Source organism: Ailuropoda melanoleuca, chromosome 4 (genome assembly GCF_002007445.2).
Source record: "Ailuropoda melanoleuca isolate Jingjing chromosome 4, ASM200744v2, whole genome shotgun sequence".
Taxonomy (NCBI): Eukaryota; Metazoa; Chordata; class Mammalia; order Carnivora; family Ursidae; genus Ailuropoda; species Ailuropoda melanoleuca.
In genome coordinates, this window is record NC_048221.1 from 135,653,484 (window position 1) to 135,725,572 (window position 72,089).

General features: G+C 44.7%; 1 long non-coding RNA gene across 1 annotated transcript; it reads right to left on the reverse strand.

The window, feature by feature from the left end:
* Positions 1–22,431: 22,431 nt before the first annotated feature.
* LOC117801806 lies at positions 22,432–32,864 on the reverse strand. Its single transcript, XR_004624520.1, has 3 exons — positions 32,536–32,864; positions 29,487–29,588; positions 22,432–23,118 (listed from the first exon to the last, which is right to left on the reverse strand). It is a non-coding gene; the product is annotated as an uncharacterized LOC117801806 (long non-coding RNA).
* Positions 32,865–72,089: the final 39,225 nt, after the last annotated feature.

Below are 72,089 nucleotides of genomic sequence, written 5' to 3' on the forward strand. Positions count from 1 at the left end.
GTGCGTTCCAGCTCCAATTTGTCTAATTCTCGTGTGTTACATTCACAAAGGATGCCCGGCCAGAACATGTCAGTCATCCCCGCAGAGAGTTATTTCCGTCTCCTCTCTTCTTCCAGAACTGCAAAGATCGATCGGAGACAGAGTCTTTTTTGTGTATTCCTGCAGGCTGGCAGCGGCTCTTCTCACATGCAACATCGGTACGTGTTTTAGGAGTCCTTTCTTTTTGTAACGTTTGAAGCCAATCATCTTGATTAGGACACAAAAAGCATTTGCCTTGAAAGCTCGAGCGCGGTGTTTACCACTCCATCCTGCTGGGAGTGTGGCGTTCCTTGAAATGTCCATCGTGATAAATCTCAATTTTGTAATTCAGCTCCACAATCCAGCAGGGTATGAGCGTGAGTACCTCTCACGTTGGGTTTGTGTCTCAGCCTGAGTCATCTAGAGAACAAAAACCTCAGGCTTTATTTGGGAGATGCAAACCCAGGGTAGAGAATGAAGGGAGGCGAGCGCAAAGAAACCTGTGAAGCCAGGTGACGTCATCATGCTTCCCGCTTCACCACAAACCTTGAAGATACAGTAGGCAGAGCCATGCTTGTGTTCACCAGGCACACGGGACTTTTCCAGGAAGCCCGCAATAAAAAAATTGTGCTTTGGAGTAGAATAGGGAGGAAAAGAAGGAAGGGGATTTATCAACCTACCTCCTGCCCATCCTCATTTCCATTGACCTGTTCACCCCATGGACAGTGAATACGTCCAGAATTCAGCAGCAGTGTGGGATACCAGATCTCAATTCCACACAAGGTGCTTCATCAATGACTGGAAGTAGACGGGCATCTCACTGCAGATGGGCTAGGTGTGCAAGGGAGGAGGGCCAGGCAGGCTCGGGGCTTCCGCCATGTCAGGCACATCTTCAAATCTGTGTCCATGAGTCAAATCTGGAAGGCAGGTGATGCTTTAGATAGAAGGAGACAACGAGTTGCGGGAACCCAAAAAGGCATCTAATTTCTTGGTCCAGTACAGCTTCTCTCCTTACGTGCCCACAGGATTCAACTACAAGACAGTGGATGATTCTCTAAACCAACCATCACCTGACTTTTGTCACCCAAAAAAGTCAGAAACGTCTCCCCATTCCAAGTCAAAGCATTGCCATGTGATTTGAGAGAATATGGTCATCACAGGGATTTCCTTTAAGCTGAATTCTAAATATTGGTTTCTGTGAGAGTTGGAAAGAACAATCCTCACTGGGGGTGTCCTGGTCCTCTAGGCCAGTGAGCCTAAAGTAGCTCCAGTGAAAGATGACAGTGATGGCTCTGTGGAAGAAGAGGTGTCACTGAACTATCAGAGACAGAGGCTAAGGTAATTTCAGCTGCCCACGCCTGCCCCATTTTTGGAGATTATCGTCTGGCCCTCCCAACAAAGAAGGGTAGTTTGGAAGAAAAACACCTGCTTTGATCTATATTTGAATTCCAGATGCATTTCTACTAGTTTGTGACCTTTGGGCAATTACCTGTGGGAGACGCATTTTTCTTCCATAAAGTAATACTAATATTCATCTCATAGCAAAGCTAAAAAGATTAGCATTCAATGTCTTTAAGGTTCCTGACACATAGTTGTTTGGTGGACAGACTCTAAGTTGACCGGGATCATCTACTTCTCCTGGTTTTCACGCTCTGGCATAACTCATTCCTTATGACTTTGGGTGAGACCCATGACTTGCTTCTAACCAATAGGATGCAATGAAGTTGACAGGATTTCTCTTCCTTGATAAATTACATAAAATTATTAGGATTGTCATGTTGAGAGACTCTTTTTCCTGTTGGCTCTGAAGCGACAGGCTGCCATGTTGTAAGCTGCGCTAAGGAGAGAGTCATATGGTGAGGAATGGAGGGAAAACTCTGGCAGACAGCCAATAAAAAACTGAGGCCCTCATCCGGCCTCCTGCAAGGACTTAAAATCTGCCAACAACCAAGTGAGCTTGGAAGTGGATCCTTCCTCAGTCGAGCCCCAGATGAGAACTCAGCTCTGTCTGACCCCTAGTTTGAAGCTTTATAGAGGACCCAGCTAACCTATACCCAGACTCCTGGTCCACAGAAACTGAGATAATAAATGCATGTGGTTTTATCTTTCTAAGTTTGTTTCACTATTGTTATGTAGTGGTAGATACACAGGGTCTGTCCACAGACCCTAGCTCCTTCACCTTGGACTATCCCGTCACGGTACTGGGATGGTGAAAGTGAACCATGCCATTGAGACCATTTGTTTAGTATTCCTCTCTTTAAACATGGCAATGAAAGAACTTTGAGTTTTAGGAGACCCCAAAAAGTGTACATATGTGTGTACGTTTGTGTGTGTGCCTTTGGGGAGGAATGCAAAAACACTCAGTGTTATTTATACAATGCACTGTGCAGAGGAGCCACTGGTCTTATACTGAGTTATCACTAGTGACAAGGGCCAGTATCTCATCTCTAGGCTACAAATAAAGCCATTAAGGTGTGCTTGCTCTCTGTGCCTGTGCTCTGCCTGCCTCCACTGCCTTGTCATTAGAATTTTCACTTTGACAGGTCCTCAGTCTCACTCACTGCCCAGTTGCCTTCTCAGGGCAATGCACAGACGGCTTCTGTCTCTATAGGTTCTCTACTCCTTCTGCTGTTCTGCAAGCCTACAATGTGCAAGGGATGTGGACTTCTTGCGCATTCTCCTCCAAATGCCCTCTGCTTGACACCATGGCAGGGGTCATTCTCATCCTCCTCATACCCTGGGCGGGAAGAAGGTCAGAATTCTGTCTGAATGCCTCCCCCTCCTTCTCACATGCCCTTCTTCCCATGGTAGTTCACAGTGCCCCTGTCCCCTTGTATCTCACTTTCAAGTATCTCTTGAGCTACAAGAATTGAAGAGAAATGTTCTCTTTTTCCGTCAATATCTACTCCCTGGTGTAAGGAATCATGGCATCCTCACTAGACAGAGTTTATGCCTATGCTTCATGTATTCAAGACGGGATGGTGTTTTCCAGGTTGTTGATTATTTTTATTAGAACATAACAATTTCATTGGCTTTAATTTACTATGTCTACCTAAAACCAGAGTGAGAATCAAAGTTTAGGGTAAAGACTCTGTTTCCCAGCCCAGGAATGATAAAGTTCATCATAGTTACCATTCATTAAGGGTCTCCCATGTGCCGTGAATGCGCTGGGTGTTCAGCGTGCCATACTGCTTTGGGTTCTTCTTGAACCCTACGAGGCATGTTCTGTAGAACCCCATTTTACAGATAAGGAGGGTATTTGGATTTTTATGAGCCTCAGCTGGTAAATAGTAGAGCTGCTTCAAGTTGGCTTCGAACCTTAAGTTCTTGCTTGGGAGAAAAGGAGAGTGGACCCCAAAAAAAGACACTGAAACTATTACAACCTGCATCCTCAATAAATCCCAGAATTGTTTATGTTACTCTTTCTTGCAGTACAGATATACCATTTTTTCATCATGTACAAAAACAGTCTCAAAATTGAAACCTATGTTTTTACGTCAAGAGATTTCAAAATATTTACTGAATATTTACTGATATTTACTGATTTTTCAGAATTTATTGATATTTCAAGATATTTGTTGAAAATTGGTTTTGGTCGATCTTCTAGATTTATATGCAGTCTACACAAATGAAGATGATAACCACCCCCAAAATTATTATGATCCACTCGTCTTATAATCCACAAAGTGCCTAAGGTTCTAACTTGACAATACTATCATGCCTGCACCTCTTTTTCTTTTCTTCATTCGTAGCCATTCTAAGAAATTTAGATCAGTTTGGACCTTTAAAAGATAAGAATCAATAATAAAAATGTTTAATATCCATAAACATCTATATTATGTAGTTCACTAGATTTTACTCAAGCTGGACATCTGGTTTCGGAGAAAATTTCAAAATTTCCATCAAGCTGTGGTATTACAAGACCCCTCTTGCCACTTGCAATTTGCATTATAAGAACCAAAAGCACATACATCCCCAGTCCACTGACTCATTGGATGAAAGCAACAAGGTGCAATTTGCAAGCAGAAGGCGCCCTAGCTGAATGGACAGACCGATGTCATGAAATCTCATGCCCCCTCTGATCTCTGTCTTGTGGCTTCTGAGAGTCACACCCAGCGCAGAGAGTAGGTTGACTGATGTCACCAGGATGGACAAGAATGCTGATTATCAGTGCTTTTGAGGGCAAAAGAACAAAGATGCTTTCTTATTTTGCTGTGAAAGAGGTCGCAAAAGTCCACCAAATGATTTGGCCCCACTCAGTACAGGAATGGCCCTTTATGAAAGCCAACAGAATCAAGTATTGTTCTGAGTGAGAGGTGCTCTGACCCCGCAAGGGGACACCGTCAGGGAGTGAGTAGCAGTGGTACCAGCTCTCCTGCTGTGGAAGAGAAGGGTGCGCAGCTCTGCCAAAGCCACAACACAGCCGTCAGGTGCCTGTGAGGGCTCCCGCCCGAGTGTGCATTCCGTGAGCTAAAACGAGGGGCAGGAGGACACTTGTATGCGAAGGGACAGTAGTGACATCTAGCCACAAACCACGCTCCATTTTTCTCTCCGTGAAGAACGGGCAGCACCGAGAGGACAATTTCCAAGGTCACACGTGCAGCTAAAGGCACAGTCAGATATAGAAAAGTAGGTCCCTGCCCTCGAGATTAGAATTGTGCTGCCCCAGATCTGGAAGCGGATAGAAGCCAGAGTTTACCGCTGATGAAACGACTGTGGCCATCACAATAGCGATCAGTGTGTTCTAAGACCTTGCGATCCCTCTACTGGTTGAAAAAGAAAAAAAATTGAGGTGGATTACTGATTTATGAGAGAGGAGGGCGGGTGTGAGTTAGAGAAGCATAAAGGTGATTACTCTCCCACCAGCAGTGTCAGAAACCCTGCGTGGCCCGGAGGCCTGGCCGGCAGCACGCTGCTCCCTGCGTTCTTGCTGACAGAGCAGTAAGTGAGCTCTGAGGGCCCGGGGGTGCCCCAGAGGTGACTCGTAAAGGCACAAACCTGCTCTAAGGAAACGCAGCGACTTTGCCCATCACATCTGCAGCTTCCAGGATAATAAGCCCGAACTTCAGGGTAGGTTCTCTTTACGGGGGGCTCATGAGTCCTTGCAGGGCCTCCGAGCAACTATTCCTGCACACCGAGCAGAGCTAAGCAAGGAAGGAGAGGAAATGGAACTTTCCTGAGGTTTTCCAGTCACCCGGTTATATATATGCCTTTATGGGAAATGCTTGTCCATGTGGAAAGGATGCCAAGGTTTCATGTCTGACATTGTTTCCTGTTTTCTATTAGTTTTTATTTTGCGTTTGTTTGGATTTTGTTTTCCAGTGTGCTTTGTCTTTCTGCGGCTGAAAGCAGGCAGGCTTGGTAATGACAAGGCAGGAAGGCTTACAGATTTTAAGGCACCGTCACGGGCACTATTTTGTATGGTCTTTATGACAACGGTGTGACGTATGTATTTTCCCCATTTTTAGCTGAGGAAACTGTCATTCAGGAAGTTTCCTCGAGGGGTTCAAGGTCACTCGTCCACCTGGCAACATGCTGTGCTGAAGGGTAGGCCACTGACTCCAAATCCCTTGGCCCTCGGCTCTGTATGGAAATGCTGTTCATTGGAAGGAGAGCTGAGGCTCCCACCGCCAGTGGACCCATCGCTTCTTTAAAGATGTGAGTTCGCCTGTTTCCATGCCCTGTCCTTCCTTGCAAATTCTTCCAGCATTTCACATTCCATCTGTTTCTGGTTTTCTCCCTGTGACAGTCGAGCCATGTGTCCAACTTCTTTAACTGGCCGTGGTCTTGGCCAGCATGCCACCCATCGGTCGGTGAAGAGGTGTTGAGGGCCCACCACAGACAAGGCCCAGAGCAGGCAAAGGGAAGGCAAAAGTAAAAACGATTGTCCTGGATTCATGGGGAAGCACTCCTTACTCACAGACACAATAAACAGCATTGCCTCTGGCCCGGTGAAGGGGATCCCGAGAGCTAGTGGAGGTCAAGAAACATGGGAGCCAAAGCAGCATTCATGGTGATGTCAGTTCAGAACACTGGGTGTGAACTGGCCCGGGACGGGAGACCTTCCGTGGAGCAGGTCCAACTGCCAAGCTCATTTCATGCCCGACTCTTGTCACAGGCCAGCCACTCGCAGTGACTCAGAGTTGCCGTGGGCTCTCAATGCAGCGTTTCTCTGCCCCCTTGGCCTCGGATGTCCATAGAGTTTATCTTCCTGAATAACCCTTTCATTCTTAACAACGAGCCTGTCATTCCCTCTTGAACACCAAGGACTAGGTTAGACGCTATTCCTTCACGTCTCGACACCTTCCTGTGCCCTCTTTCCCTCGAACGTGGGCTCATTATGCAACGTCTGTCTTTCCCACCATGGAAATAATCCCGGTTCACAGACATATGAATATGGTAACAACAGCGCAAGTAAAATAAGACCAACGCTCTTGTGTGTGCAAGCGGATCCGATTTGTTAATAGATGATGAGGATTTTTAATCTATGTTCATAAGTGATCAAAACTCTCTTATTTTGGCACTAAAATTATATTGGCTGATAAAATAAGTTAGGAATCTCTTCCTCTTTTGATAGTTTCTGCATCGTCTGGTTTAGCATGTGGATTACGTCTTCTCTGAAAGGTGAGTGAAACCTACGTGGAAACCCTGTGAGCCTGGAATCTCTTGGTAAGAAAAACTTTGATTACCTATGTAATTTAGAAAAGGTTATGGGCGGGGCGCCTGGGTGGCACAGCGGTTAAGCGTCTGCCTTCGGCTCAGGGCGTGATCCCGGCGTTATGGGATCGAGCCCCACATCAGGCTCCTCTGCTATGAGCCTGCTTCTTCCTCTCCCACTTCCCCTGCTTGTGTTCCCTCTCTCGCTGGCTGTCTCTGTCAAATAAATAAATTAAAATCTTAAANCGTGTGAGCCTGGAATCTCTTGGTAAGAAAAACTTTGATTACCTATGTAATTTAGAAAAGGTTATGGGCTTACTCAGATGTCTTCTCTTTTTAAAAATAGATGTATTATATGCAACTAATGAATCATTGAACATGACATCAAAAACTAATGATGTCACATGTTGGCGAATTGAATTTAAATAAAATAAAAAGAAAAAAGGAAGAAAAGAAAAATGGGTGTATGGTTTATTTCTAGAAGAATACCAGCTTTATCTAAATTTTGAAAATTTTCAGAATATCTTCTTATGAATTTTAAATCGTTGTTCCTATTTTTCTCCCCTTTGTTTTGTTTTTAATATTGTCTACCAATGACGTTTCTCATCGTTTTCTTAATGTTGCTAAAGGGTTGCATATTTTGTGTGTTTATACTCTAGTTGTGTTGATAAACTGTATTTCCTTTATTTTTGAACACAGAAAAGCAAATATGCCATAATTTATGGAAAGTATTTACCAGGGGAAACTCATGGGAACAGGAACAGAGACAGTTTGGGTGCAGTACTAATCAGGGGTCAGGGTTCTCCAAAGGGTCAAATCCAATTGTGTGTGTGTGTGTGTGTGTGTGTGTGTGTAGAGATAGAGAGAGGTTTATTTTTAGGAAATGGCTCACATGACTACTGAGGCTGCCAAGTCCAAAATGTGTAGGGTGCGCTGGCAGGTTGGAGACTCAGGGAAGAGTCAGTGTTGCAGCACAGGCCAAATTCCTTCTTGCTCAGCGAAAGTCAGTCTGTATTCTATTCAGGTTTTCTACTGATTAGACGAGGCCCATCCACATAACGGAGAGCCGTCAGCTTTGCTCGAAGTCCACTGATTCCAATGTTAATCTCATCCACAACACTTTCACAGAAATGGCCCTAATGGTGTTTGACCAAATATCCAGGCACCCAGGTCCAGCCAAGTTGAGACATAAACTTCACCTTCCCAGGTACCCATTCCCAGTTGCACTCTGGACAGCGCACAGGCATCTGTTACGACTGGTGTCAGTCGGCAGGAGGGGCCCTCCACTTCTTGAGCTCTAAGGCGTTTAGACTGCTCGACTGGGGAAGCACAGCCCTTTCGCCAGCATGGCAGAACTTTGGCCCCTACTGCTATTTTGCCATCTTGAGTATTCATCAGTTAGAAAAGCCTTAGCCTTGGGGCCTCTGGGTGGCTCAGTCAGTTAAACAGCTAACTCTTGATTTCAGCTCAGGTCATGATCTCATGGTCCTGGGATCAAGCCCCATATCTGGCTCCAGACTCAGCAGGGGTCTGCTTGAGGATTCTCTCTCTCCCCCTCCCTCTGCCCCTCCCCTCTCAAATAAATAAATAAATAAATAAATCTTTTTTAAAAAATGAAAGAAAAAGAAAAGCCCTAGACTTCCCCTGATATCAACAGAGACCTGGGATCCAAGCTGTTCACTGTCTTCTACCATATTGTTTCCTGTGAATCAACATTATTTTTTTCTCCTTTCTGGACTTATTTTGTATTGACGGTAATTTTCATATTCTGTTGTTTATTTTGATTTTAAAATTTTTCCTTCTCTAGTGTTTGGGAAACTATAATCATAATTCTAGTTCCACACTCATTATTCTTAATTTTTAAATGCACTCCTTTATTTATACTTTTAAAAAATGTCTAAAGTACGTGACGTTTTTGTCTTTTTCTAGAACTCAGATACTTTCTTATGTTGTAATGCTCACTGAGCATCTCAAATTTATCACTGCTGCCTAGAATTTTAATTTTACATTTTTGATATGAAATAGCTTTTTTTTTTTTATAACCTATAGCTTCTGACCGGATTTACTGAGTTCAATACCACTTACTCTTGTTACTTCTACCCTAATTCACTTGTCATTCTCCTAAAGTATATCTCTTAGAAATATTTTTAATGAGGACTGTGCTTAGTAAAATCTTGAAGCCCTCTTATGTACTAATTATAATTATTTTATTCTCAATATTGAGCAATACTTTTGCAGGGAATAAAATTCTGGGTTGATGGTATTTTTTCCTTCACATTTTTGAAGATAATATTTATTTCTCTTCTGGGTTTTTTTTTTTTTTGTGGCTGATAAGATTACCAAAGTGAGCCAGGGTCCAAGAAAGAGCCTTCAGTATGTTCCCAACTTGAATTTCTAAACTGATATTGGGAGCTCTTGGTGAAGGGAAACTGCAATGAGGTCCCCAGACTCCATAGTCACCTCCCAGGGGTCACTGTCCTTCCATTCTTACTGATCTTCATTCCTTCCATCTTTTAAGAGCCAGATCTGAGGACTAACCACATCCCTTGGGAGAGTCCTCCTTTTATGTGAACAGAGGAAGAGGTGATGATCAGAGAAGGGCATAGGAGAGGGGCTGTGGACACACTGAAGAAATGGTGTGTGAGTATTAGAGGAATAACTTTCTATTTTTATTCCTACTTCTTTTATTAATGGTGTTTGTTGTTTTGTTTTTAAACTCATTTGATCCCGGTAATTATTTTGCCATGTACATATGTGATTATATTAATCCCACACTTGATCCCTATCTTAGGAGAAGGTTCTCTTTTGCTCCATGGAAGCAGGGATCACGTGTACTTTGTTTTACATGATATCCTCAGTGCCAGCAAAATGCCTGGCAACTGGTGGGTATACACTGAATCAATTCATTAAATAAAATTGAACTGAATTACCTCAGGGAGTGAGTTTTGACACAGACAATAAAAGAATTGCTTTGAAATAGGACCTTGAAGGATATTTAAGGGAATGGGGTAATAATTTTAGAAACAAGTAAAAGGCAAAAGGAGCACAAGTAATGTGGGTATTAGGGAAACCACCTGATTGAACCCAAGTAAGATTCTAGGCCTGGATATTATTAAAAATGATGAGATAATTTCAGTGTGTGAGCATGGGAAACAATAAGATGTTAACACCACGGTGCATAGTGAAAGATCATGACAATATTTGGGGAACTTTTTCAACCAAAGTACTCTTATTAACACATTGCGATCATAAAAGAATAGTTATATCTACTTCCACTTAATGAGATTTTTATTTTTATTTTTATTTTTTTTTAAAGATTTTATTTATTTATTCGACAGAGAGAGACAGCCAGCGAGAGAGAGAACACAAGCAGGGGGAGTGGGAGAGGAAGAAGCAGGCTCATAGCGGAGGAGCCTGATGTGGGGCTCGATCCCATAACGCTGGGATCACACCCTGAGCTGAAGGCAGACGCTTAACCGCTGTGCCACCCAGGCGCCCCTTAATGAGATTTTTAAAAGGGAACAAATCTTGTCTTTTCCTTTTTTTAAAGCAATTTAGAAAAGCTATCAAAGTTCTATGTCCCATTACTTCAGTCTCCAAACTAGTAAAATATTTTCCTTTAAGATTTACTTATCTGTTTGAGGGGGGAGGGGGAAATAGAGGAGAGAGAGAGGACCTCAAGCAGACTCCCCACTGAGCATGGAGCCCACCATGGGGCTCAATCTCATGACCCTGAGATCACGACTTGAGCTGAAATCAGGAGTCAGACACTTAGCTAAGCCATCCAGGTACCCCACCAAACTAGTAAGATATGATTCCAGTTGTCTTCCTTATTCAGCCATTATTGTTTTGCTCTGTTTCTCTCAAGTTGGCAGTGACTGGATGGATGTGGTTCTAGCCGCTTTTTTAGTGTGTTATCAGTGGTTCCATAGGAATATTGTTTTACAGTTAAGGATAAATGCTTCCACTTGGACAAATTCAAGTATAATGTAAATAACTATACTTATTTATAAATAAATAACTATGCAAATTTCTATTTTAAAATATTAATTGATATGGGGCGCCTGGGTGGCTCAGTCAGTTAAGCGCCTGCCTTCAGCTCAGGTCATGATCTCGGGGTCCTGAGATCGAGCCCCGCATGAGGCCCCCTGCTCAGCAGAGATTCGCTTCATCCTCTTCCTCTGCTTGCATCTCCCCTGCTTGTATTCTCTCTCTATCCCTCCTTCCCTCTCTGTCAAATAAATAAATAAAATCTTAAAAAATAAATAAATAAAAATAAATATTAACTGATCTATAGAGACAATATAGAAATGAGCAAGGTTGAGTTGGAAGAAAGGCCCTCGTAAACCCAAAAGTTGTAGGAAATAACTCTGGATAAATCATGCCACATAATTTTCTGTGAACAAGGGGACCTATAGTAAAAGAAGACAAATAGAATTCCTCCCTCCAAGGAACTAACATTCTATTGAAATAGGCTAATTAGGAAATAGTAGAAGAGAGGTGCCTGGGTGGCTCAGTTGGTTAAGCATCTGCCTTGGGCTCAGGTCATAATCTCGGGGTCCTGGAATCAAGCCCTGCATTGGGGTTCCTGCTCAGCAGGGAGTCTTCTTCTCCCTCTGCCCCTCCCACCGCTTGGACTCTCTGTCTCACCCTGCTCTCTCTCTCTCTCAAATAAATAAATAAAATCTTTAAAAAAAATAAATTTAAAAAAGAAAATATTAGAAGACAGTCAATATGGCTGCCACCTATGAAAAAGTCTGGTTTCCCTTCTTTATGGGAATAACGGAGGAAGGATTTTTTGGCCCAGGTGTGGATGAGATCATGCAGCCCATAGCTGCTGCATGGCCTGTGGTTCATGAGAAGGCAGGAAGTGCAAAAATTCTACCTAAATAAATAGGAGGGGAGCTAGTATCCAAGATAGCATGACTGTTCAACTGAACAGAGGCAATCCCTGAATCCATTTAAGTCTTGGCACTTGCTCTGAAATTAGGAAACCGGCACCCAAAGCTCCCACATAACATTTTGTCATCAATCTTTGGTTACAGAATGTTGCCTACCCACTTGATATGACTGATAGTATACCTTCTGTTATTTAAAAATCTTCATATCACTCTAAAATAACAGAGTTTGAATTTTATGTATGGTATTTGCAAAACTAAAATAAAAGGGAATTGGTACCCTAGCATAGACCTACAGCATGAAATACGTATTTGGGTAATTCATGGAATGTCAATTGAATTGAGATGCTTGTCGTATATAACATCAGGACTTTATTCTACAATTAAACCAGATAAAAATAAAAAAATATCAGCAACTGGACACACACATGAATAAAAGCTATTCTCTCCATGGTAATGACCATTTGATAGCATTTATTTTAATAATCTAGAAATGTATGGTTCTTTACAGTGATTTTAACCTCTTTTTCATTCATATTCTTAATTGGTACAGAAAAACTGCTCTGGGGAAAATCATGAAATTATTCATACATTTTTTATTTCATTAATTCTAATATAAGTGATGATTGAACTTTCTGTAGATTAAATGAAAATATGAGATAAAATGAATATGAAAAAATGGATTCTGAGACTATTTTTCATTAATATTTAATTGGTTGCAAATTTTGCTATCTCAAAAAGTTTCTGCTCTCTGCTTCATTAAACAAGTCCTGTCGTTATTCAGTGTAATTATAGCTTTGGGGAAAATTTCCCAATAAAAGCTTAGAAGGGAAAAAAGGAAGCATAACAATTAATGATAAAAAGCTTAGTTAATAGTTCTCAGTTTCCAGACTTTCTCAGAGTTCTGATCAGTGTGAGTTTCTGTGACCTATATGGGTGGGTTAGATGAATGTTCATAATTGATTTAGACAAGAGGGAGGGTGTCAGGAAAGCAAACGGATTTTTCTCCACTTAATAATTTCCCTGTATGTCTGAGCATTTCCTGAATTCTAGAGTTCACTCAGCTATTTAATATATACTGCGTGTATGGAAAACATCTGCAGATTCTCTGTTCTTGCCAATTCCCCAAATGTTTGCTCAAAGTCCCAGTATGAAGCATTCTAGACCCATTTGAGAAGCACTCACTTTTGGTCCATTTAGATCCAATTTTGTTTAAGCATTTGAATTCCTGACATTATTGCTTCCTGTCTGTATGGCTCCCAACTGTGGATCAATGATTTGAATTCTATTATGCATAAGGCCTAATGTGTTTTCAAAGGCCAATTTGTCCTCTACGCCTTTTAGAATGTATCTTTCTTCTGTGTTTCCTTATATATTGAGTGCAGGGATATGACCTAAAGATGTACCAGCTCACGCAAACATCTTCCTACAGCTCCTGCGTTCTGCCCCATGAGATGCCACCACCAATATTCGATTTCCCACTTTAGGAATTGATTCAAACCTGTATTATATTATCTGGCATATGGGAAGAATTTAATACCATTTTGTTAAACAAATGCTTCTCACTAGTTTGGGCAAAGTAGACAGGTCAAATTGTTGACCACTTCTGATTTTGCTTTTGAAGAATAAATCCACATGATTTCTTTGCAATCCCCATGGGACCACAAAGCACAAGGCACTTTGCGTTCTTGATAAAAATTATTTCAATGCTCACAGCAAAGTTCTGAAGTAGATAGCACTGGGATCATTTTAAAGATGAAGAAGTTAAGACTTCAAAGATTCGTTGGTTTTCCACACTTTGTCCCAGCAAAGTAAAACACTAAATGAAGGGGCGCCTGGGTGGCACAGTGGTTAAGCGCCTGCCTTTGGCTCAGGGTGTGATCCCTGCGTTATGGGATCGAGCCCCACATCAGGCTCCTCCGCTATGAGCCTGCTTCTTCTTCTCCCACTCCCCCTGCTTGTGTTCCCTCTCTCGCTGGCTGTCTCTATCTCTGTCAAATAAATAAATAAAATCTTAAAAAAAAAAAACCACTAAAAGAAGTCCTCTGTCCCATACTTCAGAGTACTTTCCATCGTGAACTGATATCCTCCAAATGCTGTAACAATCTCTTGCTTGACATGAGTGTAGTAATGCTCTATTAGAGAAGGAGACCTCTCTCAAATCAGTCTCAGACTGAATGCCACCAAATAATTAAAACTTCCATTTTTGTCAGCTACCAAGCTTCTAGGAATATCCCACCACCATCTCTTCTTTCACTTAAGACCCTGAAAACTCCTAGTAGAGGTGAAAAATGGGGATTTCTGGGAAGGAGTGAATTAGGTGATTACCCCCTACTCAGAGTAGATCTAAATAAGTACAGTTAGAGGACTGACTTAGCCCACTTACCTGCTCACTGCACTAATGTCAACTGAACCTACTCTCCATTTCCACCATCATATGCTGTGTCCCTGAACATATAGCCGGGAAAAAATGAGGGGCTCATTTATAAATTACCAATGCAATACAGCGTGATTATCCTCTAAGGAGGTCAAATGTGGCTCACCACAACTTTATTTTTAGAAATAAAGTTTTATTAAAACATAGCTATTGACATTCCTNGGGTGCCTGGGTGGCTCAGCGGTTGGGCGTCTGCCTTCGGCTCAGGGCGTGATCCTGGCATTATGGGATCGAGCCCCACATCAGGCTCCTCCGCTATGAGCCTGCTTCTTCCTCTCCCACTCCCCCTGCTTGTGTTCCCTCTCTCGCTGGCNAACAGAAATCATGTGGCCTACAAAGCCTAAAATATTTACTATCTGGACCTTTATGGAAAACACTTGCCTATCCCTGTCTTAGGCTAAGAGCCTTACATTACAGCAATATCAAGTTCTCAGCTCTTTTCAGAATCCCCATGTAATTCCAAGTCTTTTACAAGTGTTTCCCTCTGCTTACAGATCACCCAAGATTAGGATCGATTGTAATTAACAAATCCCACGGAATATAAGCAGTGAAAAGATTGGAGTTTATTTCTTTTTCACATAAAATCTGAGGTAGGTCCACGTCATTCACTCTGTTCCAAAAAGTCTTGCAGGGCCTTAGGCATTTTTGAACTTCCCACTCTACTGTCCATGGATTTGATCCCAACCACAGGGTCTAAGATGGCGGCCGGGACTCCAGGTGTCACTTCTGACAGAATAGAAGAATAAATAAATAAAAGGGGGGAAAAATGCACACAACAGATCTGAAGGAGTTTTTTTGAATGTTTCTTGAAATTTTGGACTTTTGTGTGGCAGAAATGAACTTCTACTATGTTGAGCCGTGTAGATTTTAGGGTTTATTACATTTCCCACCAGCATTACAATATTACATATTGAGATACTGTGTTCAATACTAATGAGAAGACTATGTCAATTTCTTATTCAATCTCTATACCCTCAACATCCGCCAGTTTACCTGGCGCCATGGTACGTGCCGGATACACGCGAGGTGAATTGTTACTGAGCCATAGAGCCGTGCACGAGTACTCTGCCAACACAGAGAAAATAGTGTTTAATTCAAACTGGGAACATCATATTTATTTCTCAATCCAGGGCCATATGTGTTATAATACTATGTGAAGCACGAATATTCCTTTGGATAAATTTTCTAGTTAATCTCACACGAAACATTTTGTTCTGTCCCACGATGTACCTTCAAATAAAGCTGTCTGTGCTGCTTTGATAAGACACCTCGTATATTTAAGAGGAGGCCCTGGACTCTGGGAGAATTTATGAAGAGTGATCTCAAGGAGCGAGATCAACTTACAAGCAATATCGGGCTTTCTTTCAGACCCCAAAATGGTGATCGCATCGAGAACAGAAAGGCTTTCTTCAAGCTGTCATTTTAAAATAGCCACACTCTATTCCTGTGACAGCCAGAGCCTTGCCCACCAACATGGAAACTCAGGGTGTTGATAATTCTTAATGACAAGGCGAGTTTCCAAACAGAAGTTTTTCTTCGTAAGTGGAAAAAAGTTAGATGAAAACTTGACGCGACCCACTACCCGCCTCACTTTTCTCTATCCCTTCTCTTCTAGCAAAACTTGCTGGTCCTTGCACTTAACTTGAACAGGTACCAGCATTCTTCTTAGTACACGGTACTATGTTTATGTGCATTTTTAAATGATTGTCTCTCCTCCTAGAACTTATGCGTCTTGAAGATTGACTCTTCTTTCTTATTTGCTCTTAATTTTCCCCAAGCTCTTGCACAGTGCCTCATATATAGTGGCAAATATGAGACTTGGTTTGAAGACAGAATGAACTAGTTGGCCTTATGTTAACAGGTAAACAGGAGGAGAAAACTACATCTAGTAATGGGCTTGGGGGAAAAACAAATTAAAAACAAAAAACTTTTAGAAAAAAGTCAGTCTTGGAGTTGCAATATTGTGAAAATTTTCTGGGCTGGAGGCTTGGATGCTGGTCCCAGCTTGGCCACCGACCATGTGACCTCTCTGTGTCTCAGGGTCCTCATCCTTAGAGGGATGGTGCTAGAAGAACTTAATTGTGTGGGTCTCTCATGCCCCACAACCCCATTCTAGAGAAAGAGGCCACAATTTAAAGTAAGACAGGGCCATCCACCAGTGACATGACTTCTGTTTTATATCATTAGTTGTTTTGTTTTATTTTATTTTATTTTATTTTATTTTATTATTTTATTTTATTTATCAAAAAGACAAATATGAGTCTCCTGAAATAAAGCAGACCATTAGTGAGTTGTGAAAGACACCCCAACCTTGTCCTCTCAGAGGAAAGTGGGCAGCCTTTATCATTTAAACCTGATGTTTCTGTGGCCATGAAGATAATGCGGAAGATAGAGCCCAGGGAGGCCTGCCACAGAGGAACAGTGTTCACCCCATTGAGACACAGCCAAAGGCTTTGTTCTCCTGTAATATTCTGCCTGGCAAACAAAACATCTTGGTAGGCAGTACTGGCATAGCTTTGCTATGCCTGCTGGGGTTCATGGAGACAGTAGATCTTGTCTGATAAATCCTTCATCTTTCAAGAGGGGAGAAAGGAAAGCTTGCCAAGCCTGGTGTGGACCCCCAAGACTAGAAAGCACAGTGTGACTGTCGGTTTCCACATTCCCTCTGGCTGGGCCTTAACTGTGACTGGAGAGGCCCAGATTGGTGTGGAGGCACAGGGATTGGGTGACTTACATCAGAAACTGAGAGACAGAGACATTGCCATAGCATGGACCCCCAACTACAGTTTGGACACTGCTGTCACATGGCAGAGGGCAGGAAGGCTTGGGTGCAGTGTCAGACTCTAGGGCTCTGCCCATTGGAGAAGTCCTTTCCAGACTCCTTGGGCCTGAGTTTATGAAAAGCAAGATCACCTGGGCCATGGTGTTGGGTCTGCCCCACTCCCCGGCCAACCCCACTCCCACCCTTTGATCCAGACCCACTTCTTTTTGACATAGAATTTACCACTCTTGAATGTGTCCTTTGATTCAATTCAAAGTGTCTGGCCTGGTCAACCCCCTTCCCCATATGGGTGCTCCCTGGGGACAGGAATCCTCACTCTGCTCACACATGCACCCCAGGGGCCCATAATAGTGACTGGCACAAAGTGGGCCCTCGCTCAGTGTCTGTTGAATGACTGAATGGACTTATTAGGAACCTCCACTGGTTTTAATTTGCTTTTGAAAACACAACAGCACTTTGAGGATGCCTGCTGACAGAGCCTGAGGACTGCGTCATGCAGCACGCACAGCATCAGACAAATTCATGGTGCTCTGCGCAATTCTCAGAATGGATTCTTCAGAAAAGAGAACTAATGTTCATGCAGCTGATGGCATGAGGTGTTCTTCTCGGACAACCTTCTGGGGTCAAGAGTATTATTTTAGGCATTTTATAGATTGAGTAACTGAAGCCCAGAGGGTTTAATCAACCTGCCCACAGTATGTCGGAGGCACTGTTTTAAATGATTGATATGTTTGTATTAACTTGTCTAATCCTACATCAGTCCTGCAGCAGGTCACATTAGAACCCCCATTTCAGAGGGCGCCTGGGTGGCTTAGGCGGTTAAGTGTCCAACTCTTGGTTTCAGCTCAGGTCATGATCTCAGGGTGATGAGATCAAGCCCCACGTTGGGCTCCATGCTTAGTGGTGAGTCTGCCTGAGAATTCTCTCACTCTGTCCCTCCCCCAGCTCATGCTCTTTTGCATGCTTTCTCTCTATATCAAATAAATAAATAAAACCTTAAAAAAAAAAAGAACCTCTGTTTCATAGATGAGGAAGCTGAGGCACGGGCTCCCATGGACACGAGGTGTCAGGCTGTCCCTTCCGGACCCCTGCTGGTCCCTCTGCCACACAGCCTCTCTAATTACTGCACCAGGATCTTTCTTGGGACTTCCTTCAAAAAGTGTCTTTATACTGAAAATTCTACAAAAAGCTTTCCAACGTTTTTAGTATTCACATTGCCCACTTTTCTGTGTTTAACTTTGACATTTACCCAAAGTTCTCATTTCGATGTGTAACCTGATCATTCAGAGGATTCGTATGCACATGTTCGTCCTCTCTTTTTGCCATTTCCACTTGGGGAGATCTGCGGCTCTGTGGGTGACATGTTGAGTGTAGCTGTAACCACCGCGCAGTGAGCGAGCAGTAGGAAAAGGTCAACAACCACAAGAGCTCCCCTCGGCACCAAGTGCAGGGCTGGCTCAGCAGCTCTGGTGCTGCTCGGAGAATGAGCAGCAGTGTAGCAGATCAGAAAGAAGGAAGTGTTTCCTTCTCCTGCTGAGGTGTTCGCCTACCTCTCACCACCAGGGTTAGTCAATGCCCAGCCTCGCCACACTTCCGAGCAGAGCTAACCTAGAACACTCTGTTTATTAAGTGTGACCAGTTGGACCAGAGCCCCTGAGGAGTGGTTTCGGTTATTCTGTGCTCGGAATGACTGAGAGAGATAAGGCGAAAGACAAAGGATGAGGTCATTTGGGGTCTAGCAACCCAGTGGAGCCCCCAGAACAGCGCTTCTCACACTACTTGTACAAAGGGCAATTTTGTTTTTCCTCAATCTTTAGAAAACTGAAACTTGTGAAGCATATTCCAAATGAATTACCAAAAAAAAAGAGAGAGAGAGATGAAAAGAAATACAAAATAAGAAGCCCAATTTGTATTATTACTAGATTACATTAGATTAATATGTAATTAATACATTAGATTAGATTAGTATCATTGGATTGGAAAATTGCCCCGCTGGATGCCTGGGTGGCTCAGTCAGTTAAGCGTCTGCCTTTGGCTCAGGGCATGATCCTGGGGTCCCAGGATTGAGTCCCACATCGGGCTCCTTGCTCGGTGAGGAGTCTGCTTCTCCCTCTGCTTGTGCTCTCTCTCTCTCTCTCTCTGACAAATACATACAATCTTTTTAAAATTTGCTCTTTAAGGTTGCTATTAAAATTTTCTGAGATCTTAATCTCCATTTTCGTACCTACCGCATTGCAGATGATTTCCAAGTAGACCCCCAGGCCGCACTTCGGGGGGTGATGCTCTGGACCAGGCTGGGTAGTCCAAGACTAGCCCAGTGACAGTAGCAAGAGGGAAGCCGATCCAAGCCCTGTGAAGCAACGTACAAATGAGCAGAAGACAAAGAGAAGAAAGAGATGGGATGATGGTGGGAGTGTGATAGCCGATCACTATTTCAGCATCCAATCAGCTCATTTGTCACTTACAAGCTGTATGGTTAGCATTCACTTGGAACATGGTTATTAGGAGCTCATTACACAGAGAGCCCCATGAGATCAGGAGCAGGGCCCTCTTCCCTCCATGTCTCCTGTGGAAGCTCAGGGTACTGGTTACATGTGGTTACACGTATAATCCTAGTTGAACCCACCCTAGTTTGAGTAGGATTACCCGTTTTGAAGAGAACAGTCAGCATTGTATCTGACTTGATGACTCCGCCCAGTATGACCAGAGGGTCTCCAAATGCAGTTCCCAGTGAATTCGTCTAAGGGATTACTCTCTCACAGTTGCTGATTCTCTCAATGTTCACGCTGACGATCTGCCACTGATGCCTTGGTCCCACCATTGCTCCTCCTCACGCCACCTCCAGCCATTACCACTGGTTTTGCAGGAGCACTTAAAGTAGCAGGAGAGTGTAATTTCCTCCAGAAATTACAACTTTCATGGCTCTTTAGATTAGTTTCCTTCTCTGCAGGAGAATGAAGAACATTTTTTTCTCAGGGATTTCACCAGTAGACACGTGAGAGCTATCAACTATACACAGTTTGGGTTTGCCAGCAACGGCAAGAGAACCCATGCTTTTCAGGCTTCTCCCATTATTGGGTTTGTTAGCTATCTCCTCTCAACAGCCCGTGGAGAGTGCACAGCCTGCCTTCCACCTTCTGTTTCATCCCAGGAACCTGACTTCCAGCCCCAAATCCTCTCAGTTATGCATTTCAACAAACATAGGAGTTTTCATTATGAAAGAGCTCCTGTGTGACCTGTCTGATAGGCAAGAAATCCAAGGTGAGCAGATAGATTAAGTTTTGCAGCATTTAAACTCTCCTGAATACAATTGGTTAAGAGAACTGATGCTCGTGGGACAAGGAATCTTCTCAAAGGGACTGTCCTCAATGCAATCACTATGCCCAGTTATGTGTATTGTCCTTTGTCTATTCATTTGAAAACCTTCTCTCTGAAGAGGTCTGCTTAATAACAGCCAAGTGCTGATTACTTCAAGAATCATCAGGAGGTCACATCTTGATCTTGGCAAGCTACAGGATAGGAAAAAAAAAAAATGAATTCAAAGAAGTTTTAGGGTAGTTGTTCTCAACTGAGAGTGATATTGTCTCCCTCCCCCTCCCCCCCCCCCACNCCCCCCCCACCTCCCAACGCCTCTACCCTCCAGGGACATCGAGCAATATCTGAAAACATTTTTTACTTTCATGACTGGGGGGTGGTGGTGCTACCGGCATCTAGAAGGTAGAGGCCACGGCCACAGATTCTGCTAACAACCTATAGTGTGCAGGACAGCCCCCACCACAAAGAGTTATCCAGTCTGTATTGTCAATGGTGCTGAATTTGAGAATCCCAGCTCTGGGATCATGCCTTTGATGAGTAAGTAATTAATAATTATGGCTTAAATTGGTTTGATAATTCTATTTGGTAGACCAGTTCTCTGCATTTTTCCCAGTGATAATTGTGCAGTTGCTGGATTTGCTTTGATAAGTAGAAAAATAGCACTATCTTGGGAAATAAACGTTGAGGCAATCAACTTTTAGAACAAATGTGTAATTGTTTAACCTTTGTGGGCAAATCTTCCTCTTTGGCAACCACTGTTGGACTGGGAGCCACCATTCCTCTCCCTCCTCACTCACCTGCCAACAGAGGTTTCTGCCCTGCAGTATGATCCTGGTGAAAGTTCACAATTCTGCCGTCCTGAGACCTTTCAAGATTGGCATCTGTGTGCTGTGGCAAAATCCCAGCCGATGGGGTTTATCAGAGGGGCGATTATTGCTAACTTCTTCAGTGGCATGTGGTCCGTTTCTCCTCTGAACATCTAGCCCAGGCTCTTCCAACTTTATATGCAGATGAAGCCCCTGGTATCACAGGCAGGAGGGGAGGTCTTGATAAAATGTAGATACTGATTCAGGAGGTCCTGGGTATATCCTGAGATTCAGCGTTTCTAACGAGACCTTGGATGATGCCAAAGCTGCCTGTCCAAGGCTGACACCATAAGTGGAGAGTTTCTGGAGTACTGCCCATGGTCGGTCCTGCTTATGCTCCTGTTTCAACCTGGCTCCTACTATTCAGTCACATGGCTTACCTCCCTAAGGAAGCTGGGAAGACCATATCAAGTCATGGCAAAGATATGTATTTCAGAACCCGAAAAGCATGTATTTAATCTTGGATCATCTTCTTAGTGGTTTTGTGACCTTGGACAAAGTAGCCAGGCTTTCTGATATCAGTTTTCTCATCTTAATATGGATATAATCATTATTTCACAAGACCGTTGGCAAGAATTAAATGAATTACAGGACCTCAACCCCTCATCCAAAATACTTAGGGCCAAATGTATTATGAAATCCAGAATATTTTTAGATTTGTAAAAAGAAATATGGTGCATATGAATATATTATGTGAATGGATTATGCTGCCCCTCTGAGGCAGTGACCCGTAACCAAATATGTTAATATTTAACGCAACCAAATATACAAATACTATACCAAACAGCAGGACTTAGGAGTATAAATAGCTAATGTTCACATCAGGTGTTGTTGCCAAAGATGCTTGGGTCAGATATGAGTTACAAAAAAATCTTTCAGTTTTCAGACTATGTTGGATCTTGAAACGATACATAAAGAGACTATGGACCCATGCCTAGCTTGTGAGCGCATTCCTCTTTCTGTTGAAAGAGCGTGACGCACTTCTTCCCTATGCATTGTAGGCTGTGAAGGCAAAGCCTCTGAGACTAGGACTAGACACGAGTGGTGCCAGACCGAGGGTCTGAGAGAACCGAGTCAAGGGAAAAGCCCATTAACTAGGGCCAGACAGGATTCAAGGTCAAAGTCGACCCAGAACCTGGAGTATCTCCCTACTGAATCCTGACAGCATTCTTTAAACCATGCCCACATCCCCACAGCCACCCCTTCACACTCATACTCTCACACACATACACTCACACACACACACACACATGCACGCACGCACACACTCTCACACATACATATACGCGAAGGTTTCCATTCACACATGCTCCTAAAACCATCAGGACCTGGGGCTAAATCCAGAACTTGGGGTCTGGGGGAGGTGGGAGCAAGAAACCAGGTAAGTTTTGAGGAAAACACACCCCAATTTCCCCTTCAGCTCATAATACTGGATGACAATCTCTCTTTGGAGGGCTCTTGACTACATTTATTGAAAATATACTTGGGACACAGGCACCACTCAGAAGGATAAGTCATTTCCTGCCTCTTAATTTAGACAGATGTTTGCAGGTGCAGAATGTCTCTTTCCTCTTTCTTTCTTTCTTTCTTTCTTTCTTTCTTTCTTTCTTTCTTTCTTTCTTTCTCTTTTTTTCATGATCTTATAATCTGAGCTTTTTGTGCAAGATTTGGAGATGACAACTTTGCATAGCACTGAAAACAAAAAACATAGACTTATAGCCCAGACTATGCCATTTCTCTCATTTTTTAAGACCCAGGCTTCATAACCATATTCAAAGCAAAGTGTAAGCAAGATGTGGGAACATCCTGTGACTTCAGCAACGTGAAGCACACGTGGCCGGGGGACACCCTGCAAGAGACCATAGGAGGGGAAGGCCTTTGACACATCCTGAAGAGCTGGCTGAGGCGTCACGATCTGATATGACAGCCGGTTCTCACCCTGGAGTGCAGCACATTCTGCAGTGAGAACAGGGCTCTGTGATTATTGTCGAGATGCCTGGAAGACTGTATTTGCAGAGGCAGCTTGAGTGCCGTGGTTGCGAGCTTGGTCTCTGTAGCCAGCCTGCCTGCCTTCCGTGCTTGCCTCCACTGCTTGCTGGTTATGTGACCTTCATGGAACTCCTCCAGCAATCTGAGGTCGCATCTCTTCACATGTGAAAGAAGGACAATAGGGCTTACTTCATAAAATTGCTGTGAACATTGCACGAATTAATAGACATAAGGTCTGAGAAGAGCACATAGCGGGTACCTCTGTGTGCATTGCTACGATTTTATTAATCTAGCTTCTGTTTCTAGACTGAGTTGACCTGCAAGTCGGTCCTGCTGACTGAGGTCCCCGCAGGACAGCAGCTATTCCAGGCATGGAGGGACCTCTGTCAGGGGGGCGGGCCCATCCTTCCCTTCTGCTCCAGAGCTCTGAGAAAGTCCTCAGAGGACGGAATTATCTACTGAGCTTCACACACTCTGTGAGGCTCTTGACATATTTTATCTCACAAGGTAGACATCAGTTATCCCCATTTCACAGATGAGAAAACATACTCAGTGGATCCAAGAGACTTGCAATCCACACAACGGTTGAGTGGTAAAGCCACACTTGGAAACCGTATCTACAGAGTTTCAAATTCCAGATTCTTTCCACCAAGTTCAGTCTCCAGTTTCACACAACCTGTGAAATCCATGCCTGGAAAGTTTGCACACACACATAGGACCATTATCTCTCATTTCAGGAGAAGGGACACAGGGCAAGAGAGGAGCCTGACCAAAAATCAACCAACCAATCATAACATACAAATAATGACCAAGAAACCCACGGTCTGTTATTCCCATCATGTCCTGAGATCTATGGCATGTCAATGGCAGAATTGTGAATGGGGCAGAATAGCAAACTACCAGACGGACGTTAAAACCAGATCTGTCCAGCTCTCTGGACCAGTCCTGACTCATTCCCCGCTCAGTCCGCAGACGCCAGCTGAGCTGACTGCACAGAGGAAGCCGGTAAGCAGCGGGCTGCAGACCACTTAGACAACTGCTCGGACTCCCACACGGCCTCTGGACCCCCCCGAGCCAAGGAAGGAAAACGCTCTTCCTTTCCACAGCTAAAAAATTCTGCTTGGGGCCCCAGGGAGGGACAACAGAGGCTTGTGCAGTCCAGCAGGTTTCCCTGGCTGTCTGAGGACGGAGAGATGCTAGCCCACCGCTCATCTAAGTGATGGGGAGAGCGTGCACTTCCCCCCCTGTGTCCACAGCCACGTCTCCTGCCAGCTGGGCCACAAAGCAGAAGCAGCTCAACTCGGGAAAACGCTTCCAAACAAGGAACCTGTATCCTGCATCGGGGCCGCAGCCCAGGGACCAGAACTCTGGCTGACGGTGAATGGGATACCTCGCAGTCGAGTTCCAAGTTGGAAAGACTTATTACAAATGTGGCTATAATTTCTCGGCAGAAAAAAAAAAAAGACACATTCAGGGTCATTCTAAAAGAGTCTTTGCAAAGACATCTGTTCCAGTTACAGCGTCGCTAAACCAAATATGTACGTGGCGCTTCTGGTTTCCTGTCAAGCTGATCAAAGGGTGTTTGCGTGTAGAATAATATATTTTAGTAACGAATGCCCAGCATGTCTGCAAATATTAAATTAGAGGCGGAACAGGTGGGGGTGGGGTGACGAGGGAGGGCACGTGGCCGAGCTAATGGCCTTTCTGTGGCTGCTGCAGGCGCTGGAGGCGGCTGCGGGGACCTAATGAATCTGATAGCATCTCTCAGTCCAGGCTGGGGGATGACTCACCAGCCCGAGACTCATTAGCTCAGGGTCACCCAGGGACTAGGCGCTTCCTCTCAGAAAAGAGAGGCACAGACGTCTAACACCCTTCTTGCATTTCAATTACTCTCTTTAAACAAGTAGAAACCGGTTCTACAAGACCAGGAATTTATATTCTCAGAAGAAAAGCTTGATTGCAGGGAATTAGGAACAGTTTTATTGATTTTGGGTGAGATTTGGGGAACTTAAAAATTCTGGGTGTTCAATGGACGATTGGAGCTCATTCATTTCATTCATTGTTTTGCTCTGAGATCCTGGCTGCTGCGTCCCCCACATTTCCAGCTCTGTGCACATGTACTCACAGGAGATGCAAGTGTCAGCATGCAAGCCTGTGCGCCCTGGCCTCCCCTGTCACTGTCCACCATGGTGACATCAATACCCAATTTGCATGTGTAAAGAGAAATGTCATATTTGGACAGAGAATCATGTTAATAATAAAAGACAAAACTCTGCTTCTGAAGATGAAAATGGCACGAGCAGCTCCTCTTGGACAGAAACACCCTCACCCCCTTGCCATAAGTATCTATTTATGGCAGCTGACATTTGAGTCCTCCTTCCTTCAAACCCCTTGTCTTTTGGCTTTGATGACACCATTCATGTCTTGTTTCCCCCCTGCTTCTCTGACCTCTTCCCTCCTGCTTCTCTGACCTCTTCCCTCCTCTTTCTCTGCATCCCTGATAAGCTGATGATTGCCTGGATTTCTGCCCCAACTCTCTGCTGTATTTCCTCTGTGGCTTTGGGATCTCATTCACTCTAGAGACTATGGTCTGCATCTGTGAACTGGTGATGCTACTGTTTGCACTCCAGACCCATCCCTCTCCCCAGCTCCAGCCCCACGGAGCCGGCAGCCTATGCTCAGCTCTATGGGGTACCCCACCGTACGTCCATCCCTTCGCCTCTACTCCTGCTGCCATCTTGCCTTCCCATCATCTCTCAAGTCAAGTAGTGCACAAAATCAGGAATGATTCTAGACCATGCTGTCTCCTTCATCTGCCTCAAATACTGGGACCCTAAGCATTGGTCCCCCGGCCCCTAACCTCACTCCCTTTCATACTTCCCTTTATACTTTTATAAAGTGCAAATCTGATTGCGTTCGGTCACACTTAACACTCTTCAGGGTCTACCAGGCACCTGGGAAATCATTTCCAAAACTTTATGTCCGCCATACAAGGCGCTAGGAATCTGGTCCCTGAATTAGTTCTCAGGGCACCTTCAATTTTGTGTCAACATTGAGCTCCCACCAAGCCCAACCTCATGATCGCTTCAGGCTGCCCTGCTGTTTCACTGCCCTCTGCTTTTCTTCAAGTTGAAATCCCATCACCCTTCCACCTCGAATCCCCACTCTCTCTCATGTCCCTAAGGCCTTCTGTCTCCTGTCACAGGTCCTACCAAACTACATTGCATGTTTACATTTCTGTGGCTGTACTGTCCTCTGCTGCATGATTTTGGCAATTTCACTTCTCTTTGCCTCACTTTCCTTATCTGTAAAATGGGTATAGAAATACCTACCTCCCAGGACTGTGCTCGGGATTCAATGAGTTGCTATGCTTAAAGGACTTAAAACAGCATCTGCCAGTGCAACCGGCACATAGCAGGTTCTCAATATACGTGAGATTAAAGAGATGGAACAAAGGGGGTCATGGCGTGACTCATGAGTTCCTAGCAGGCATGGCTCGTCTGTCTGGAGATACTTTCTTTTTTCACTTCACCAAACACTACATCTAGATATCTTTACATTTTAAAAAGAGTTCCTTCTTTTTTTATTGGCTACTGTACATTCTTTTGCTGTAAAGTTTTGCCTTTCGTTGAACCCTCCAGGATGATGGGAATGCTCCTCCCCTTTTTGACTGGGTGGTGGTGTCACAGGTACAGCATGTGTAAAAGCCCCCCCAGCTGTGTACCTGAGATCCCTGGGCACTTAGCGATGCAAGCTGTCCCCCAAATGACAAGAGAAGAATAAATACCATGGGAATATATTGCATTTGGCGACAGTCACTCTGTGAAAATGCTGACCTATTAGTTTTTCTCCGAGACGCTGATCCCGTATCATTTTGAAATGTGAGTTTCGCACTACCTGAAATCCAGGAACGGAGGAGAAGAGAGAGGAGAGAAAAAGGGAGAGAGAAAGAGGAGAGAGAGAGAAAAGGAGAGAGAAAAAGAAACCAGAGCACTCCATCTTTTCCAGTACTCTTTCTACACACATCATCACTACAACGCGGGAGGAAAGAAGAAAATTTAAATGAGCCAAGAAAAGGCTAGTTCTGTTGTGTCTGACACACCCCAAGATCTAGAATGCTGGAGCGATTAGGTCTCCAGGAAAAGAAGGGGAATAGAGGTCATGAAAGAAGCTTAGTAGGAACATGCAAAGAAAGCCAGTTCCTCTAGTGAAGGAATTTCCATGGCAATGAAATTCGACTTATGTTTGGGTCAGTCTTCTTCTTGTTCCGAGCATTCATTACCCCAGCAAATGCGAGGCCCTCAGTGGCGGGCACAACCTCCCTGTCCTCCCTCAGTCCCTTGAACTGGAGACCAAGGATGGAAACACTAGTGATCTGAGATCTGAAAGGATGAAAACCCCAAAACCTTCTTTGGCTCCCCTTCTCTCCCTGAGAACCTGGGTTTGATGGTGCCAGTCTGAACGCAGCGGTGAGTACCTCCCACATCGTGTGAAGAAGAAACCAGTCTTGCTCTCTCCAGGGACCTTGGACCCATTCCTGCCTACATGCATTTGGAAAGTAGCCTTAATGCAAAATGATGACAAAGTTATGCATACAACTTATTTCTTATTTTATCAGGGCCCACCCCTCAGGGTTTGCTGTAGAGTGAAGGAGATAGCATTCTACCTAAAATAGCAAAGATATTAGGCATAGTTTCTTCCATGGGCAAATAAAAGTTTGCAAATTTGCCATCATCTATGTCTGACAACACTATTCTGAATTATTACTCATATGTTATCTATTGTTCTTCCGAGTCCTTAGCCTGCTCCATGGCTGTTCAAGATGACCGTCTTCCAGAGGGGGGATTCCAACTTCTCACAAAGGGGTGTCTGAGTTTGTATCACAGTAGTGAAGACTTAGCTCTACGCCAAAACCTGTACACATGTTTACAGCAGCTTTCTAAATAGAAAGGGACAACAGAGTACTGGTTTCCAGAAGGTAGGGAGGAAACAGGAGTGGAGGGGAGTTGGGTGTGGCTATATAAGGGATCCTTATAAAAGGATCCTAATGGGACAGAAGTCCCCTTTTGTGGAGCGTTTCTGTGTCAATGTCAAGATCCTGGTTGTAATATGGGACTACAGTCCTCCAAGATGGTACCACTGTCAGAGGGGAAGGGACGGGGACAGAATAAACCGCAGGATCTCTCTGTATTAGTTCTTACAATTGTGTGTGAATCTACAGTTATCACAAAATTGTTTTAATTAATTAAAAAATAAAAAAAAAAGAAGAGATACTTCTGATTTGCAAGGGAGGCTCATGGGGTCCCTGGAAGGGAGGATGCGTGGTGAGTCAGAAAAGGCCCACGCATCAAGCACCAGCTCTTAGGGTTTACTGCAGAGTGAAGGAACCACCATGCTGCCTCTCGAGAGAGGAGGATCTGGCAGCAGATGGCAGGAAGGAGACAGAGAGAAGGAAGAGATTGATCACATCAGGTTGAAATGGTCTACGCTCTCTCTTCTTATTAGGGAGGGACAATGAATATGTTGGCACAAGAGGTCCCTTGCCCCCTGTCTCCTTTTAGAGTTCTGGGAGGTTTCAGCCACTAAGCAGAGCCGCACCAGCTTTGAAGCTGGCTGTAGCCAGAGAATGGGGAATGCCGAGTTGGTTCTCCCCGAACCTGATTGGGTTACGTCAGTGCAGATTGGGGCCGAGAACACCAGCATGAAAAGTAGCTACCAGGAGCAGAGAGGTGACACCTAGGGACCAAAATCCCAACTCAAGAAGCCCAGAACTCCCCTCTGCCAAACCACAGACACTCCTCGGTAAGGGGTAAGGAAGAACTGGGAAGGGGAAGGGGAGCTTCCTGGGTGGTGAATGACTGATATGCCCTGATTCCAGAAGGCACAGAGCCTCTGCACTCCCTCCTGGACTGCATCCTAATGTATTCTTTACAATAAAACTGTCATCATAAGTTTAGTGCTTTCCTGGGGTCTGTGAGTTATTCTATAGAATTATCGAACGTGAGAGGTTCATGGGAACTCCCAAATTTATAGCCAGTTGGTCAGAAATGCCGGTGGCAGGGCGGGGTGGGGGGTGGACCCAAAGCACAGATGACTTTTGGAATAAGGGCCAACCTGTGGAGCTCTGAGGCTTTAACTCATGGAGTCTGATGCTAACTCCAGGGTTGGCATCAAAACTGAATTGCTACATATGGAATAGACCCCCCACCTAAGTTCTAAATCGCTATATACCCAGTTGGCCAAACAGAAGAGACCCGCCCCCCCCAAAGTTCTAGCTCTATCCAAAGTCTTCGCAGCAGGTCGGGGTTCCCTCCTCTGTCCTACTGTACCCTGACTTCTAATATAGTTGGCAATTCATTTGTTTACATGAACGTCCCTCTCACGAGACCGAGACTGCTCTTGGGGCAGAGTCACGTTTCCTATAACCTGAAGCCTTTTCAATGTAAAGAGGGACCCTCTTTACATATGTGTATTTTACAAAACCACATGAACACGTAACATGAACACATTGCTAGGGCCCCTACCTGGGCCTTGGAAGACGTCAGCCTGGCCTCATTAGCCTCACGGCAAATCCGCTCTGGCATCGAATTCCTCCCTGGTATCTGGCTCCCCCCAGACATTCAGACCTGCTAGTGAGGGAGAGAGAGCTTAAGTGGTACAGCACAAACGCAGATAGGAGCAAGAGAAAGGCATTTTTTAAATTCTTTTTTATTATATTATGTTAATCACCATACAGTACATCCCTGGTTTCCGATGCAAAGCTCAATGATTCATTAGTTGTGTATAACACCCAGTGCACCATGCAGTACGTGCCCTCCTTACTACCCATCACCTTAACCTTGCATTTAAAAGATGGTTTGATTCCTCTTATTTAGATGACAAGGGCCCTCTTCTCCCCTTTGGGGCTGACCTCACTTGCTATTTTCGCCTGTGTCCCTGCAGTGGGATTTGGAGGGATTTGGAGGCTGTGATTACCAGGTCTAGTGAATTACAGAAGCTGGTGAATTTGGTCATCTGCTATTTGCAACCAGATTAGAAAAATCCCCCAGAGGAACTCGTGTTTTCATTTCAATGTTAAATCACAAAAGAACCAAAGAAACAGAGCTCAGATGCAAATTTAGGGCACATTTTAAGGATGAGGGATTTAAAGCCTTTGTCTCAGAGCCAAAAGCTTTCTCTCCGTGGAGAATCCAAGTCATTAGGTTGCCCTGGCATTTTCTAGGGTTTATAACATGGTATTTGTCAGCCTGTTCACAGCCAAGCAGCATCAAGGAGCCTGTTAGATAGCACTTCATACTTGTCACGCCACAGTGAATTCTAGAACGTTGAGCACCTCTTAAATTGACGTCCCCTTTCCTACACTGCTGTCCCTGCCTGCGAAGGCCCTCTAAGCAGATGAGAAGTGGGTAAAGGAGCACTGGATGAGGGGTCCCAGAGACCTGACCCTGTTTGTCCCACAGCCCCTTTCTTGTCCGTGTGCATCTGCGATCATGTGATCAGTCGTGTCACGCCCACTTCTCCAGGCCTCAGTTTATCCTTTAGATCCTGGGTCTCACTGGTGTCCACCGTCTTGGCATCCCCCCACACTCGTGGCACCATTTCAAGCTTGTTTTGTAGAAAACAGGAATCCCAGATTTTCATCTCAGGTAGGTGAAGAGTGACACCTGCAAAGTTATTTAGAATCCCTGGCCTGGCTTTTATCTCTGGCTCTGGGCTAAGACCCTACACCAAGGAGATAAAGACTATAGGGTGTGTCTCAGACCCAGGAAACTGATGTCACTCACAGGCACCTGAGAACTGGAATGTTCCTTGGCATGCTGTTTCAATGCAATTAGCAGTTGGAAACCATGCAAAGATAAACTCAAGAAGGCCAGACAATAAAATAGAGATCATCTGTAAGACCGAGGGATATCTTGTGGGGAAGCATAAGGCCCATTTTTGCCTCCGGGGTTCTAGGAACTCATTGTTGAATAACTAAAATATTCTTGACTAAATTGCCAAACCCAGAAGGAAACAAGCTCCTTGCACGTCCTTGCCCATCTCCACCTTGCGTGCCCCTGAATCTGCTCCCCACGCAGAGTTGGTGAAACGGTCATCTGTGCCAAGGTCACGGAGAGTTCAGATCAGCCTGCAGTCCTCCAGTTCACAGCAAGAAGGGCTGGATGGCTTTCAGTTAGGTTCACGGGACTGAAGTCAGCTGGGATCCCTATCATCTGATTAAAAATAATCACATTCCACTTTAAGGGAGCTTGAGTGGGTGGGGGTAGGGAAAATTCTCATTATTTTTTTAAATGATGGCCTCATTCTGACTATTCAGGAGGCAGCAAAAGAAACGAACGCCTTCCCAGGCACGACCACTGACTAGGCGCCGGGCTGGCTGCTTGGCGGTCTTACTTTCGATGATCCTGACATCAAGTCTGGAAGGCAGAACCGTTCCCTTCATTTTAGAAAGGAGACTGTAGTTCCAAGAGCTTAGACTTAACCAAGCCTACACAAGGGATGAGCCACAGTCTAGTTCTAATCTTGGGTCTGTTCAACTCCAAATCCCACCCCCTGTCCCTTGTCCCGGGCGCCAGCTGGCCAGGAGACGGAAGCTGAGGAAAACCCACTTCCTTCCCTCTGGGCCTCCTGTGGTCTTCATCCCTTTGGACTTGACTCATTTTCTCTGCACTCTTATTTTTCTTGGGGGTGGATATGCCGCTACTAATGTGTTAATATGCTGCTGGCTGTGTTTTCCCACCCACCTTGCATTTTTAGGATATGCTCCTCAACGGAGAGGGATAACAGTTTTCATATCTTCTGCATATAATCTCTCCTCGGGGTCAGGTTTCGCACTGCCGTGCTTCTGTTCACACAGTTCCTTCTGTCTGCCTCCCTGGCTCTTCTCCTCCTTCAGGTAGGCTCATCCTTCGGGGCTCAGGTTAATAATACTCCTTCCTCCAGGAAGTCTGACTGGCATGCTCAGCAGGTGGCCCTTCTGCTCCTCTGACCTCTGACCTTTAATACCTTCTCCTTGCACAGCGCTTACCACACTCTCTGTGTCCTGGTGGGTCCCTGGAAGCTGGTAACCCCTTCCAGTCTCGTGCCCTCTCCTGTACCTCTCACGGCTCCTAGACGATCCCACTTGCAATAACATAAAAAGCAAAGGCTGTGCATCCAGAAAGGCCCATCTTACCTCAGTTGCCCCACTTTGTACAAGTCACTTAGCCTTCCTGGGTCTCTCCCTCAGCATTCCCAAGCGCCTGCCCTTAGAGCCACTTTGCCATTCGTATGTACAAACGTGCACAATGACCACTTGCTCCTCGTGGCCCTAGAGGCTGGAATGCAGTAGGCCACTGAATTCTAATCCTCCGAGACACACAATGAGGCCTTGTCTCTGCAAACAAGGACCCTGTTTGCACCTTGCCAGTGGGTCTCTGCTGCCCCCTGGGCCACTGGCTGAGGCAGTGAGAGGTGGCGTCCAGCGGGCGGGTGCAGGCAGGACCCGCAGCTGGCACTGGCCCTCAGAGTTGAGTATTCAAGAAAGTGACTTTCTCCTGAACAGGACATGCTCGAGGACTGGGGCACACTCACCAAACTCGCGGGCAATGGAGACAAAACACAACCAAACACGTGCCTGGTACAAACTGCTCACTCCGCGTTGAGGAACGGGACTGCCAGCCTGGGGTTCTTTGTGCGGACTCTGCCTGGTCTTCTCCTGGTAGGGGCATCGCAGTGGGGAACACACTGAGCATCAGGGGCATTTTGGGGGAGCCCTCATTTGCAGTAAAGGGCTCTGGGGGATCCCATGGGTCAGCATCAAATGGAGATAACGCACTATCCGAAAGAGAGACGACTTCTGTCAATTCCACAAGCACCCTGTCCTGGTGACATCCAGAGTCTGCGGCCCGTCTGGCCACTTGTCTAACAGGCCCTATCACTTGGCCACACTGCCGTCCTCTCAGTATTGCTGCCTTCAGATATAGTTTACTTCCCCAGACAAGAGATATCTCTGTTTCCTTTTAAGGAACTAATAACTAACAAATGACTAATATTCTCATGACGTTTTCCTATTCACAAAGCACCTCGTAGACATTATTACATTGAACCGTGGTAGGAGAACCCTCCGTGAGCAGGGGAATGTTGTTTCTGCTTAACAGATGATGAGATTAAAGCGCGGGGCTCATGTGGTCCCTGGGAGTCACTCCGTGCAAAGCCACCTGCTCAGGAAGACAGAATCGGAATCTGAACTTCGTTCCTCCGACTGCAAATCCCGTGTTCTTTCCATCAGTGACATCTGTAAGACCTGCTCTACTCTCAAAGCTCTCTTTGGAGAGCTCTCCCCAGCTCTCCAAAACCCCCTGCGAAGCAGCTTCCCTCCTGTTTCCCCGTGGAGGCTCCAGGAGGCAGGGGACTCTGTCCATCAGCCGCTCTCTGTCCAGACCCCAGACACTTCCCCCAAAACAGGAGTCGGTCAATAAATATTTCATGAATGCAAGAGTGAAAGGTACACACAGATTAGGTGATCTGTCCCAAATTACACCGCTAATGGGTGCAAAAGCTAAGAATTGAGCCCTGGTTTCTTGACGGAAGCCTAATTATGTTCCTGGTCCACATTTTGTTTTATAAACTGTTTTATAAACTGCAAGGCCCTTTATCCTCATTATTACCAGCAGTGTATTCTTACAAACTGCCTCAAGCAAAAGAAGTCAAAACACTTAACACAAAGTGGTTTCTTTATTATTATTATTATCGTTTGAATTTCAGTACAGCTAACATACAGCGTTATATTAGTTTCAGGTGTACAAGACAGTGATTCACTATTTCTGTACACGACGCAGTGCTCATTAAGGTAAGTGCACTCTTACCCCCAGCGCCTATTTCCCCCAGTCACCACCAGTTTGTGCCCTAAGTTAAGAGTCTGGTTTTTTTTGTTTGTTTGTCTCCTTTTTTTCATTGTTTGTTTTGTTGCTTAAATTCCACATATGAGTGAAATCATACGGTATTCATCTTTCCCTAACTAACTTATCTCACTTAACACTATACTCCCTAGATCCATCCATGTTTTTACAAATGGCAAGATCGCATTCTTTTCTATGGCTGAGTAATATTCCACTGTGTATCTACACCACATCTTCTTTATCCATTCATCTGTCAGTGGACACTCGGGCTGCTTCATACTTTGGCTCTTGTAGAAAATGCTGCAAAAAACACCGGGGTGCATGTATCTTTTCGAATTAGTGTTTTCATATTCTCTGGGCAAATATCCAGTAGTGAAATTACTGGGTCATCTAATAATTCTATTTTTAATGTTTTGAGGAAGCGTCATACTGTTTTCCACAGCGGCTGCCCCAGTGTGCATTCCCACCAACAGACCACAAGGGTTCCTTTGTCTCCATATCCTCGCCAACACTTACTGTTTCTTGTGTTTTTGATGTCAGCCATTCTGACAGGTGTGAAGTGATATCTCATTGTAGTTGTGATCTGAATTTTCCTGATGATGAGCGATGTTGAACATCTTTTCATGTCTGTTGGCCATCTGGATGCCTTCTTTGGAGAAATGCCTGCTCATAAAACAAAATGTTTTCTCATGCACCATGTCTACTCAATCCAAAATCATTCCAAAGGGACATAGCGTCGTCTTTGTACAAACAAGTAAATCAAGTCTTAAAGAAATAGTACAACTCGTCCAGGACCACAGTAGGCAAACACACATCCATCCATCAGGATGCCTGATGACCATAACATTTATCACAGCTGCTCTGCTGGATGCGGAGAGATGAACAGTGACAAGGGTCCTGGGATAGTCTTCATCTGGGGGTGGTTTAGTTTCTTTCATATCAAGACTAAATGTTAAGAGATTGAGTAGCAGGACTAGCCACTATTAAACCATTAGGGAGGTCTGACTAGTGGGCAGTTACTGAAGGGCTGACGTGCAGTCAAGTTTAGGGGTGCTGTGATAACTCAAGAGAATGGGAAATCCCAAAGACATGCAATCGTTACAGAAGGCTTGAGACCATGGGATTCGAGGTCATTTTATGGGAATAACAAATGTCTCTAGCTTCTACCACTCACTGCCTGTGCCGTGAACAGATAACCTAACCTCCCTATTCCCCAGCAAAATGGGAATAAGAGTCTGCCTTACGGGGCAGCGTGAGGAGGAAATGAGATATTCCTAGAGCGTGCTTAGCTTAGCTGCCACTCCATCCACACTCAGTAAATGCTATCTCTAAGAATGACAACGGCACCATGTAAACAGCGTGCAGGGCAAGGAGCCAAGCTCCTTTCTCTCGCCTCTATTTCAAAACAAAGACGAAGGGTCTTCCCTTGCATGAATCCTTTCCTGACCACCCCACAAAGGAAGAGCCCCCTTCTCCAGGCACACAAACCTCTATTAGTACCAGGTTCTCCTCCCACACCTGCCTGCTGGCCTTCCTGCCCCATCTGAGGCCCTCCTTCCTGGCAGACGGCGTTTTCATGGATCTCTCTGGTGTCTGTGCCAGCACAGGGTTCGGTGCATTTTAGGCCCTTGGCGAACGATAAACAAATATACTAGGGATTTGGAGGTGAGGAAGAAAGTGGACCCTGGTTTTGTGGCACTAACAATGTAAATTTTAGATTATCTACATGGTGATTTATTCCGTAAATATTCACTGAACACCTATCAACCTGCTATTCTGGGTGCTCAAATTTTGGAGCTAAAACTTTGTTTGCTTCCTTGAAAAAGATTCCTGGTCTAGTGGAAAGTCCAAGATCTTGTTCTTGCATCTCTGAGATCCCTTCAAGCACACAGTTCACCGATGGTACCAGGCTGACAGCAGAACAAAACACGACACTTGTCATTAGAGAGCGGAGCACAGCATGCCATGCAGGCAGTGAGAGGGACCAGTGACTCTGTGGCAAGGCCCGGCCAAGGACAGAGCCACAGACTCAACGGAGAACACACTGGAACTGAGAGGGAGGAATGAAGGTAGGCTTGCTACCAAAGGAAGGGAAAGAACCTGAAATAGAAAACTAGACAGAGCCTGGGTGTGGTGGCTCCCGCGCACTCTGCCAAGTTTGGACTTTGTTCCCATGATCATCTGGTGCTTCTCCCAACATGGCGCCCAGCTTAGCTTTCCATCATGTCTAGTGTTGCTTTCTTCCCTTCCCTCAAGAATGAAGTTCCATGAGAATTTTATTTACTAATAAATTCCAAGTTCTTGTGACCAAATCTAGCATATAGGACAAGTTTAATAAAATTTGCTGAACGAAGGCATGCTAACTGCTGTAACACACCGTAGTGTGTCCAGTGTTTAAATGTCAGCTAATACTGACTATTCTTTCAACTATAATCTATATGATTTATGCTCTTAAAATGCATGCTGGGCCTGTTTTTGGAAAAGAAGTAAACCTTCAGACATGACTACAGTGGTCCCCCCTCTGCATTTTTGATTTGCATGGTTTCAGGAGAGGTCTAAAAATATTAAAGGGAAAATTCTGGAAATAAACAATTCATAGGTTAAGTGCGCGCACCGTTCTGAGTAGCATGATGAAATCTCACACTGTCCAATGTTGTCCCGCATGGACATGAATCTTCCTGTGTCCAGCGCACCCACACTGCCTATGTCACCCACGGTGAGTCACTTAGACTCTCAGTTGTCAGATCGCCTGTCCCACTATCGCAGTGCTCATGTGTAAAAACTTTATTTTACTTAATAAGAGCCCCAAAACACAAGAGTAGCAATGCTGGCAATGCAGAGATGACAAAAAGAAGCCATGAAGAAGTGCTTCCTTGAAGTGAAAAAGTGAAAGTTTTTGACTTAATAAGTAAAGAAAANTGCTTCCTTGAAGTGAAAAAGTAAAAGTTTTTGACTTAATAAGTAAAGAAAAACTATTGTATGCTGGGTTTGCTAAGATCTACAGTGACTTTTATTATAGTACATCGTTATAATTATTCTAGTTTATTATCGAGTCATTGTTGTTAATCTCTCACTGTGCCTATTTTACAAATTAAACTTATCATAGGTATGTATGTGTAGGGAAAACACAGTACGCATAAATCGTATACAGTATTATCTGTGATTTTAGGCGCCCAAGTAGGGTCTTGGAACATATCCCCTGTCGATAAGAAGGGACTTCTATCTTATGATTTTATCCACCTCTGATTTCCCTTTCAGTGATTTTCATGAACTCCCTCCCCTCTTCCCTGCCCCCACCACCCCCACTCACCTCTTTTAGGGCAAGAACAAACCCTTTTACAAGTTCATTCCGACATGAGAGCCCAGCACAAGGGCATGTGGGGATAAGGAATGCATGGGGCGTCAACAGAAATATTTATCCCGAGTTTCCTGCATGTCAGGCTATGACAGCTTGCCTTCTGTCTCAAAACTATGTTCATGTCAATAAATCTGCTACAGTCCTCCGCCAACCTGCTCGCTCTTCCCACGGCGGAGAAGCTGTGAAGAATGGTTGTTCGGTCTTAAAAAAAAAAAAAAAAAGAAGTACTCCCCAGGGCATTTTCGAAATGCACCTTGGTAGAAAACTAGGTCTTTGAGAACTTTGTACAATTCTACCCGAGCTCAAAAAGTTAGATGCTGACCCCAAGTTCTGTAATAGCTAAGTTGTATGGGAGGTGTGTGTGTGTGTGTGTGTGTGTGTGTGTGTGTGAGAGAGAGATATGTGGGGGGTGTGTGTGCAACATGGGCGTTGTGCGGTACCTTCCCTTTGCATTAGTCACAGCATAGTGGTGGACCCAGTCATGTTCCTAAATTTTGGCTCAGGTTGGAGGTCCCGCCATCCTGATGGGGCTTTCACAGTTGTGAAGATATACGTGGTCCGATGCAATAAACCACAGCCTTTGGCAACACATAGACTTGAAGTCGGATTCCAACTGCATCCATACCTGTGTGAGATCAGACATGTTATTCAACCTTTGTGAGCCTCGAGTGTCACATCCACAGACTGGAGGGAATAAGCCTTAGATGATTGTTAGGAGGGTAAAATGAAAAAATGTATATAAAAAACTAAGCTCGGTATCTGACACCCAGTAGGTACTCACAGAATAGGCTGAGGACCCTCGTCTGCTCCTCATATCGCCATGGGCTGAGGCAACAGTTACCCTCATCCGTGGGGATGATGGCGGGGAGGGGAGGGCAGCAGCGCTGTGAGGAGAGGGACGGAAGAAAGCTAGGTGTGCTCACGTTCCATTCACCACAGTCTCCCAGAGTTCGGGGTCTGAGGGCTCCCACCTGAACAGGACAAGATGTGAGGCTAGAAGAAGCCCCCCTCGCCTAACAACAGCTGAAGGGGCAGCCCCTTCATGGCAGGAGGAGGCCTCACTCCAACTGCAGCTGCCGGGAGTCCACGTCCTGACGCCCTCCTCTCAGCCACCCTGAAACTGAACTTGAAGCAGTCCCTTCCCTTTCTGGGCCTCAGTTTCCCAAATTATAGGAAATGTCTGAATTAAAGTGAGTGGTTTTCAAACCATGGGCAGGGAGGCAGGTGTGCNGCAGGATCTCCATGGGGGAGGCAGGTGTGCAGCTGGAAGGGAGGTTGCAAAGGAGGGCAGCTCTGGACGGCGCCATCTTCAAAATAAGCAACACTGTGCTCATCGGTTTGGGGTGCTGGGCTCCTGTCTGCCAGAGGAGATTGAAAGGTAACCAAGGATGCCATCTAAAGCTAAAATGGAAGCAAAACAAAAACAAACAAACTGGAGTCTGGCTTCCATCACGACACCATCGCTTTTCCAAAAAGCATCAATGAGGTTGGACAAACCTGCCCCAAACAACATCTCAGTCCTCTGGAAATCAACCAAAGTCAGACAACAGACTGAGAAGCATGTCTTCAGAAAAAGGACTATAATTCTTGTAAGAGCAGCAGGAATCTACTGTGCCCCTGTCCGGAGCTTCTGCCATCTTCACCCTCCACTCCGCCAAGAGTTCAACCAGGTCAGCTCAGGCTGGGATGATAAGGAGCTCCACTACCATTCCCAGAAGGCCTCACTGGATTTGGGACTGTGTCAGTTCAGGAGGCGAGGAAACAGGAAGAGCAGGTGCCTGAGGGCATCTTGGAGCAAGCAATGGCCCATCACCTAGTCCAGCAATAAACTGGCAAGATAGCTGCGGCTTTCACAGAGAATTGTAGGAGGAGGGGTAGCTGTGAGGGGCCTTGACAAGTTCCCACATATCCTGGGTTGCCCGCATGTCTGGCACGTGTGCAGCAGAGACAGGAGCAGGCCCAAGGCACCCATACATTTCCCACCTTCAGAGACTGTGTGCTTGCTTGTGCGGAGGAGACATGAGAGGTGAGGAAGCCCCACCAAAAGAAAAGCCAGAGTGGACTTGAAAATGCACTTTCCAGCCCAGACACAGCACACACATAAATACCCATAGGATCAACCTGTTGGAACACAAAACAGGTCTCAATTAACTTACAATGATGAAAACCATACAAAGTCCATCCTCTGACAACAATGAAATTAAATTAGAGATTGACAAAAGAAAGATATCTAGAAAAATCNATTGTCAGTTCAGGAGGCGAGGAAACAGGAAGAGCAGGTGCCTGAGGGCATCTTGGAGCAAGCAATGGCCCATCACCTAGTCCAGCAATAAACTGGCAAGATAGCTGCGGCTTTCACAGAGAATTGTAGGAGGAGGGGTAGCTGTGAGGGGCCTTGACAAGTTCCCACATATCCTGGGTTGCCCGCATGTCTGGCACGTGTGCAGCAGAGACAGGAGCAGACCCAAGGCACCCATACATTTCCAACCTTCAGAGACTGTGTGCTTGCTTGTGCGGAGGAGACATGAGAGGTGAGGAAGCCCCACCAAAAGAAAAGCCAGAGTGGACTTGAAAATGTACTTTCCAGCCCAGACACAGCACACACATAAATACCCATAGGATCAACCTGTTGGAACACAAAACAGGTCTCAATTAACTTACAATGATGAAAACCATACAAAGTCCATCCTCTGACAACAATGAAATTAAATTAGAGATTGACAAAAGAAAGATATCTAGAAAAATCTCCAATATTTAAAAACAAATGCAATACTATAAAACCCATGGGTCAAAAAGAAATTCGAAAGGTTATTGCAATATAGGTTCAAAGGAATAAAAAGTTTAAAACAACATATAATGCAAGGAATTCAGGTAAAACATTCCAAAGAGATAAAATACAGCATTTTAACACTTGTATCAGAAAAACACCTATAGCAATAAACTAAGCCTCCATTTTAAGAAAGACAAAGACAAGGAAAGTAAACACAAAGCAAAGAGAAGGAAGATTAGAGTGGAAATCAATGAAATAAAAACAGAAATCTATTGAAAAGAACACTTAACCAGATTTCGGCCAGATAAATAAGGTTGACAAGCTCTTAGCTAGACAGACATACAAAATAAAAGAGGAAAATGAAGGAAGAAAGGGAGGAAGAGAAGAACCAAGGCACTCAGAAAGATAAACCAGAAAGGAAGAAGTAAAACCATCTTTGTTCATGTTTGACACAATNCGGCCAGATAAATAAGGTTGACAAGCTCTTAGCTAGACGGACATACAAAATAAAAGAGGAAAATGAAGGAAGAAAGGGAGGAAGGGAAGGAGAACCAAGGCACTCAGAAAGATAAACCAGAAAGGAAGAAGTAAAACCATCTTTGTTCATGTTTGACACAATCCCATATGTAAAAAGTTTTAAGGAATCCACAACAAAACGTCTAGAGCTAATAAATGAGTTTAGTATGATTGCAGTATCTACTAGCAATGAACAGCTGGACGTGAGATTAAGAAAATAATATAATTCACAATGACATCAAGAAGAATAAGATATTAGGAACAATTGTAACAAAGTCAGTGCGTGATTTGTACTCTGAAAACTACAAAATATTGCTAAGAGAAAGTAAAGACGAATTGAATAAGTACAAAGACATTCCACGTCCATTGATTTGAAAAGTAAATATTGGAGAAAGGGCACTTCTCTCTAAATTGATCTACAGATGCAACATAATCTCTGTCAAGATTTATCAGTAGATACTGACACAGAACTGGCCTGTATTTCTATGGACATGCTAAGAAGAGCCAGANTATTCTAGCAGATTTATCAGTAGATACTGACACAGAACTGGCCTGTATTTCTATGGAAATGCTAAGAAGAGCCAGAACATTTTTGAAAATAAAAAAGTTGGAGATTACCATCAAATTTCAAAAACTTATTATACTACTACAGTCATTAAGATAGTGAGTGTTGAAGAAAGGATAGGTGTATTGATCCGTGAAATGAAATTGAATGTCTAGAAATGAACACTTGCATTGATGATCAATTGATTTTCCACAAAGCAAAGGATGATTTTTTTTTTCAACAAATAGTGCCAGGAAGATTGGAGTAACATATGCAAAAAACAAAAACAAACAAAAGCCTAAGACCATTATTTCACACCACATACAAATTTAACTTCAAACGGGTCATGTGCTAAACATACCAGCTAAAGTGACAAAACTTCTAGAAGAACACGTGGGAAAAAATCTTTGTGACACTGGGTTAGGCAAAGAGGTCTTAGATATGATACCAAATGAGTNCCAAGTGCTCAAAGGATGATTTTTTTTTTCAACAAATAGTGCCAGGAAGATTGGAGTAACATATGCAAAAAACAAAAACAAACAAAAGCCTAAGACCATTATTTCACACCACATACAAATTTAACTTCAAACGGGTCATGTGCTAAACATACCAGCTAAAGTGACAAAACTTCTAGAAGAACACGTGGGAAAAAATCTTTGTGACACTGGGTTAGGCAAAGAGGTCTTAGATATGATACCAAATGAGTAAGCTGTAACAGAAGAAAAATTATAAATTAGACTCCATTAAAAGGAGAATTGTCTGCACTTCAAACAACATCATTAAGAAAATGAAAAAAAAAGCCACAAATTGAGGAAAAAATATTTGTGAATCATGTATCTGATGAAGGACTTGTAACCAGAATACATAAAAAATTTTTAACAATAATAAGATACTAAACAGCCCACATAAAAACTGGGCACAAGACTGAGCACTTGGACATTTCAACAAAGAAAACATACAAATGACTAATAAGCCCACAGAAAGATATCTATCATTAGGAATTGGGAGAGCTCCACAACCACGAGAAGGGCTATTAAAAAAAAAGGGCAGACAGTATCAAGTGATGACAGGGACACGGAATAAATGGAACCCCCCCTCCACATTGTCAGTGGGAATATAAAATGGCAAAGCCACTTCGGAAAACAGTTTGGAAGTTTCTTAAAATGTTAAACAGACCCAGCAACTCAATCATGAGGCCGAGCAACTCTACACCTAGGAATCTACCGAAGAGAAATGAAAACATACATCCACACAAAGACTTGGGTCTGAATGTCTATGGTATCATTAGTCATCAGAGGCAAACCTGGACACAACCCAGCTGTCCATCACCCAGCAAATGGGCGAAGAGACGTAGCGCAGGCTTGGAACAGCATACGTCTCAGCCATATAAAGCAACCAAACACTGGCCCGTGCCGCCACACGAAAAAACCTCAAGATTATTGTGCAAAGTGTAAAGAAGCCAGAACAAAAGACTACTTAGTATTCATTCACATCAAATATCCAGAGAAGACTAACTTCTAATCACCAAAAGCAAATTAGTTTTTGCCTCGAGCTGGGAGTGAGTATTTACTGCAAGCAGGCTTGAGGGAATGTTAGCAGGTGATGGAAATGTTCCGAAACTGGATTTTGGTCATGGTTGTGCCACCCTATAAATTTTCCAAAACACTGCATTGTACACTTACAGTAGGTGAATTTTACGGAATGCTAATTTCAATAAAGCTTTTAAAAAGCACATTCGATGCTTTAGAAATACAAAAAAAAACAAAACCAAAAAGCCCTCCAATTCCACGTTGCTGAACATACATCTGAGTCTTTAATGCTGTGTGCGGCTGAGACTCTGAGTTCCAGTTCTATCCAGTCACTTTCCTGAGATCTGAGACTTCCCAGTTCTGGGGGGATCCTGTGCTAAGTGTTCCCTGAATGTTTTGGTTGCATTTGCTAGGCAACACTCACCTCCTTTTTGCAGCCCGTAATTTACACATGTCACACACTGTCTCCTGCGTGTGCTTCTTTCCCGCTGCCAGGTACAAGCTGAGCCCATCCTCAGACTGACCTACACAATAACTCTTTTATAGTCTAATAATGCTTTCAGCTGCATTTTTAAGCAGGAAGCCCTGCTTGTAGGGGAGTTATCTATTTTCTGTTATAAAAATTTACCAATTACATTGAGTGCATTTGACCCAATTTAAAAGAGAAGAAAATGCTCTGGTATTTTCAGATAAGGCTTTTTCTTTTTTTTTTTTTTTCCTTGGCAATAGCAGGGCCATGTTCTCCATTTCCCAAATCCCTCCAGGCAAGGAAACACGTTAGCCAAATAGCTAATTTAGAACCGAGTTTGAATTTGGGCTGACAACGGCTCCTTGGACGTGGATTCTGTAAGAATCTGGAGCTTTGTGGAGGAGAAGGACCCTGTGTCCACTTGCCACTCTGATTTGCTGGGCGGTTCTCCGTTCTGGAGCGTGATATCCTCTGGGTACGGATTTGTCCTTAAAGCACGTGGGGACTGTAACCGTGGAGCCTAAATCTGTCACATATGCTGAGATTTCTGATATATAGTGCCCGTAGCAAAAAGCTTCAAGAACTGCCCCTCCGCAGGTTTGGTGGAGATCCTCATGCTAATTTGAAAGCCTTTTTAAGCATGAAAAGGACATTGTTTTCTTTTCAAGTGCGTGTCCTTGCACAGCAGCCAAGAACAGATAACTGCTCCAGTTCAAGTCAAAGAAAATAGAGTCCAAAATTTAAAAAATGACTCCATTTAAATCATAATCAGCATGTTACATCTGCCCTCATCCTCCTTATTTCATCAGAGATGTAAGTCTTCACGAGAACCCACCTGACCTCAGCACACTTTCCATAATTCCTCAAATTCTCCAGCTTGTCTCGCTCATCCAGTCTGTTCTCCTCACGGCTGCCAGAATAATCTTTCAAAAATTTAACCTCTTCCCTGCTCATAATTCATTGTGAGGTCTCTCTGCCTCTGGGGTAAGTCTCCAAGCCTGGCACCCACCTCATCACCCACATTTTGATGGAAGCCTCAGTACTAAGCTCAGGGCTCCTGGTGCAAGTGACAGTCTGGGGTCAAATGGCTCGTCCGTTCTTGAAGAAATCACTCGTGTCCGCCGGACAGTGCTCAGCGCTCGGCGGTATCTTACGCCTGCTGCTTCTTCTAAAAATGTTTATGTTTTCTTTAAGCCTCAGCAGCAATGGCATCTCTCTGAAAATTTTGCAAACTGCTCTCCAGCCAGAAATCCATCACTTCCTTCTCTCTGTCCTCTGGAACGTCACGGATCCATCACTCAAAACATTTCTGTTCCGATGCAATATAGTTGTTCACATGTCAGCGCCCCAGAAAGACCACACACTCCTCCAGATCTGACTCTCCCTTATGTTTATGCAGAGCCACTCATTTACTAGAACACCAAGAATGGGAAGAAATTAAGAGCAACTCTTGAAGAATGAGGAATAAGAAAGACTTAGGCTCACTCTCAGCCTTTATCGTGGAGGAAATGATAGGAGGTGAGACAGGAAACGGAGGGGAACTATGCAGATATATAGACGGTTTTGGGGAAGGGAGGAGGAGAAGTTGATCTGCGACATGGCCTGGGGAGCAGCCAGCATGGACAGTGGCGGACTAGAGTCTGAAGTGCCAGAAGGAGGAAAGAGGCCAGGATTGGATGTGAGAGCTCTTAAACGTCATCAGCTTTTGGTGGGACCCGAAGCCATGGCTGTCGACAAGATCATTATTTGAAAGTCTATGGGGAGCAGGTAGAGTGAATTACAAAACTCCGAACAATCAAAGACATAAAGAGTAGGCGGAAGAGTCTAAAGAGCCGAAGAGTGCAGTGAAGACCCAAAATGGGAAGTTCCAAGCGATACTTCTGAAAGTAGTAAAGGAGGAAGTTGTCCTCTGATTCACCCTTTCCAGAAAATGATCCTGCAGTGTTCCACCACGTGTGGCAGAGGCAGTCACCTGTCTGTGTTTGGGCTTCTGGGAGTCTAACTTCTTTTTATACTTCCTTTCCACCTGTCTGCCGTTTATCAGTTCCATTTTCCCCCACACCTTCAGAAATACCTGATATCCCCGATTCATGAGCCTTCCTGAGGCTGTGAAATACAGACTCTTTTTCCTTTTTCCACTTCTTCCATGGGATGAAGCTTTTTTCAAGTCTGTTAAATTCAGTTATCACTTGTCTGTCATCTTCCAGTTTCCAAGAGTCTTTGCTCTCTGCTCCTTCCCCATTGTGTTGTTTCTCGTGGCTATGCCAGTTTCACAAGTCTACAGGAAAAAGCCAAGGTAAATGTTTATATTCAAAGTATCATCTGTAAGAGAAAGCCAGTTTTTTCCTTCTGCTTTAAAAGGCCAGTGGTCCATCTCAAATGCTGAGTTTTTTTCCTAGAGTCATAGAAAGCATAATTCTGGGATGACTATAGAAACTCCTGAGGGCAGGGTTAGTCAACACTGTCTCAACTAGTTATTTCAGACAAGCACCTTCCTAATGTTGCAGATTCTCAAGAAACACTTAGTGATCGATATTGACCGATTCCCGCCACTACACCAAGATGGTCTTACCAAATCTCCAGCAGACAAATTCATATTTGGATTTCAAGAAAACACTATTCCAACTGCTAGTCACACTAGTGATGGCTTTGGGACAATTGCTGCTTTCCAGGCTCTGATGTAGATGATTTCCATGTATCATTTCGTTTAATACTTTGAACAATGCTATTAGATCTCTATTGACCCCACTTAGCAGATGAGAAAATAAGGGATAAATAATTGTTCTAAGATCACACCACTAATCAATGTCCAAAAAGATACCTAGAACCCATTTGTTCTCAACTAAAACATTGGGTTATAAATTAGCACCCAGAAAAGATGAACTTCCTTGTACTATGGGAGCGCCATGTTTACTGAATGGGAGTCCGTGTCCATAAGAGAGATAAGACCATTCCCCAAAGCCAGGTCTAACCTGAAGGGCAGGGCACAGTTGGGGCCAGTCCTCAATCCCATCACTCTTAAGAACTAACATCACTGTATGGTGACTAACATAATATAATAAAAAAACATTAAAAAAAAAAAAAAAGAACTAGCATCCCTCAGTCTAGCGCTGAATGGGAAGGTCTTGTGTAGGCGACATTTTGGAAAGCGAACTTCATCATTTGTCAGCCTTGGTTGACGCCCCTGGAAGGTGATTATTTATTCTGGCTGATGATGATAAGATGCAGATTCTATGAACTCATCACAAACATTAAGAAATATAAGGAGGTGGAGTGCCTGGGTGGCACAGCGGTTAGGTGTCTGCCTTCCGCTCAGGGCGTGATCCCGGCGTTATGGGATCGAGCCCCACATCAGGCTCCTCCGCTATGAGACTGCTTCTTCCTCTCCCACTCCCCCTGCTTGTGTTCCTTCTCTCGCTGGCTGTCTCTATCACTGTCGAAAAAATAAATAAAATCTTTAAAAAATAAATAGATTTTAAAAATTTTTTAAAAGAAAAAAAAAAGAAATATAAGGAGGTAAATCCATGAGCCAAACCCTGAAAATCTTTCCCCACATAGAGTTGGAATTCTATTGGAATGAGGTATCAGGACAGAGAGGAAGAGCCGCAGAGGGAGTGTGAGCCCTTAGCAGGGACAAGGTACTTCTGTCCAGAGGCAGAAACAGGAAGGAAGCAAGGCCGCTGACCTGCGAGGCGTCTGTGCCACCAACTGTAGGAAACCTGCAACCAGTAAACCAGACGAGACTTTCTAAAAAATGTTCTTTATCCGGTTCAGTTTTATTTTCTCCCTGAACATAGGAATTGGAAAACCTGGCGTGTCTCAGCGGGGACAGGCAACAGTATAAGCAGGTTTGAAAAGCAGTGGGCACTGGGTCCCTGCGTGCAGTAAAAGCAGCCATACAAGGCAGGGACCCAGAGAGCCTCTATCCAGAGAGGCGGACCCAGAGGGCAGTCAGGCTTCTGGGTCCCTAGCTCCTCTGCAGCCAAGTGTCCCTCTAGGATGTCATCCTATGTTCCTGGGGGAGTCTGTGTTTTGCTTTAATAGGAGTATCCCTATTCTTACACAGTGAGTCTAACACTGAGTTATTCATATTCCTGAATGCACTTGGAGTTCTGCCAGCACTACCAGGATTCAGAAAATCCATGTGGCCCGTCTTCCCAGTGTCGATTTTATTTAACGGTAAGTAATTTTAAAGATTCTTCTTTTTTTGTCCTGTGTTGGGTTGCCTGCTCAATGGGGGGTCTGCTTGTCCCTCTCCCTCTGCCTCTGCCCCTCCCCCCACTGCTTGCTTGTTCTCACCCCTTAAAAAAAAAAAAGAATAATTCTTTATAAATTTTATTTATTTATTTATTTAGAGAGTCGGGGTAAGGGCAGAGGCAGAGCGAGAGAGAAAATCTCAAGCAGACCCAAAGCTAAGCACGGAGCTCAGTGCTAGGATCCATGTCACGACCCTGAGATCATGACCTGAGTCGAAAGCAAGAGTCTGAGGCTTAACTGACTGAACCGCACGGGCACCCCTTAAGAATTATTCTTCTACTAAAACAAATAGGGTTGTATTATGGAATTGTGGGGGGAAATTCACTGTGGTCATTTTTAAAGATGAAAGAAAGAATTTCAAAGAAAAATTTCAAAAGCAGTGAGTGTTTGCCTCTCTGACCTGCAGACACCTACTTCCTCTTGTCAAAGACAGTGTTTCATCTTTTAATGTTTCCATGACCAAATGTTTGCTGGGCTCCTAATCTGTGAGGCACTGTTCCGTTCATGGGCATTGGGACTACACAGAGATGAGTCAGATGAGATCCCAGTTGTCAGGGAGTTTGCAGTCTGGTGAAACAAGGGGACACATAGTGCTGACCCCCAAGGAGGAATAAAGAGGGTAACGAGACAGAGAGTGAGCTGGGGGTGGGAGAGGAGTACTTTACAAAAGAGGATTTGGGAAAGGCTCTGTAGGAAGGTGTCACTTGAGCCAAAACCTGAATGTTGAGAAGGCAGCCGTAGAGGGAGTGAGCGCTCCAGGCAAAGAACAGAGCAAGCAAAATTTCCCTGAGATGGGAAGAAGCTGGTGCATTCAAGGCCAGAGGGCAGAGCCCTGCACCCAAAGCTTAGCATGTGAGGGGAAGTGAGGTACATGGGGAGACCCACTCCACCCGCTCATTAGACACCAGCATCGGAATCACACGGGGCACATACATGAAAAGGCAGGTTCCCTGTCTCACCCCAGACTTAACTGATTCAGAACCTAAGAGGCAAGGGCCCAGGACTCTGCATTTTAAACAGATTTTCTAAGACATTTACACACACACTGAAAGTTTCAGAACATCGTTTTAAAGAAAATTAAATTAAAACCTTTTTGAAACAAGGTAATGTCAACCTGGGTGACTCCCTCTGGGAATTTATTCAGACCGAAATCCTTGATACTATCTAACAATGGGACGGGGCTGTCTTCCACAGATCTCTCCAGTCTCCTCTCCTGGTGAACCCAAGACCTTTTCAGACTTCCTTTATCCAGGGTAACTTCTTGGGGAATGTTGAGGTGATTCATCTCAGGAGAAAGTGGAGCGGAGCCCTGCTGCCTGGGGCTGGGGCAGCCCGCTCTCCCTTCGGTTTCTCCTATGAAATAAACACGTGCTGACACTTGATTGGGCAACAGCTGTTCTCACGAATTAACTATTTCTGAATTTAGAAAATTGCTGTGTTCTACCAGACTATCTTCCCAGCTGGTTAAATGAAGACAGAGTCAATTATTATAATTTTGTGCAGTTGTGGGGCTTTTTCTGCAAAAGTTAGAGTATTTCTATATTTTTTACATTAAAGATAAAAGAGATGAATGACTTCAATTTTCTTGGAACTTCAATTACAGGGCTTGATTCGTCCCAGAGACAAGAGAGAAGTTGAGAATTCAGAATACACAGCCGTCCTATTAAGGATTATCTCCTGCATCAGTAACGCACATCAAGCTGTGGGCTGTGCCAGGAAACACAGATCGACTCTCATTTGCAATTAGGGTAGTAGTTACTTTTTGATATTTACCAACTTCCCAGGAAGGGGTGTGTCCGTGAGATCAGTAGGAATGCTTGCTTCCATATGACAGTGTTGTGATTTCCAGAAGGAATCCGATGCAGCTCAGGGTTTTTGCTTCATGTACCTCTAAGCTGTTCTAGGAGACGAAGATGGGGCTCGGTTATCACAACCAGAAAACAAAGGGAGTTTAAACGGGATGTGTCATCAAATCTTGGAGGTAGTAGCTAATGTCTGCAAGCACTTTCACAATTTAAACAGCATCTCTGCTGACTTTACCCCTTTGATTCCCACGTTGACCCTGGGAGGCTAAACTGCTCTGATGAGGAAATTGAGACTCACAGAGATTCAAGATTGCCCCAGAGAACCCAGCATGAGCACTGCCATGTCTTCTTGATCAAGATACTAGATTATTTTGGCACGGGCTGCACTTCACATGGATAAACTAAACTGCCAGGCTTGCCCTCTTCCATATCTGAGGAAAAAAACATTTAATCCCATACAGATAGTCTTGACCTGAGGCCTCATTATGGGTTTCCTACTAATTTGGTGTTTCCCTTCTCTGACCCTGGTATAGGAGAATAAGCAGACTCAGGTGGAATGATTTTATCTAAAATTAATTGATTCCGTGTGGAAAGAGATTATAGAATGTGTGCATGATGAAATATATGTGTGTCTGTTTCTCGAAGTCTTTGTCATCCACTATCTCCGAAATCGCTCATAACGATTGGAGTCAATCCTCTCCTATGCCCAGTGAAATGGATACATGGTTTGAATCCACCAGCTCTTCAGAAAGTTTGGGCCTGATGGATTTCCAGAGACATTTTGCTCAGCACATCCCTTCTTTTTATTTATAATGTTTTTATTTTTTTAAAGATTTTATTCATTTGAGAGAGGGAGAGCATGAGCAGGGGGGAGGGGCAGAGGGAGAGGGAGAAGCCCGATGCGGGGCTCTATCCCAGGACCTGGAGGTCATATCCTGAGCCAAAGGTAGACGCTTAACTGACTGAGCCACCCAGGCATCCCTCTTTATACATGTTTTTAAAATGTAATTTTACACTGGCTTGATTTATACAAAAGGTAGTCAGGAGAACAGAAGGTTCCATTTGTGTTCTGAGCCAAGTTACAGTTGTGAATGAAGTCCACAGAAATGTCCATATGATGTATATACCAGAGGTGTTTTGTGACTGTTGCCTTTGCAAACTGGGCCCACTGGCTCTCAGTCCCTGAGTGGGCACCAAGTGAGACATTGAGAAACAGGGTCCCAGAAGGCTCTGGGAATCTGGGGAGGAAACACTGCTCTAATGTCAGAGTCACATTGCCCTTGTGATATATGCATGCTCTCTTCTAAGCTTTGGGATATATATATTACCTCTCAAAGCCAGAGACATCCTATTTCTGAGAATCTGCAAGAATTAAGAAACCTAAGGTCTTATGAGTGAAATAGGGAATAGCAGTTGGAAGTGAATCTCTAAAAATCTTCAGAAACATGGTTGTGGTCATTGAAATGAAACTGTATGGACATAAACACAGACGATAATATGAATGACTATAGTTAACTATATCATAGTTAAGTAAAAATTAATTCAACACAACTACTTTACATTTATATTTATTCTGTATATGATTTTTAACTGATGGGTTGGATTGTCTTTTGGTGCTCTGGTATTTCATTTAAACGTTCAGTGCTTTTCTGAATAAATAGAGATAGAGATTTATTTCTTACTAGACTTTCTTTTTTTTTTTTTTAAGATTTGTTCATTTATTTTAGAGAGAGGCAGAGAGCACCAGTGAGGTTGGGGGGTGGCAGAGGGAGAGGGAGAGAATCTCAACCAGACTCCCCGCTGAGCATGGAGCCCGACACCGGGCTTGTTCCCATGACCCTGAGATCATGACCTGGGCCAAAATCAAGAGTCAGATGCTTAACCGGCTGTGCCACCCAGGCAATCCTTTTATTAGACTCTCTAAAAACATTTCCCAGACTCAAACACTGAGTGATTTTATTGTGAACTACTTAACCTATAGTCTCAACATTTAGAAAGACAGTATAAAAATTCTGCATTCAGGGAATCATGAACCATTAAGGTTAGCGAAGGGCTGGGTCCACATAAATGTTTGCACAATTGGTGCTGTTGGGCTTCTTAAGAACAGAATAATCAAAGAATTCTTATTACTTCACAATGTAATTAATCCAAGGTTGAGGTGGCATTTGAGGTCTCCTTGAAAACTGGATAGTATTTCAAAAAGTTAGTGTGGGTAAGGGAGGGGTTGGGCCCAAGGGAACCATGCAGACAGAGCTGTAGAGCAGTAGGAAGCTCACAGTAGAGGAAGGTGGTGGCCGGTGAGTCTGGAGTACAAGACTGTGTCTTTATTACAGAAGCCTTTCCATTGAGTTTTCTTTTTTTTTTTTTTTAAGATTTTATTTATTTATTTGACAGAGATAGAGACAGCCAGCGAGAGAGGGAAACACAAGCAGGGGGAGTGGGAGAGGAAGAAGCAGGCTCCCAATGGAGGCCTGATGTGGGGCTCGATCCCATAACGCTGGGATCACGCCCTGAGCTGAAGGCAGATGCTTAACTGCTGTGCCACCCAGGCGCCCCTCCATTGAGTTTTCTGAGACAAACAACAGGGAGGCTGCACAGGAGGCTGAACTGTTGAAGTGTGGAATATTACTAGTGTTCCCCACTTGTGTGTGGTATGGTGTGCTGGACAGTTTAGTGTAACCCCTCTTAAGGCCTCTGCATGGCAGGGGAGGAGTCAGGAACTGCATTTTTCAGATCCCCTCTCTCCTTATGGTTCCCAGGTTCCAGGTGCCAGGGAGGGGCACTCCAGAGAAACATGGAAGGTAGAAAAGAAGGAGGTTCTCGTGATTCTGTAGGGGCAACACCATCCAGTAAGTGTGCAAGGAGGCAGGGTCAAGGCAAAGGCAGAGCTTCCTGGGAAGCCCATTCTTCACTCCTACAGACTGCTGGCTTTGGTGTGACGTCCCTCCCTACCTCCCTCCATCCCTCATGCTCCCGTGGTCCCAAAACCTCCAGTTCCCTATATGAAAGCCCTTCCGTGTGGAACATATCGAGTAGCTCCATTTCCTGACTGAAAGCTGACTGATCATTTGGATGGGAAGAGATTAGAGATATAATAGGTAACTAGGAAGACCAGTTAAGAGGCCTTCATCCAGCCAGGACTGAGTCACGAAGCTCAAAACTAGAAATCAACGTTTTTTTAAATCAGACACTCTGTGCCAAAGCATGGCCGACATCACCTTGGGGTGGGGGCATTGTGGAGTTCACTCTCAAATTAAATCCTTCAGCCAGATTCCACTTCTGCCTTTTCCCTCACTTAGCTTAACCAGGCTGGTGTCTACATTGCATTTCTCAGCCTTGTTGGCCAACATCTTCATTTAAATCCAGAAGGCTCGCAGCCTCAGGAAGGACAGTTATGATCCACTATAATAGCTGAGCACTTGTCAGGACGCCAGTGAGGTTTAAGACATGGTCTGATCAGGCCAGCATATAGGAACCTCATTTACAAGTCAAGCTGATACAGCTTTTCTCAAATGCATCCTTGTCCCATCTCTACTTTGTGACTTAGAAGAAATGACAAGTCTCCATGGTGAAAGGAAGTCGGGAAAGAGGCAGAGCCGGAGACTACCAGGTGGGGGCCATGGAAACAGCACTTCACAGTCAGATGGATTCCTGCACTGGCACCCCAGACATCCCCCCTCTCTCTCTGTGCCCCTCACACCATGAAAGGTTGGTGTTATCGTCTCAGTTTGCACCATGAGGAACTGTGGCTCAGAGAGCTCAAACACTGGGCCCTGGTCACACCACTGGCTAGGAAGTGACAGGACCATTTCCCTCAGATTCCAGAGCCCACCCAGCACCTTATTTCCTCCACCTGTCAATTTGTCTTGAAACTCATTCCCGCTGATGAACATTCCTCAGGCCAGTCTCCATGGAAGGGCATGTGGAGGAGTGTTGATGCTTATGGCTGTCAGAGCACCTGTGTAGAAACAAGTGGCGACTGGTGTGTGCTCCACATTTTAGGTAGGACATACTTTAACTGAAAACCTTGTGTGCTTCTAAAAACAAGATGGAGAATTGGAAGTATATGCCAAGTGAGGGTCTCTACACTGGGTTCACTTTGCCATCCTGAATCCGATATTGAAGGGTTCTGCTGAATAAAATTCACTAAGGAAAAGCCAGAAGCAGGCTAATTATTTTTATTAGCCTTTTAAAGCCTTCATTTTAATCCATGGATTGTAAATATGTCCTACCTCCCGAAATTATACAATAAAGACTGAGAAACTGGCCCAGAAATCTCACCTGACCTGCTGTGGAGTGTGATATCTGGCAAGGTAACTTTAATGTATGATCCTGACATTTCCATCAAAAAGGCCAAGTCCCCTCTTTTATTGCTGTTCTCAGAGTACAGATACTCACTAGTCAGATCTCCGAGTGTCCTGAAATGGAGAAAACAAAGTTGGGAAGGTCTGATCTGCCACCTGCAGACAGCGCCATCACTGGGGCTAAAGACTGGCCCTCCATAGCGCCAACAATCCAAGTGGCCTACAGTTGTAGAAGGAACCTGTTGCCCTGTCTTTGTTTATCTTGAGAACTCCCTATAACCTTCAGTATGAAGCACAGACTCTGTGACTTGGCCATTGGTGTCCCTTGCACTGTGGCCCCTCCCTCTTCTTTAGCCTCATCGCCGGATGTCCACTACTCCCCATCCTAACCCCGCCCCAAGCAGTCCTGCAATCTCTCCACCACCCACCACCTCCTGGGTCTTGGCTTGAAAGGCTTTCTGAGACCCCAGCCCCTTAAGCTGTGACCTTCTCAAGGTCTCCGTTCCGTCCATCCCAGTGGAACAACAGTGTTGTTTAAAGTTTATCTCTGCAGTGAAAGTGTTTGAATCTCCCTAGAAAGAAATAATTTCTTCCCTCCTTTCGGATTTCCCTTGCAATCAACGAATACCTCATATAAAATAGGAGTACAGGGGCGCCTGGGTGGCACAGCGGTTAAGCGTCTGCCTTCGGCTCAGGGCGTGATCCCGGAGTTATGGGATCGAGCCCCACATCAGGCTCCTCCGCTATGAGCCTGCTTCTTCCTCTCCCACTCCCCATGCTTGTGTTCCCTCTCTTGCTGGCTGTCTCTATCTCTGTCGAATAAATAAATAAAATCTTTAAAAAAAAAAAAAACAGGAGTACATACCTTCTGATCATTCCTTCCCGTGCAGCCCTCCAGATTAAGCCCAGCTGCCAGTCCCTCTTCTGTTTGCTGGCCTGTCAGTGTGTCTGGCACACAGTAGTGATTTTTGAATAGCTGTTAAGTCACGATGTGCTTAAAACGATGCATTTCGTGCTTTCAAGATGTTCCCCAGATCTGGGTGTTCAGAGCAAGACAAGGGAACATCTTCTTCATCTTCTCTCTTTCCTCTTTGGACTCTTCTCTCTTCTGTTGCTCCAGGGAGAAGCAAGCCGGGCAGGCACCATGACTGAAGGGGAGCCCTTCCCGCCAACATGCCCAGCACAGCCGGGGCCTAATACAGCATTTGTGGCGCCTGCTTGGAACTCTCAGAGAGTCGGCAGGTTTTTAGAGTAATGAACGTCCCCCATCCCACTGTTTTGATCTTGAGTGTTTTCTTCACACTCACCTCTGAAATCCTCAGAACCTGCCCATGGATACTGGCCGGCACCTAGAAGCTTTGACATCAGAAGATGAAGATTCAAGAGGAGGCATGTAGAGTCTAGAGTGAGGACAGGAAACCCAAACAAAAGATTTCCAGGGGGATAGCCGTAGCTCGGCAGGAGCCCTGCAGTAAATGGCCTGGGCTATGGCTATAAACTAAAAAAAAAAGAGAAAGAAAAGAAAAAAAGAAATGCAAGTCCCTTGTCTCCACAAGGGAGGTATTTTTCTTTGTTGGAGTGTCTCAGAAGGATCAGACATAATTAGGAATAACAATTTTTCCCCAACTTTGCCACTTCCCGTCTAATTCCTAATTAGCTGAACTGTGTGCTCTTGCAAAAAAGACATGACTAATATCTAAGGCCTTCAGAGAGGATACTGGTTATGGCAACAAGCAAGTCCATTGACATATAGAGAATAATGCTTGATTTTGGAAGTATATTTATGTAAATGTCTCTTACACATATGCATTGTATGTCCTAGAAGAATAGCTGAAACTGAGGCTCTTGGCCATGGTAACCAAGACCTCTGTACTTCAGTGTTCTCGTCCATCAATTGGACCAAGAATACCTACCACTGAACACTGTCGTGTCAGTATAGTGAGACAACAGTGACCTAAAATTGTCAAGACAGTAGGGCCTACTTGATCCATTGGGTTAATTGCTAAGTAATCACCCTCTGGGAAAATCAAAGCAGACACCAAATCAATTTTTTTTATTATGTTACGTGAGTCACCACATGGTACATGATTAGTTTTTGATGTAGTGTTCCAGGATTCACCGTTTGTATGTAATACCCGGTGCTCCGTGCAATATGTGCCCTCCTTACTACCCATCACCGGGCTAACCCATCCTCTCACCCCCTTCCCCTCTAAAACTCTCAGTTTCTTTCCCAGAGTCCATAGTCTCTCATGGTTCATCTCCCCCTTATATCTCCCCCTTCATTTTTCCCTTCCTTCTCCTAATGTCCTCCATGCTATTCCTTATGTTCCACAAATAAGTGAAACCATATGATAATTCTTTCTCTGTTTGACTTATTTGACTTATTTCACTCAGCATAATCTCCTCCAGTTCCATCCATGTTGATTTTTTAAAAAGATTTATTTAGTATTTGTGGGGGGAGAGAGAGAAACTCAAGCAGACTCCACACGAAGTGCGAAGCCAACACGGGGCTCGATCTCACGACCTTGGGATCATCACCTGAGCCAAAACCAAGAGTCGGATGCTTAACCAACTGCACCGCTCCGGTGCCCCCGCCAAGTCAATTTAAATTAGCAATCACCTACTGAGCCTGGCATGTTGTGCTAGACACCCTGGAGAATACAAAAGTATCTCAAAATAAAAGGCAACCTAAAGAATTCCAAAGCAAGTACACGTGTCATCCCACAAGAATTGATATATTACTGTGCCAGATCCTGGTTGGCGTGCAGTTGCTTTGAACTGGGTTACATCTAGTCACCTAGCCAAAGATTACGTCAGTCATCCAGATGTCTTAGCAGTGTCATACACTGACTGAGATGACTGAGCTCCAACCAGAGAAGAGAGAACAACATCCATCTAATTAGATAGATGTTTCATTTACTTAGTCCTAAGCAGGCGTATGGCACTCCAGAGTTCATAAAGGACTTTCCCATGAGTGCTTTGTCCATAAACCCATGAGGGAGACAGGAACAATTTGAGAACACCTTGAAAATGAGAGAACTCCAATGAGCTCCACGAAGTCATGGGTGGGACAAAATATCTCTGTGGGCTTTGTGCCTGGGATTCGCACTCTGGGGCGTCCTGCTGTAACCCGCTTCACCATGTAACAGCCAGATGCCAGGGCTACCTCCGACGACACCCCCTTTCCCCCCTCTTCCCTCCTCTTCCCCCATTGCTGAATTATCTGGTTTAACAGCATATGGAGAGTTTTACTGTGGTTCAAAAGGCATTTCCCACCACTCTACACACACACACACACACACACACACACACACACTCTGTCCTGCCTTATTCTTCTAGTTGTATCTATTTTTCCTGTGCCAGAGACCTTGGTGAAATCATTAGTATTTTGTTTCTCTAAGACTCGGCAGCTACACAGAGAGCAGGGTCAGTCCAGAGTTCAAAAACAGCTTCTAAAAACCTGCACGTTCTTAACTGTAGGGAACAAACTGAGGGTTGCTGGAGGGGAGGAGGGTGAGGGGATGAGGTACCTGGGGGATGGGCATTAAGGAGGGCACTCGATGGAAGGGGCACTGGGTGTTATAAGCAATTGATGAATCACTGAATTCTACCCCTGAAATTAATAATACACTATGTGTTAACTAAGTTGAAATTTAATGAAAAATTTAATAAAAATAAATACACAAATAAAAATAATAAAAATAAATAAAAACTTGCACATGCTAAATGCTCCCCACTGCCCCAAAATAGCAGTTCTAAATCTATAGATTCCAAGCCTTTTAGAAAATTCCCCTTAGGAAAAATATTTTGATCACAGACCCCTTGATATATGAAATTTACTTAAATTAAAAATTTTGCCTGCATATTTGTGCACCTATACCTACGTAAATCTAAGATACAAATACTGAAACATTAAAAAACTAGAACATTTTTAAGTGAAAGCTGAAATAAATGCTGAATTTTTATTTTCTATGTCATTCATTAATAGAAAAAAGCTTACATTATTAATTAATAAATATTTTAGAGAAATGTATATGATCAAGTAAACTTTATTATTTTCTTGAAAGCCTTGATTTAAATTTTTTTTCAGAGATTTTATTTATTTATTTGACATAGACAGCCAGTGAGAGAGGGAACACAAGCAGGGGGAGTGGGAGAGGAAGAAGCAGGCTCCCAGCGGAGGAGCCTGATGTGGGGCTCGATCCCATAACTCTGGGATCACGCCCTGAGCCGAAGGCAGACGCTTAAGGACTGCGCTACCCAGGTGCCCCACCTTGGTTTAAATTTTTTTATACAGAAATTTTAAGAACTGGTTTTACTTCAGGTTTATCTTCATCCTTGGGTTAAACAGTTGCCATAGATGAAAAAGACACCTTAAAAGAAAAATATATACAAAGGAAAGAAGTAAATTGTCATGTATGATTAATAAATTGTGTTACTGATTTTCCAGCTCTTTCTACTGATTATGCAAAGACTTTATTGAAGTAACAGCTGATCCCAAATGGTAGTTACGGTAACCTGATATGCATTCACGGGTATACGTATACATGAATCATTTGTTTGAGACAACAAATGATGTTGTCTACAAATGGGTTTGAGCAAATGCATCCAAACCCCACTTTCAAATCCTTTAGGAAAGTTTTAACTTATTAGTAAATTGTGCCAGCGAGTTTTCTTTTTTAAGGGTAGAGGCATGAGTCTCTTTTAAGTGATTCATTAATTCTTGCAGCAAATCACAAAACAATTAAAACATACCCAACCGCTCATGTCCAAAATGTTCTCTTCTCATTGAGATTAAAATCAGCTATTACACTCACTTTTTAAACAACATGTTACCTTGAGGGGACAAATTAAATACCTACACGAGGTGGGTAGTATGACTCTTACTTGTCATTTCACTAGAAGTTCAGGGAATTTAGACTCTGTGCTTTCTTGTTACTAAAGAAAAACACATTTTTAGATTCTAAGAGACATTTAAGTTTTGGGCCAGGAGAAAATCATAAATCTCCTGTAGGACACAAAAGATTAAAATGACTGCTCACAACTCAGTGCACAGTGCTGTGAATACCATTTAAAGGTATTGTCTTCATGACATCGACTGCGTCGAGGACGACATCTGTCACCACTGAACTGAGACACACCGCAAGCCTCTGACAAATGAATGAACCAGAGACAGTGCCAGACCCACTCTCCCCTCGGGACACCCATGTGCCCCTTGGAACACATCTCAAGCTGAGAAACAGAGGCTTGTTGGAAATCCTCAGTGTTACCCTGTCTCCTACATATTTGCAAGGCTTTCTTTCTCTTACTTTTTCAAACACAGGATAAATTGTATTGGAAGTCCTGACGTGCTCTTCCCACGTGCTGGTGGGTCATTCTATGCACTCTCTGAGGTACAGGACCCCACTTCAGGGATCACCTGTCTGGGCAGCTTGCACCTCACAATGATTTATGATACTTGCACCTGACCCTGGGTGTTTCACAGATGGTCTCTAGTCCGACATGGGTTTCCTCAGGAATTACGTATGACATGTGACCTGTCCATCCAGAAGAACACTTTCCTTTTCTGCAAAGGCCATAGTTTATTATGTTCCCAGGAGGACCCCTGAACCCCAAAATCGTTTAACTGCCACTAACCTAGATAATTAGAATACAAATGTTTGTTTTTTCTTGTTGAATGATTTAGATAATGCCTTGGTTCTCAGACAAGACACAGGTGAAACAAATTTTGGTCGCTCGGACCCTGAGGAGGGAAGTTTTCCCAAGGGGCAAAGGGACATCCTGTGTTCTACCATTAATGTTCTCGTTAAGGATAAGGTGCAGACAGGGGTCGTGGAGATCCAGGGCCCTGGTCCTAGTCCTGCCACACAGCACAGGCAGGTGAGTGCAGGAGCCGTGCACAGCAATGGTTTGTCGGACTCGAGGGTGACGTCACCAAGGTGAGGTCACAGCTTCAGAACCTTGACTTTCAGACGGGCAATCCCCACCAATCGATGCTATTAGCCATTGAAATCACCTCGTTTCTATATACCCTTCGTGCACAAGATGTCAGCTGTCCCATTAGAAAGTCCATTTCCCCAGCCTATACTTTTAAATTCAATTTTACTTCTTATTTTTCTTTAAGGGGACATTAAGACGCCCAGGGCTGAAAGGAAACCGTGAGCCTCAGGACGCTTGGATTTCCTCTCGCTTTGGCAATCACTCTGATTAGGAGTTTTATTTTCTTTCATGGTTGCATAGATTTCCAAAAGCAAGACTCTTCCAGGCTGCCTTCCCCAAACAGCAACCGAGCTGATGGCATGTCCTCGACACTCTTATGACTTTTCCCTTTGCGTTTATTATGGGGACTGTGGTGAGTGCCCACTCTGGCTCCCCTCCCTTAGACAGTCCCCTTTGGGGCAGGGACTGGGTGCGCCAGCACCTGACCTTGGCCCTGGCACATGGAGTCAGCAAACGGATGATGGTGTGCATAGACCTTGACCCCACGGATCGAGCACCTCCCCAGGGGGCTCACACACCTGCTGTCCCAGACCAGCGTCCTGGAGAATTACACAGGAAGGAGGTCTCACAGTAACGGTACATTCGCTGGTTCTTCAAAAATTCAACAGCACCTCACATTTTTCATCCCACGTTGTAAAAAAATCATTGTCCGCACTTCACTGAGTCAAGGCTTAGGCTTACGCAGACTGTACCCATCAGTTCTCATTGGGTGATCACAGAGCAAGTTAGCTGGGAGGTTATTCTTGCCTTTCACAGAGAATTTTACATCTTTAATTCAGTTTTTCTTTCCAGCACATAAACGGCCTAGCACAAAAAAATAAATAAAATAAAATAAAATAAAAATAAAAGTCTTAGTGCACTTAGCCTCAAGTAAGCTGGGGACACCAAATGACAAGGCAGGGTCTTAAGAGTACTTCCTATACGTGATCTAAAGATCTAAAGGCCTGAAAACAATGGTGACCAAAGCGACAGCAACTCTAGAAATAGAACGTACCCTAAGAGGCAGGAGCTTGCTGGCATCATCAGATTTTCCATACTCTGAAAAAAGAGTGGGTGAAATCACCACATCTAATCTTATTTTTCATTTTCAATGCATTCTATTACGAGCTTAAAAATTGCATATTAAATGTTACTGATCGGATGAAGATGTACGTGCGTTATTAATATTCTAGTTTATTCCTCAAAAGATAACTATGGAGGGATAAACAAATGTAGGGGTGCCAAAGGACAGAGCGTTGCATGAATGCATCTTTATGGGGGCTGCATTTTATGGGGGGGATGTTTTTTAAAGGGCAAAAACCTGGCAGCAATCACAACTTCTGGATCATCGCTCTCCATCTGGTTTGATTTTGAGAACTGGAGAATTGCAGGTCCCCGTGGGCTTGCGGCAAACGTGAGAAGGCCCATGGCCATGGCTGTTTCCTCTTAGGTAATGGTCTTTCAACACGCTCTCCTCAACCCGTTGCACACATGCACGCACACACACGTACCCACACAGCTTTGTCCCCAGGCCAGAGCGGGGCTTAGCTGATGATTCGGGCTAATCTGATTTTATCTGCATCATGGATGTGGTTGGACAAAAAAAAAGTTCCTTCGGATGAAACTAGTTGGGGCCAGAAAGGTTAAAGGAAGTCACAAATCCAGGGAATCAGAGAATACCTTGAAGGCTTCTTGTAGCTTCTGTGAACCAGTGGCAAAAGATAAAATCACCAGAGCAAGAATGTGCCCCGGCTCCGCCTCTGGCTTTGCCCAGCAGTGCGCTGGGAGAGTCCTGGGCAGCCTGCCAAGGGGCCCAAACCAAGATTACGTGGGGAAAGGGAAGTAACACAGCTCACAGCAACCTCGCTCCTAGGAAAGTACATTCATGAGGAGACCAGGTGCTTCCTATTTGTAAGCCACTCTATATTTAGGTGTTCATTCATAAATGTGCAGAAAGGTGAGTTTGCTCGAGCACTAAACCACGTACCAGGAATTCAGACATAAATCCCATGTTGCTCTCGCTCTTCCATGGCAATGTGATACTAATGACAATGAAAACGGCCACACTTGTGAAAGCGCCTGTGTTGTGTTAGGTCCCTTAAGTTCATTAGCTCTATCTCTCAAAACCCACTGCAAAGAAGGGATTCACTGCCTCCGTTTTGCAGCTGAAGAAACTAGGGCTCCGGGAAGCAGGGAACTCAGCATCACACAGTGTCACGTGGCAGAAGGTGGCTCTATCCAGCCAGCTCCTGGGCTGAACAGTAGTATTATCATTTCACAGCCCTGAGTTCCCACTTCTTAGATGAGAATCCTCAGCTGCCTACGAGGCCAGACTCCCTGGCATTATTTCCAGGCTCCCCAGATCGTATCTTGGATGTGCTCTGTCACTGATCTCATGTCGTCCACCATTTTCCTCCTCTTTCCCAGTGCCACATTTCCCAGGCATCACTGGAGTGGCCCACGTGGCTGGGGTGGCCACCATGCTGGCATCTTACAAAGGACATACGAGGGCTGGGCACCTCCAGGTTCAGTCTTCTGGGCAGCCCAGCTGTCTGGTTGTGTTCTTTCCCCACAGGGGAAAAAGGCTTTCCTCATCTCATCGGTGTCATACTTTGCAGCAGGGGAACTGAAACAGAGCTCCTGGCACCCAATACCTTACAGAGGTGAGAAGAAGATAAGCTCCTTCTATTTGGGGCAGTCTGAATAACACACACCCCATTGTACTCAGAATATCTCTTCCGTGAGGCTCTTTGCCCCTAACTTCCCCTTCTACATGTTGTGTTTCTCCAGGAGGCTTGGGTCACAGCAATGCGCCAGACATGCCAAGTAGAACCAGGCGAACAGACGTGCAGGTGACTTAGATTGTGTTCCCTCACTGCACACACACATACCCACAAATACACGCACATACACACCCTTCTCAAAGCGTGTGCCTCCTCACTGCAAAGCAGTAACTTCTCTTTTTATCTTCTCCAGGACAGAGCTGTATTTGCACATGCAGCTCACACTGGGGCCATGCAGTCAGCTGGTGCTTTGAGATTGAGTGTGCTGTCACAACTCTGGAAGCTTCCTTCCCTGGGAAGTCCATATACCATAAGCTTTGCCTCAAAGCTCCCTGCATGAGGAATGCGAAGGAGGCAGCAAGGAAGAACGGACAGAAAGTGATGCTTAGGCAGTGCTGAGGGTCCCGAGGCTGGCTCCCTTTAAGAATGGGGAAGGCTCTGCAGAGGGATGAGGGGCAAAGAGGGAGATGGGGAGGAATAGAGGCCAGCCTCCCTCCACCGTGAGCCCGCGTTCCCACGGGGACCAATTTCCTTCCTCATTCACACCATGCCCAGCAGCCAGAGGTGTTGGTGCGGTGGGTTTGCAGCGAGCAGGGAGGCTCAGAGCAGGGAGGCTGGGGTCAGGGCACAGGAGAGGGCAGGGCAGCATGACAAGGCACATCAGGGGAGCCTGGACAGCAGGGGCCTCGCCAACTTCCCAGAGAGAGAGCCCAGGCCTCAGCTAACCTGGCCTGCCATTTTCTTCTCCTGCCAGACCGGCTCACGTTTCCCTTCTGTGTCTCTCACCATTCACATACATGCATGGGTTTATCCCTTCATGCACCATTTAGTACATGTGTGTGGCATGTCCACTCTGAGCACTCATCTAGGTGCTTGGGACACAGCACTGAATGAAACAAGCAAAAATCTCTACCTCTTTGAGCTTCTATTTTATGGGGAAGAGACAGGCGGTAAATACAATCAGTTGGCAAGGCACGTGCTAGCGTAGAAGTTAGAAGGGCAAAGGAAGACGGTAATGCAGGGAAGGAGCTAGAACAGAGCTGGGAAGTACTGGGACCAGGGGGACAGCAGGTGACTGAGGTGTGAGAGGAAAAGGCCTCCCTGAAGAAGGAGCATGGAAATAATATCTGGAACAGTGACATATGCTACAGTGCTGAGTTGGGGGCATGCCTAGAACATTCAGGGATGGCAGGAAGGCCAGTGTAGCTGGAAAGGAGTGAGTTGACAGGCAGACCATAGATGCCAGAGAAGTAGGAGACAGCCAACACCTGTGAGGCATGCAGACTGTCTAAAGCTCTTTGGGTTGGCCTTAGAAGGATGCTGTCATAGGGTGTGAACAGGGAAATGACATGATTGGAATTATTTTTGGTCGCCATGGTATCTGTGTTGAGAGTGGATGGACAGAATCTTTGGAAGGCAGAGACAGCAAGATCTGCCAATGGGCTGCATGGGGGCTATGAGACATACACTGGAGGTATCGCTGACTCTGAGCTCATTAACCTCAGAACTTCAAAGGGTGGAACTGCCATTTCCTGAGCTGGGGAAAACAATGTAAACAGTACCTCTAGGGGAGAAATGAGGAATTCAGTGTTAGGCACAGAGGGTTTGCAGTGACTAATACAAGTGGAGATGATAAGGAGGTGATTGGATGGGCGAATCTGATCAGGGCCAGGAGAGATGCCTGAGCTGGCTGCACAAGTCTGGGAGGTGTCTGTGTGTAGATGGCATTTAACCCCATGACACTTAATGACATCACCCTGGGAGTAGGTGGAAAGAGCAGAGGTCCAAGGACTGGGCACAGGCGTCTCAACATGAAAAGATCAGGAAGATGAGGAGAAGCTGGAAAGGAAAACCAAGGAGGTGAGGACACTACGGAGGAAGGAAATGAGCAGAGGATGAATCCAAGGCAGAAGTTTTTCATAGAAAAGAGAGGTGAATAGCCGTGTCTAAGGCTCAAGGAGGTCAAGGAGGATGCAGACTGACTACCAAGCATCTGATTTAGCAACTTGGGTGTCCTCTGGCTAGTGACCTCAACAAGAGCCACTTCAGTGGAGTGATGGGAACAAGAGCCAAATCAGAGCGGTGTGGCAGAGCTGAGGATGTGCTCATCGATCCCATTTCCCTGGGCAAGAGGACCACATCTACTTGTGCCAATCAGCTTCATCAGGGTCTTCTGTCAGGAACACACCCGAACTTACTCCTAAACTCATGATTCTTAAATGATCCGTCTGCCTCCCCACCTCAGCTCTGCAATCTCCCTCCTTCTCTCCCTCCCTCCTTCTCCCTCCCCCTCTCACTCTCTCTTTCTCTCTCCCTCCTCCTTCTCTTTCTCGCTCTCCTCGCCTTCTCTCATTCTCTCTCTTTCCCTCTCCTTCTCTCCTTCCTTCTCTCCCTCACCCCCCCACTCCTTCTGTCTCCCTCTCTCTCTGTCTCTTTCCCTCTCTCCCTCCCTCTCTCTCTTCCTCCCTCCCTCTCTCTTCTTCTATTTCTCTCCCATTCTCTCTCTCTCCCTCTCCTGCTATCAGGCTTTAGTGGGAAGGCTGATACCTTAATCTGATCTTTCCTGAGTCCCTTTATTCAATTCTGAAGTGTTCTAAGAATTTTTTACTCAAAGCCTCATTAAATCCTCTATCTTGTTGTTCAGAGACTGAAGCAGCAAGCCTTTCCAATTCTGTAAGACTCCACATTTCTGGACTCTATTTGCTTTCATTTTTGCTTACAAATTTAACTAGTCCATATTGAACACATCTCTCATGTGTAATATCTTGCACATGCGGGCAGCAACAGCCTCCACACATCACTGACATCCTAGGCTCCAAATTTATCATAAAGCTATGATCTCAGTAAAAATGGGGCTTTATCAAATAATTTGCTGCTACATAACCTGATCTCTAACTTTTCTCATCTCTAAAATATCCACTAAGTCAGTACCATGTGTTTTAGTTTTTTGTTATAGAAAAAAACCAATACCAATTTCTGTATTAGTCAGGATAAGTAGTCCTAGAGGCTGTAACAAAACATCTTCCAAGTCTCAGTGGTTTAGCAGAATACAGGTTTATCCATATCCTTTTTCTGGGCACACTGGGACATTTTTCAGCCTCCGTTAAAGTTATGTTTGGGCCCTGGGACCCATATTTCAGAGACAAGAATGTGAACAAAAGGATATGTGCCAACTCTGAGCAGTCCTGCCCCAAAACTCCTCTGTGCCCCTGCTCCTACTCTTCACTTTGTGGCCACTCTGGAGGCTGAATGTTGAAGACAGAGGTGTCATAGCAGAAGAGCCAACTGACTGGCTGCCTGGGTCCCCCTGTGGAGGTGAACCACTCAGGAGAGCCAGTCAACCTGCACCAACCAAGATGTGAAAAAGGCATACACATTTATGGTTATATCACTCAGTTCATTGCAAACACTGTGCTGATAATACAAAAACGGTGAATGAAGACAATGAATAAAGACAATTTCTTTGAGGATTTCTGTTGTAAAGGAAGGAGATAAATGGGATAACAGAGGGGTAGTATAAAAAGAGGTGTTCGTTTATTTGTTTTGGTTTTTTTGTGATAAGGAAAACAACTGAATGTATGCTTATGGGAAAGATCTGGTAGACAAGAAAAACTAATGATGAGGTCAGAGACCAGAAAAGTGCCAGGGCAACATCATTTGGAAGGGAGAAGAGATGGAATGTGGAACACATTTATTGGGAATGGCATTGGCTGGGAGCACAGGCAATTCTTCTCTGCAATGGGAAAGGAAGTGGTACATGTGGACACAGATGCAGGTTGGTAGGTGGGTGAACTGACAGAAGTTTGCAGAAATTCTCTGGAAACTTCAATTTTTTCAGCGAGATCATTAGCTGATAGAGAATTGGAGAGGAGGTATCAGATATTTAAGGAGCGAGGTGAAGGGGAATGAAATAGTTGTCAAGGACTATGAGACAGTGAGTGGGCAAGAGGATTACAGCATATTTGCTGGGTTCCTTTACTGATCTACCTGAAATGAACAACCATGAATTTTAAAGTGAGACCAGCGGGCGCCTGGGTGGCTCAGTCGTTAAGCATCTGCCTTCGGCTCAGGGCGTGACCCCGGAGTCCCGGGATTGAGCCCCACATCAGGCTCCTCTGCTGGGAGCCTGCTTCTTCCTCTCCCACTCCTCCTGCTTGTGTTCCCTCTCTCGCCTCTCTCTCCCTCTGTCAAATAAATAAATAAAATCTAAATAAATAAATAAATAAATAAATAAATAAATGTGAGACCAGAATTTTTTCCAGCAGGTAATATGGATGGGCCATGGAATTTCAGTTGGGAAAGTAGGGCAGTGGCAAAATAAGGATGTGAGACAGTGAAAAAACAATGATGGGATTCATAGACTGCAGGACATTGGAGGATCGCTGGATCCATGGATATGAGAAGAGCTGAAAGAGTGACCAAGCACAGAGAGCAGGATGCTTCATGTTGGCAATGACGACAAGTAATGGTTATTCCTGGCAGTGATGTGGTCTTGCACTCAATTGTGGGAGTGAGTGGTAGAAGGGAGTGGAGGAAAAGGAGGAAAAATGAGCAGAAGAGGCCAAAGAATTAGGGTCCTGAGTGTTACCAGGGTCATCTGGGTGGCTACTGGTGCATGATGGAGATGTTGGCAGTTGACATATGAAAAGTGAGTCAGGAGCAAATACGACGATGGAGAGTGACCTAGGAGTTGGTGGATGGCTTCAACAAGGAGAGGCAGTGGGGTACAAATTATTGACAGAGGTAGAAAATTGGAGGGAGTGTTAGGATATCAGAAAGAAAGAAAGGTATGGAACCTGCAAGAAGAAGCAAGGACACCTGTCTCCCCACATTTAAGACCAAGGATGTGAGAGGTTGGGAAGGACAACATCACCACTGGTGGGGAGGACGTGTCCATTTGGGAAAGCCACATTTCAGGCAGTAAGAAGTAAAAGGATATCAGAGAAGAGGGACACCAGAAGGTATTTTTTTACGATTGCCCATATATTCCAGAGATCACAAGGCAAGTTACGGGAGGTGGGGAAATTTGGAGAAAATCAGAAAGAGGTATTACAGGCATTTCTGGAGACTAAGAGCTGACCTGGGCACTCGAAGTGACAGATATAAGAAGTGGTTGGATGGAGCAGATGTTGGGGAAGAAAGGGCAAGAGGCTGAATTCTGCCAGGAAACCCCAAAGCAGACAGAAAACAGTCTTACTGGATTATGCCAAGCTCCCATTTTGTGCCTCAAATGAACAAGTGAGTGAATGAATGTGTCAATCAACTAGTCCAAGCCTTTCATTTTAAGAGAGGAAAGTAGGTCCTGAGGGTCAGAAACCATTCCTCCAGAGGGCTCTTGAGCGAGGCTCACCAGGAGAGGGAGTGAACAGTGGTGGTTAGAAAGCAGTTTCAGAAGACATACCCCCAGGGTTGATACCAACTCACACTCACCAGCTCTATGTATGATCTTAGGCAATTTCCTTAGCTTCTAGGAGCCTCAGTTCCTTCCTATTGTAAAATTACAGATAATAAAAACACCTGCCTCTCCCGTTGTAGAAGAAAATGGATTAATGAGTTCTTAGGACAATGGCTGGCATTTAGCAAAAGCTTTTTAGGTATTACTTATGACTATAAATATGAACTTTGGTCAATCTCTTCATATCTAGAGTTGAATCCACATGTTTGCAAAGCTTCCAATTCCTTGGGGTCAAACTTTCTTAGCATATCCAAATAAAATGGCCTAGACCCCCAATCCACATGCACCCTCCCCCAGATTTCCAAGGATTCCCAAGGCTTGTCATGCTCACCCCCTGGCTGCCCCGGCTTGCTTCCTGGGAATTCCAGGACTTGCTGGGTGTCTCACTTCCTGAGGCTCCCCCTTCAGCTCAGGCCCCCTTGTTGTGTAACCCAGCCTCTCTACTGTGGTTTTTTCACAGCAACCCTAACCCCAGGCTATCTTGGGACTTGGACATTTGCTCAATATTGAAAGGGACGTGCAGCATGCCCAGAACGGCACACAACTCAAACTCACTTTGGCCGTCAGAGCGCTAACTGCCTTCTGCCAACCTTGCTAAAGAATTGGATGGCTCATTAGCCTTAAACTGCCAGGCCTCCTATCATTACCAAGTCCTTTTCTCTCTTCTTTTTTGCACACCTCCCTCCCCCCACACACACCTGCACACGCCTGCTCTCTCCACCCTTCTTACGGGTCAGGAAGACTCCAAACTTCTGCAAGTTCCTGTTACTTTATTATGCAGATCAGTTTCTACTCTCTACTCCAACCTCAGACCAGATTCTTATCCGAACTTCATGGTTTACTTTTCTAAGTATGAAGGATTGGCCTACCTTTTTAAAATTACTTTGTGTGTCTTTTAGCACATTCCAGATTAAGTTCCTGAGGGGCTTTCTCCCCTTACCAAGAATGTATGCATGTGTCAGGTGCTGTCTAGAGCACTAACCCGTGCACACACCTAGGAGATGAGCAGGGAATTGTCTAGCAGGCCCGAGGGGCTGGACCCTTCCTGGGCATCAAGCATTGTCATGGAAGCACTATGAAGCCAGCCTTCATGCCTGAAGGTTCTGTGTTAATCCAGTAGAGGCTGCTGGAAGGAAAGAGGCCCAAACACAAGAGACAGAGAAAGTTGATTAAAAGTCAACAGTACACCTTTGGCCAGCCCCCAGGCCCAATGTGGGCTGACCCTCCTGTGAAGGGCCAAGGGCAGATTCAAGCCACACAGCCCTTTCTGTGACCTGCAGAAAATGAACAGGAAAAGCGTGTTTGTAAGAAGAAATAGAGAAACATCGCTCTCTGCACTAGCTAGTTCTGGAAGTGCGTGTTTCACTGTCCCTGAGGAATGGGGGAAATAAGAGAGGGAAAATGGAAAATGTTCTTTTTTTTTTTTTTTAAATAAGGAGAAAATGAAAGAGCAGAAGCTCTGGAGAGATGAACATCTGAGGGGCTCGGGACTTGGGGACGAAGGGTGACACTTGCAACAGGACCCTCCCGTCACTGCTCTGCCTCACCGCTAATCCAGAGGGAACCCAGGACTCTGCTTGGATTCCAGGTGACAGCACAGGACGTATTGACAAAACTTGCTCCTTTTTAAGCTTTAAATAGAGAAAACACCCAAACTTCTTGGTGAAAATTCAAGCAGAGTTTGATCTATTCCTTACGATTAATGATCCCATTTAAAGCAGGAAATAAATGATGACATCAAAAATGTAAATCGAACTTCAACACACAGATGAAATCTTCATTTTTTTTTTCTGTTAGATCAGACTACGCAGTTCTCTTATCTAAAGCACATGGTTGGGTGTTATACACAAGTAATGAATCATGGAACATTACATCAAAAACTAGGGATGTACTGTATGGAGACTAACATAACATAATAAAAAATTATTATAAAACAAACAAACAAACAAAGTATATGGTTGGCTACATCCACCTGTTTTCAAACACAGTCCCCATCCTTGACATGAGGTCAAGAAACATGCCAGAAGCCATGCCCCCAGTCATCATAATCCCTGCACACACTGGAAAGGGGGTATGATAAGCCAACTCTCCCTCCTGGAACAAACCATTACCATTTTAATATGAACTGTATCCTTTCATTCCAGCTCATAATCTGCAAAAACAGGGGAGAAAAAGAAAGAAAGAGAAAGAAAGGAAGAAAGAAAGAAAGAAAGAAAGAAAGAAAGAAAGAAAGAAAGAAAGAAACTCTTACGTGCAACTGCCCTGAGTTTCATTACCTAGACATGTCTTCAAAGACATGACATTTTTTCTGAATGTTCTAAAAATGGGTGCTATGTATCAGCTAAAAATACGATAATTAACAAGTGTGCTTTGAATCACATGATAGCAAATGTCATTTTCCTGTAAGGTAGGAGTGTTAATCATGAGTTCTGAGTTAACCAGAAACCAATTGCGCCTAACAGGAGCCAACAGAGCACCTCTGACTTGGCACGTAGATGGCAGTGTCCTCTGGCAAACAGTCCTTACAAGTGTCTGAGAGCATCTGCAGCCGCGGCATCCTGCATCAGGGGGAAGAGGGGTTTCAAAACCTGGCTCTCCCAGCTGGGATTCACATGCAGCCTTATAGCTATTGGGGGGCAAGCTGCCACCTTCCGGTGCAGGTTGGATGCTGACAAAGGACAGAAAGCATCAGGGCGATGCGTTATTTCTGTTCACAGCTTTGGGTTACGAAGGAAACTAGGATTCAGTACTCTGGTTATCAGCGTGGTATCCAACCATAATCTGTCTTGATTAATTATTACTTTATGGATGAAAAGCAGGAAACACTAAGAAGGGAAGTCTATGATAAATTGTTTTGTTTCATTTAACTTTGGCTTACTGAATTCTTGTTCTGTGCCCAGCAATGTGCTGTGTGCTGACATCATGCAGAGAAGCAGACATGCAAGCAACAGAGCCCAGGATGGAAGTAAGCTTAGCCTGAGAAGAGATTTTCTGAGCTGAGTCTCGGACAATGAGAAGCTGTTGCCCTACGTGGGATCTCAGAGGGCCTTCCAGGCATGAGCAAAGGCCCAGAGGCAGGATCAGGCAAGCAGTGTTCGGAAAGCCGTAAAAATTCAATATCATTGCCTGCTCCAGGGTTTTCATGGTCCTTTGTGAAACACCCTCTGAACGGACATCTTTGCAGGTCACTAGCACCAACAGTATCCTTTCCTCCTCTGAGAAGCGAGTGCCTGTCCCCCATGCATTCTCTCATTGGACAGACACCTACGTAAATCAGGGACTAAAGACAGAGAGGCAGGGATGCCTCCAAGCTGCTCACAGCCCTGTTAGCAAACAAATTTGTGTGTGTGTGTATGTGTGTGTGTGTGTGTGTGTGTAATAACACCGGCCCCAACCAGGGACCAGACTTAGGAAAAAGAGATCCAGTCACAGCAGGTGGGCAGGAAAGATGGAGTAGATGCCTGGGCGTCATGGTGCCCTGTGACTCTAGGCCTCATACTAGACTTGACCTTGCCAACGGCTCGGAGAAGCAGAGCATAGCCAGTGGTTCGGCTCACTTCTGCCTGCCAAGGCCCCAGCTTCCTCCTTTATTATTCCTCAAATGTGTGTCTTCCTCTTGCTACTCAGGGTGTGACTCAGGAACCAACAGATCCCCTGTAGCTTTTAGAAATGCAGGCGCTCAGGCTCCAGGTCAAACCTCCAGAATCAGAATCTGCATTTAAGAGATCCCGGGTGATTCAAACTTATAGGCACAGGAACCTTTGAAGAGCTCTGGTGCTCAAACTTGGCCGCACATTCCATTCCCCCAGTTTTAAAAAAGGAAGGTGTTGGGTCTCAGCTTAGAGAACGATTAATTTAGTAAAGGGTACAGCTGGGGCATCATACATTTTAAAAGCTTCCCAGATCATTGACTGTGAAGCTAAGTTTGAGGACTCATCAACCACCCCTGTGGCCTGACAGGCACCAGCATGAGGGAGGGGCACCATGGGTTATTCCAGAACAGGTGAGCTGGAGGGATGAAAGAAGGGCAGTAGGAGCAGAGAACTGACAAGGAAGTGGCCATCCACTGGAGAAGCCCTGGAGAATTCCTCTCAGCACATAAGTTCTACTGTAATGTTCTCACCTAACAATAAGCCAAGGCCCAGAATGGGTTAGTGACTTGCCACAGTCACAGGTGAGAATCAAACCAGAAGACGGCTCAAATGAGGATATTGGAGAATGAAGTTAGCAAGAACTTCAAGCCTCCTAAATTGTTAACTTTGTGCTGTTCTCATCCCCAGCCCTCCTCTTTGGAGCTGAGCAAAATCCAGGTGCTTCTACTCTGTCTCCTACACTCATTTCACGTGCCACATACCACCCCCTCCCCTTGTGCCAGCCATCTAGGCCTTCATGGTTCCCTCCATCCACCTGCAGGTCTGACTCTGGGCTTCCTGATGGTCGACCCAACAAGAAAGATACAGTTTTGTTACCTTAAAAGA